Source organism: Pelecanus crispus, chromosome 16, assembly GCF_030463565.1.
Source record: "Pelecanus crispus isolate bPelCri1 chromosome 16, bPelCri1.pri, whole genome shotgun sequence".
NCBI classification, from domain to species: domain Eukaryota; kingdom Metazoa; phylum Chordata; class Aves; order Pelecaniformes; family Pelecanidae; genus Pelecanus; species Pelecanus crispus.
Genome location: NC_134658.1, coordinates 8267662 through 8334739, shown reverse-complemented (window position 1 = coordinate 8334739; position 67078 = coordinate 8267662). Strand labels below are relative to the sequence as shown.

Genomic DNA, 67078 nt, shown 5'->3' with positions numbered 1-67078 from the left:
CTACGAGGTCCCCCGGGGCTGCGAGGACAAAGGGGAGCTGGAGGCTTGGAAACAACAAAGATCAAGGGAAGAGAGAAGCCAAGTTTTAAAAAGCAACGCATTCAGCGTGCTTAGTCATAGATGCACAAATGCAGGAGGGCTGGCAGAGGCCTATTTTCATCCTGAAACTCCCCCTCACGTCCCAGACTTGCTGGATTGTGTTTGCTGTTGAGATAACATCCCCTTCCCCCACCACCCACAGATTACTGAAGGAGCAGCCGTTGCAAAAAGGAAAAAAAAAAAAAAAAAGCAAAAAAAAAAGCAGTTGCCTTGCTCTGCCTGCAGGAGGAATGTCAGGAAGTGTCTGATGGTGGGTGGGATGAAAGGAGGAAGCTGAACTCTAAAGAGAATATTCTAGCTCTGCTCATGCAAACAAATGCCCCTCTGTATTTTGCTTGATAAGAACATCCAGGAGCAGGTCTTTCTGCGTGCGGGCAGGACAAGAGTGGAGTAGTCACTTACACATCTCTGAGGGATTTGATTTGTGCACGCTGCATTATCCAAAGCGCTCCATGAACTGGAGGGTGAAAAGATGTAAACAGCTAGGAAGAAATACAAGCATCGTCCATAATTAATAGTGTCTTTTTGTAATGAGAATGATCCAGTATTAATTATGAAGTTAATTTCTATTTGGATGGATTTGTGGGTGTATATGAAATTTGGACCAGGATTTAAGTTCAGTGCAATCATGCTTTTATTCTAATTACGATAATTAGAAATCTATTCTGCATCTTCTTTTTAAGTCTAAGTAACACAGGCTTTTGTTTCCAAACATGCCAGACATCAGTTTTTGCGCACCAAATATGGCAGTCCTCAGATCCCCAAATGGAATCTGGTTATAAATACAAAGGAAATTGTTTTCATTCATTGTCACTGTGCAACCCTGTGGAAATGCGAAAATAATCCCAGAACATAGATAATGATAAGTACACTGGATTTCTAAAATCACAGAGTCAACAGTGATGAAGGAACTTAATTGCATACATCATGAAATATTTAAATAGATAGTGGCCAACGTGCAAATGTGGTAGCTAGACTTTTACACCTAATTCTGTATTGTAAACAGCTGATGCTACTCTGCATCAGTGACTCTCAATCTTTTTTACGCTGTGGCCTTAAAAATCGTCAGTACGCCATCCACGAGTCACTCTTCCTTGCAGTACTTTTGAAGCTTACTTTTTGTACTGAAGCACAAAACTCAGAGGGAGAAGAGAACTGGGTTTCTTATTTAACTATAGCCCATCAGCTAGATATCTCCTCGAGACACTGATGCCTCTAGTCCATACCAGATTGCGGGTGGAGGTTAGCATAGAGAGCAAGCAGAAGACTCATCTTTGTTGCAGTAGGTATTCTTACATGGTCATAACTATTTTCCAGCTATATTCACGCCTTGCTTGTGCTACCCGTACAGATTTATTGGCAAATTTTTCCAATGGAGATCCAGTTTATAGTAACAGAAGATTTGTACCAGGCTCATAGCAGATTCTCATGTCAAGGCACAAGACAGGAAATACGAATTTTCTCTTTGCTTTTCTGTCTTTGCTTTTGTTTTTTCATCTGCTCTTCTCTCCATGCCGAAAATCTAAACTCCTACCCCATGTAAACTTCCTTCCTGCGGCATAGCCCTGTGCTTTGATCGGCAGTGGAAGAGTTAGTGTTGGCAACGAGCTGTCATCTCCAAGCACCCATTGTAAGATGGTGGTAGATTAGTAAGACCTCAGTGAGGCATTGTTTCAGGCTGATTGCAGGCTCTGCTAGGCATTGTGATACGATGATGTTTAGATAGTATTATTGGCCATTATAAGATGCCAAAGCTAATTAAAAAAAAAAAGTGAACTGCTAAGAGTTTTGCAAGATCTGAGTGTGCTCAAGGTCACAAATTTTGCCTGGGATAGGTGTCAGGTTGTCAGACCTGTAATCCTCTGGGAAGTCTATTGAACTGCCTGATGCTACAGCAGTATTAATTTTATCTTTGTCTTCTGAGAGTTACTGAAAAATTACATGAATAATCTATGGAGTTGTTTGGCCATTCCTGTTGTTTGGAGACCTCCTCTTGATTCTTTACTGTAAGTTACGGAGGAGTGCCCACTTACAAACTCTGGTTGCTGCTTTTTAACATCATCCTGAATTTCGTGCTGTGACTACATCACTTTTTCCAAATGCAGAATAAAACTGTTTATTTGAATACTTCTACCATTTTCATGTTATGAAAAAAAGGTTTTCTAATTTTCTTATGGTTATCTCCTGTATGTTTCCAGTGTTGCCCCTTTTGTGTGAGTTTGTGTTTCGGAAATAACAGTGGATTAAAAAAATACACAGTGAAGACGTTGCCAGTCTTTAAATTTTTAAGAAAGTCATGGCAGTCTGATGAAATACAGCATTGTGAGTCTACTCACTTTTTCTGCCCCACTTACGTTCTTTGCATAGCCAAACATTAACCAGAACTGCAGTTCAGAACTGCTGGTATTTTTGCAGAGCTGTTTTATCTGTTTTCTGTTGAGCACTTGTCTATAAGAATGAAGAACAGGATTCTCTTTAACAGCTACCTCCCATTCTTGTCACATATTCAGTGACAAAATTTAAAATTCTCTTAATAGAAGAAATGGAAGCTGTTAACTGTAGAGCAGCAGGATGAATTTTAGTTATGCGTATCTTGTTTCTCTCCACAGCTCACAGAAATGTATAGGTTGGTGGCTTTGTTGTACAACTGCTGAGTGCTTCTGCAAGCCAGTAAGCATCCTTAACTCCAGTTGACTTCACTGGAAATGGAGGACTCTTGGAGCCTCTTGGAAGGCAGACTTGGCATGCTGAAGTGTGCCTTCAGCAGACATGCACAGTGTGTACAACATAGCTCTACTCACTGGCAGAACACAGCTGCTGCTGAGAGCGGAGAAAACAGGCAGCCAGAGGATGGAAAGACCAGTTGTTCCAGTGCTCAAGACACCAGATTCCTCTTCTCACCTTTCTATGGATTGTGTGATCTTAGACAAGTCACAGGACTTCCCAATCTCGGAGCTCTCTATTTTTAAGCCAGGGTCTGGAGTTAAACATGTTAAAGGTAGTAAGGTGGTCAGATGCAATGGCAGTGGGAACTGCATGAGTATGAATGATAAGTAGTTGCACTTCTCAGGTTATAATAGTGGTGTGTAACACTTCTCAGGTTATAATAGCAGTGTGTAACATTTCCTTCTTGGGTTTGATGGTTCCATCCATTTTTTCAGGCCCAGTGCTTGTCTTGCCCATCCAGTCTCACCAACCAAGCCCTCCCTCATGAAGACTAGACCACCAAGCAGTGTCAGGAAAAACCACTGAGGAGTAAAGCAATGTTCTTGGATCTGCTAAGTAGTGCAAAGTAATCGTAAACAGGCTAGAGATTCCCCCGTGACCTTCCACAGCAGCTGCATTGCACATCATGGGAAGGGTAGGGAGAAGAGGGAAAGGGAAAGGGGAAAGAGGGGACATGACCACGGAAGTTTCCTGTTGCACTTCCTCACTGGTCTGCTGAATATTTCTTTCACAGAAAGAAATCTCTTTTGTGAATTTGATGCTAGTTTGGAGTTTGACAGAAGACTCAAAACTACTGCTACTTAAGACATTTCAGTAACTTAATTTAGTTAAGAGAAATTAAAAATGGAAAATCCTGAACTTTAACCCTTCCAGGTCGAGAGAACACGGTCTCCAGCAGAACTGTGAAATTGTGGTGTTAGTACTGTTCAGATAGCAGACTTCTCTGCAGATCCAATATTACCTTTTTTGTAGACTCTTGAGCTTGATTCTCTTTTGTTCCATTAGGAATCAAGGTTATATCCACTGAAATCAGTGATGTTACTGTGCAAAGACAATCAACCCCTCCTTCCCTTCTTTCAGTCTCTAAATTCGCTTGACTATCACTGTAATCTCTTATCTGGCCCTGCATTACTTTCACTCGTGCGTTAAAAAATGGCCTGCAGGCGTATTTGTCATGGTATACAGGAAAAACCTCTTGGAGAGCAGATCTAATCCGTGCTCAAGGAGGGAGTGAAAACAGTGCAGGAGGGAGAGGAGAACTCTCGTCATCAAGTGCCGCAGGAAAGTTGCTGAGAGCTCTGCTGTGCGGCTGAATAGCCATTACAGCGGCTATTAGCCACTCCTTTCATCCTGCCTCTCGGCTTTATGTACCAGATGTTGCTGTAGGCATTTTACTTCCTCCTTTATTCTGTAAAAGGTGACGCTGTTATTCATGAAACTGTGTGGGGCCCTAGAATAATGAAACCGTTCTGCAGAAATCCCTGTTGTTCCAGACAGGTTTATCTGAGTGCACCACGGGCTTGTCGAGCAGAGCCTGCAGCAGGGTAAGGATGGTAGCCTGCACCTTCTGGGTGCCTCACTGCTCTGATCTCCCTGTCCGCTCCTTCTTTTGCTTCCTGATTTTTAAAATTCCTGAGCATCTCTAGTTCTGTGACATTCTTGAATTTGGGCAAACAGCCATTAAACTGTTTCCTTCTTGGTCAAAAAACGCCCAGAGAATGCCCAGAGAATGCAGACACAGCATCTCCTTGCAGCATTTAATTGCTTCTTTAGCGGTGGTACATGTTACTGTGATTCATGCGATCTTAATGTTTGTACATGGGACGCTTACAGAACCTCATGGGGTAATTATTCTTAATTAGCAGGTTGGAGACATGCTGCTCTCTCCTCCTGCAATCTGCAATTAATAATGTAGAGATAATGCAGATTTCTTCTTGTCAGTTTTTTGTTTATGTTTATAGGAGGAGGAAACAGTTTAGGGAAAAATGATCTAAATCAACCACCTGCTGAGATCCATGCCTTTCTTACCTGAAGATTACCCTGCGCTCGATGGCAGCTGAGACATTCATAATTTCAGACACCTCAGTGTCAGCCTGATTCCCTCTTTCCTATATTCCTCTAAGGCCTGCTGCAGGTCTTTTTCTCTCTTTGCTCATGGACTGCTTCCTACCATGGCTTAATTCGCTTTTGTAGATCAGTTGTACAGTATGAAAGACCTTCAGAAGTTGTAGCACTGGTGTTACCTTTTAAGTAGATACCAATATTTTGGGAGAGGGAAGGGTCTTGAGTTCTCCCTCCTTTTTTGCTTCTCCCAACAGCCCCTATTAAACAAAACTAACGTATGTATGAACTAAATATCCCACTAACGAGAGCAATACGAAGTACGAACAAATTGGGACCGGCCCCCAACATAAGAAGGACATGGACCTGTTGGAGCACGTCCAGATGAGGGCCATGAAGATGATGGGAGCCCCTCTTCTATGAAGACAGGCTGAGAGAGTTGGGGTTGTTCAGCCTGGAGAAGAGAAGGCTGCGGGCAGACCGCACAGCAGCCTTCCAGTACCCAAAGGGGGCCTACAAGAAAGCTGGAGAGGGACTTTTTACAAGGGTGTGTAGTGATAGGATAAGGGGTAACGGCTTTAAACTGGAAGAGGGTAGATTTAGATTAGATATAAGGAAGAAATTCTTCACTATGAGGATGGTGAGGCACTGGAACAGGTTGCCCAGAGAAGTTGTGGATGCCCCCTCCCTGGAAGTGCTCAAGGCCAGGTTGGACGGGGCTTTGAGCAGCCTGGTCTGGTGGAAGGTGTCCTTGTCCATGGCAAGGGGCTGGAACGAGATGATCTTTAAGGTCCCTTCTGACCCAAACCATTCTGTGATTCTGTGAAATACTACAGAGCGGCTTCAAATGTTACTGCAGTTGTCATAAAGAGTCTCCAGTCTCAGATACAATGTTTATTTACAGTGGAACATACTGGGGAGAACATCTCAAGCTTGCTCCCTCAGTGTTTTTGTATGGAACCAGAAAGCTGCCTAATGTAAGTATTTACAAAATAGGTGATTGTTACCAGAGGTCATTTTTATTTCCAGTCCTCACAGCAACACTGATGTTTCTTTGTTTTCAAGCCCAGGTTAAATACTCATATTGCAGGCACAAAACATGTAATCATATCCTGGCCTCTACTAGATAACATGGAAATTCGAAGCTACTTTGTGGACTTCAGATAAGTTGTACAGATTTTTGCAGGACTGGGAGGAAAATTGTACTCTCTATTTCTTTCAAAGGATGGTAAAAATTAATAGCTTCCTAAAATACAGTTCACTTATACTTAGGACACAACAAAGGTGAAAACAACCCTTTTACATTCATTATTTTTTTGTTGTTTCCTGAACAGGCACAACCAGGTGTGTCAGCGAGGCAATGCCAGTGGTTTGTGTGCGGTAAGAGCCAGTCCCAAATTTCTTCTTCCAGCGCTTTAACCTCTGAGACACCTCGTGGTGGAAACATTTACTGCTCGCAGAGGGGCTGACATCTCGGAGAGAATCCATTTTAAATCAACTTGGGGCTTCCATTCTGCTGTGCTTGGAAGTGGTCAAAGTCGTACAGCCAGTGCAATACTGATTTGGGGGAAAGATCGATCTATAGCAGATTTTTATTTAAAAAATGTAAAGCCATAAGGAAATTAATTTCGTTAAGAATGAAGTCAGCCTTTGACTGCCCAGCGTTTCACAAATATTTATGACATTGACTGATAATATTTTATTACAACAATGCAACAGTTACCGTTTCTGTGCAAATAAAGCAAACGTGGCTTTTGTTTGGGTTTCACACAGGGTTTTGTTTTTCAAACTCAAAAGCGAATGCGAAACATCACTGGGAGCTTGGGAACACGACGGGTTGAAACCTGCGTGAAGCAAAGTTGTATAAAAACGTCACGTGGTTCTGCTGTTAGCGCGTTGCCAGTGCAACACCGCTGAAAAGAGTGACATTAAATAGATGGAAAGTACTTTCTGTATTAGAATGTGGAATATAGTGACCATAACCACGATGGATTTTTACAGCTGCTTTATTTTTCTACGGGGAGTATGTTGTTCTAAATTTGAGAGAACTGACATCCACTTTCTTGTCAGCAGCCAGGGTGCAGAGCTGCATCCTGCATTTACAGGGAGTTTGTAAAGCTCTCAGCCGAGAGTTCATTTTTGGTACTTTTCTGTCCAGCTTTTCAAGCAAAATGAAGTGAAAGCGACCTCCTACGTTGGAGCTGAGTTTTCACGACCATCCTTGAATGAATAAATAGGATTTTTTTATATATAAAATTCGCTTCCGAAGTACAAGCAGACCACGTTAAAGCAGCCAAGTGTATTTATGTGAAGTTTTTTCAGCTGAATCGTGTGGCTGCTCAGCCGGGGGTGCCACAAGGCCCCGCGGCTCTGTTCCCTCGGCGGGCGACCGGCCTCCCGAGCTCGGCTGCCCGTCGGAGCCGGCGGCCGGGCCGGGGCCGCGGCCTGCGCACCCCGCGGCTGCCCCGACCCCGCTGCCGGGCCGGCGGGCTGCCGTCCGACTGACAGCCCAGGCAGCCAATCGCAAGCCGGGCTTCGTTCGTCACTTCGCCTCCCGCCGATCAAACTGCCCAATCGGCACGCGGGAGGTTAACGGATCATTCCTGCAAACGTCGGCGGTCAAATGAGCCAATCGACAGAGGGCAGGTTCTTTACCAATGAGATCAAAGAGTGAGCGGAATAGGGACATGCCATTGGTCACTCCACCTATCGGTCATCGATGCCGCGGCCGGTGGTTGGCTAGCGGGGAGGAGGGGGTGGTTTCCGGGGGCGGGGAAACTATATTAGGGGCGGACAAAGGCGGCGGCGAGGCCGTTCAGCTCGCCGCCATTTTGAGCAGCAGCGGGCTCTGAGGAGCAGCAGTCGCGGCCGGAGCACCTCTTCTCTTCCCTCCACCACCATGTCGCGGGATCGGTTCCGTAGCCGTGGCGGCGGCGGAGGCGGCTTCCACCGGCGCGGCGGCGGAGGCGGCCGCGGCGGCCCCAACCACGATTTCCGCTCTCCGCCGCCCGGCATGGGCATGGGCCAGAACCGTGGCCCCATGGGGGGCGGCCCGCAGGGCCCGGGCGGCCCGCCGGGCGGAGGCCCGAAGCCCGAGCCTCCGAAGCCGCCCGCGTCGACCTCTGCTCCGCCTTCTTCGTCCTCCTCGGCCGCCGCCACCACGGCGGGGCCTGCCGGCAGCCAGGCCGGCCCGGGAGCGCCTCCGCCGTCCGCGCTGCCCGCGGGGCAGCCGCCGCAGCAGCAGCAGGCCCCGGTGTCGGCGCCTTCCTCGGCTCCCTCCGGCCCGGGGGGGCAGCCGCAGCCCAAGCCGAGCCCCAGCCCCACCCCAGCCGGCGGCCCTAAGAAAGGACAAGGACAGTCGCCCGGCGGCGGGCCCAAGGGACCGGGCGGCCCTCAGCAGGGGCCCGGCGGGCCGCACAAGGGCGGGCCGGGGCACCGCGGCGGGCCGGGCGGAGAGCCGCGCGGCCGCGGGCAGCAGCACCAGGGACAGCAGAGCCTCTCCTCGCAGCAGGGCTCGGCCGGCGGCGGCGGCGAGAAGCTCTCGGACGAGGTGAGTCATGGCCGCCTCCCCCTCCCCGAGCCACAAGATGGCGGCGGCTGCGGCCGGGCACGGCGGTTCCGCGCGCCCTCGCCGCCATCTTGAGGGGAGGAGCGCGGGGGGCCCGGGGAGGGCGAGCCGAGAGCGGCGCCGACGCGGCCGGTCCGCGGGGACGCCTGAGGATAACGTGCGTGTTCCCTAGGTGCCGAGGCAGCTCCCGACGGCAGGCTGAGGGCTCTGTGGCAGCGTGGGTTTGTGTTCGCTTGCGGTGCCCTGGAGGTGCTCTGGGCTTGCTGGCGGGAGAAGGCCGCAGCTTGGCGTGCAGGCGGCGGGACTGCAGGCGGTGAGGGCACCAACTGGTCTGCTTCTTTGTAGGGATTTAAGGCAAACCTCTCTCTTCTGAGGCGACCCGGGGAGAAGACCTATACTCAGCGTTGCCGCTTGTTTGTTGGGAACTTGCCTGCTGATATAACAGACGAAGACTTTAAAAGACTGTTCGCCAAATATGGGGAGCCAGGAGAGGTTTTTATCAACAAGGGGAAAGGCTTTGGATTCATTAAATTGGTAGGCTTTTGTACTGTACATCCATCTATTTAATTCTCACGAAATAGTAATTTGCGACTTGGTTTTCTAAAACTGGATCTTAAACTTTCCTCAGGAATCTAGAGCTCTTGCAGAAATTGCGAAGGCAGAACTGGATGATACCCCCATGAGGGGTCGACAGCTTCGTGTTCGGTTTGCCACACATGCTGCTGCTCTTTCAGTGCGTAATCTTTCACCTTATGTGTCCAACGAGTTGCTGGAGGAAGCTTTTTCCCAGTTTGGTCCAGTGGAAAGAGCTGTTGTGATTGTAGATGATCGAGGTAGATCAACAGGGAAAGGCATTGTTGAATTTGCATCAAAGCCAGCTGCAAGAAAAGCGTTTGAACGGTGTACTGAAGGAGTGTTTTTGTTGACAACGTAAGTATTTTGCTGCTTAGGATTTTTAGTTTTAAGCTGACTAAAATTGATGGCTTCTAGTTGTTATAAATGGAGATTCTTATGGAAAAGTGAGTGGTTTTTTTTGTTCAGCACTCCTAGGCCAGTTATTGTGGAACCATTGGAACAACTGGATGATGAAGATGGTCTTCCAGAAAAGCTTGCTCAGAAGAATCCGATGTATCAAAAGTAGGCACTATCTTTTGGTATAAAGGGTATATAGATGATGTATGTAGTATTGTCCCAGAGCCTGAGGCAGATGGAGCAGTTTTTCAGAAACAGGCTTTGAATTTTGAGTAGTACTTTCAGTTCTTGTTTTTTTGGTAGTAGCTAGTTTTTAGGTAATGTAATATACTGGTTTGTTTAGTACATTCACTACGTGTTACACAAGCAATTTTCTACACTGTATTACAAAGAAACAGTAAAGCCAAAATAGCAGCCCAATAACAGATGTTTTTTGGTGTATGTAGAAATTCTTGAAAATCAGACGTACAACAGTTGGCTCCTACTGTTGAGAACTGTCACCTCACTTAAGGGATATCTCATGCCGATGATCCCGTAGGGAATTTACAAACTGATGTTTATGGTATGCAATGAGAAATTATGTAAAATTTTAACTCATTCCATGATTAATAAAAACTAGTTGCCTATGGATTTGCCTTATGAAGCTGCCCAGTGGGCATATAAAAGTAGATAAGAGTCTACAGGAGTCTTTCCTAAGTAGTAGCTTTAGGTTAGGATCTGTATGTTAAACCTGTTTGTAGAAATGTTGTATTTTCCTGCATCACAAAAGGAGGGGGGGAATCCAGTCAGTCTTGTTTGTATGAGAAAGTGTTCAAAATTACTTGCTTTGGTCAAAAACTGTAAACAGTTTAGAGGCATTGTCTTTTTAAAACAGTCTAGTGTAGTGTTCCTAAAATGTTGAAATATTTTACACTGTTAATGTGTGGAAAGCTTTTGAACTTTCCTAGTTTCATTCCATTAATTACTGAATCTTAGACTCCAGTTTCTTTATATGACAAACTGTTGGCCCTCAGGCATTTTGAAAACTATTTAAGTTAAAGTGAAGGTTATTACTTGCCTTTGACACATAGTGCTTTGGGTGGTAAGTCGGCACTGAAAAAATCCATCTCTCCATATACTGTTGTTTTGAGCAGCTGTATCTACTCAGGCAAAGGCTTGTCTTGTTTGAGGATTTTGCACCTGGCAGTTGCCAGCAGTGGAGTGTCTAAGGAAGAAGTTAAGAGCAAGATAAACATGCAGTAGATCTGTAGGTGGGAAGATTTGCTTGGATGTGATAGTGCAGGAGTCTCCATAGTCGCTACGGTAGTCGTAGAATTTTATATTAAATGCTGCTGTTTAAGTGCGTAAAACTGTTACCAGCATTCTGTCACAGCAAGTTTTCTATCACATTGTTGTGAGGTAGTATTTTCAGGGCTCCTTTGATGTTCCCTGATAATTGTGCTGTTCTGCTTGTGATCTTTTACTGACCTTCAGTTTCCAGGCTTACCCAGTCTGAATGAGCATCTTCCTTTCTGCAGGGAACGAGAGACTCCTCCCCGTTTTGCTCAGCCTGGCAGTTTTGAATTTGAATATTCCCAGAGGTGGAAATCTTTAGATGAAATGGAAAAACAGCAGAGAGAGCAAGTGGCAAAAAACATGAAAGATGCCAAGGACAAACTTGAAAGTGAGATGGAAGATGCTTATCATGAGCATCAGGCAAACCTCTTGCGTCAAGGTAATTGGCTCTGAATTCTGTATGACCATTTTGTTTTAAATGGTAGCTTAAATGTATGGTTGTTTAATGGTTTAATGAATAAGTTCATGCTTCCTACTGCTAATGTGAGAATTTCAGGCTTAAAAAAGAGCAACTGGTAGGTTTTTAATTTTTATTTAAATGAAGTCTTGTTAAGAATACTGATGCTCAGAAAGTAGCTGTCTGCCATAGTGCAGAAGAGGGTGATCTAAATCAAATCTGAGTTTAGCTCTGACATAAGTTTGTGAAATAGCTGCTGACAAGCTTTGTTTCTGCAGACCTTATGAGGCGTCAGGAAGAACTGAGACGTATGGAAGAACTCCATAATCAAGAAATGCAGAAACGCAAGGAAATTCAACTGAGGTTGGTTTGGCTTTCATGGGATTTTTTTCAATGTTACATTCTTTTGTTAAAAAATAACTTACATATGAAAGTTTTTATTTTTCAAGAAACACCATTGCTGCTTCAGTTTGTGTATGAGAAATTGAACTGCAGTGTAAGTTTTCCCTCAAGTATTTGGGCATCATAGAGTATCTTTTTATGCTTAAGTGTAATCATTCAGTGCCTTTTAAATTGGTCATGCAAGTAAGTGATGTTGATGAGAAGCATTGAACATGTTACACTCCTGGGGTTTAACAGTCTGCTTTGGGGTGATCAGGCAGGAGGAGGAGCGTCGCAGGCGGGAAGAGGAAATGATGATACGTCAGCGGGAGATGGAAGAACAAATGAGAAGACAGAGGGAAGAGAATTATAGTAGAATGGGTTACATGGATCCAGTAAGTGAAATCATGATTATTTTTTTGGATATGATACCATATTCAGGAGTTTTTTTGATGTATTTTTAAGATTGTTACATTTTTGCTTCCTTTAGGTTAGATAATGTGATGTCTTTGTGTAGGTGAAATGGTAGTTGGCTGTATGTGTACTTTGTCTCCTGAAAGGTATGGATTTCAGTAGGTGATTATCTGTGCTAAAAGTTGTTTCTTCTATGCAGAGGGAGAGAGACATGAGAATGGGTGGTGCCACCACAATGAACATGGGAGGTAAAGACTTTTTGAATAATTACTTTATGTGGTTAACTGAGAAATGGTCAGAATATGATTATATATTTCTCTTTCTTAGATCCTTATGCTTCTGCAGCCCAGAAATTTCCACCTCTCGGAGGTGGTGGCGGCATAGGTTATGAAGCTAATCCAGGAGTTGGCCAAGCAGCCATGAGTGGTTCTATGATGGGAAGTGACATGGTAATGTATCCTGTGGTGGCTTTAGTTTAGCACAAGGGAAATGTTGTGGTTGGGAATTGAGTTCTCTACCAGTGTTCGGATGGCTGTGTAAATGTCACTGTTAACTGCTGACTTTCTTGTCAGGTATTTAATAAGAAGACTGGTGTGGCAGTATGTAGTACTAGATTAGTTCTTAACCGTTATGGTAGCTTACACAGTTGGAAGTTGGGTTTGTAAGTAAATTCAAATGTGCTGTTAAGCATATTTGCAATTAACTCTGACTTTATTGGACTTTGGAAATTCTGCGTCACTGTTAGGCTTGGAAGGATTTTTTTTATAAATTCTAGAGAATCTGAAAAATTTCATAATTAAAATACATATGTAGTTGCTTTTCAGTAATTTGATGTTCTGTATAGACGAGAGATTTTTATTCTCGTTTCCAATGTATAACATTGTTTGTTTTGGCCCTTCCAAGCCTAGTTAGGATTGATGCATGTTGGTATGGGTATGCTGTTAATTCAAAAATCTGCGCTCATGTCTAGTTAAGCAGCAGATTAACTTAAGTAACTGATGGTAAACAGCATATCACTTATTCTGTATGCTGATGTTTGCCATAGGAGAGCAGAAATGCTGTTTTTTAGCTTTAGGTACATTCCAGTGATCTTTGACTGTAGCCATTTTGTGGTTCCTATCTCACAGAGGAATGATAGCCCGTTCTTGTTTTCCCGTGGTGGGCATGACTGTATAGGTAGAGTTTGTTAAAGCTATGGCGTATCTCATGTTCTGAGGTATGTTTCCAAACCGTACTATTTTTGGCACACCATATGTGTGAATGGGCTTTGAGCCTGCTTGGTGTTAGCGCACTGAAGCAATACAGATGTAGATTAAAGAAATGCTTAATGGGTAGGATGGAAATCTATGTTGGTTTAGGTGGCGATAATAGCGTGCTTTCACCCTCCTCAAAGGGTGTACGCTCTGTAGCACAAGTTGAAGTAAATGATTTTTGGGTGGGTTTAGGCCTCTGGCTGAACATGGTGAGCTACCATAGTAGCTTGTCAGGTATCTTCCATTTTTTTGGGGGAACCATATCTTTGGAATGGTAACTTTGCAGAGCATCATTGATTCAGTAGACAGTGCCGGTGGCCTTAATGTATCTATATAATCTACTGATATTTAAGCAGTTCCTAAGTTTCCCATGAACAGTTAGGCAGTCCGCGGTGAATGCTGTGTACATTTTTCTCCTGAAAATCATGGTAAAGGTGCATGCTGAACTTGTGTAATACTTGAAAACGTGATATGGTCAAAAGGTGTGACAGTAAGATGGTTTAACTGCCTTGAGTTTCTTAGGATGGGGATCTCTGCCACACAGTGCTGTCACAGTTACGGGGCTGATATCTCCAATTCTGTTTAAAAGATAAGCTTAAGCTGCCATGAGTTAGGCAGAAAGAACCTAGATAATCTTTCTGAAATTCCTTTCTTGGAAGGATTGAAACTAACTTTCAGAAGTCAAGAACTCGAAGTGTGAATTTTCAGTTGCAGATACCTTTTGTAACAAACAACCTACCATTGTTCTGTTACTCGGTAGTGGAAAACGTGCTTGAAATGAAAGTTTAAAGCTGTCTCTGACTTTATAATTTGACAGTTCTGTAGATTGAATGCTGATCACACCTACTGATACAGTAACTGAATGAAGTACATGCAACTAGAGGTACTAGTAAAAATGCCTGAAGTCTCTGCTTTATTGCAGGGCAATTTAGCTTTTACATCTTGGTGTGAAACCTTTCAACGCTGTGAAGTTGTGAATTTTCCAAGAGCTTGTGGTGAAGGTGGGGTGGGAAGGGAGATACTGACTGGATGCACACAACCCTTTGTGCATAGTTCTAACTGGAAACACTGAATAAATTGTAGTTCTTTGAACACGTTTTGCATATTATACAGCAGCAGTTCCGGAGTACGTGGGATTTAACAAATGCAAGTCTTTTGATCGAGCAATTGCGTTGGTTAGGTAAATCACTGGTCATTAGCTTTTTTCACATTTTTTTTCTTCTTGCAATCCAGTAGTGCTCACAATCAGTTTTGGTTACTGCCTAAGGCCTCTGCAGTTTAGTCAGCAGACCGTAGTCTTAACCCCATCTTGAAAAGCACATGGTCTCTATTGCAGCACATGCCATTAACTGGTGAGTAGGCATTCTGTTTACAATGACATTTTATGAATGTCAGCTCATACTTCAGTGAACTGAAGATTCGTTCTCTGGCTAGGCTTATTTGGAAACGACAGTGATGTGATCTAAGCTTTTACTGCACTAAAGGTGAGAAGTTTGCAAGCTATTTGCATTAACTTGGTTGAAAATTGCTAGAGCTCATTTGGAAAAGTTGTTAATTCACATCTGCACTAATGCTTACATTTCTAGCACTGCAGGGAGGATCTGTTCTTTGTAACAGATGTATGAGAATGCATCAAGTGGGAACATACCTCAAGGCATGTATTACAATAAACTAATTTTTAAATTACCCTTTTTTCCTTTCTATGTTCCCGGTACCTGTGGATCGGCTCAATGGTGATTGTATCGACGAACCTTGACTGCGGAACCTTCTAAAAATATATACTTAACACACATGGACATCAACTACATATAATGAACTGTTAATTCTGTTCCAATAGCGTCCTGAACGCTTTGGGCAGGGAGGTGCGGGGCCTGTGGGTGGCCAGGGTCCTAGAGGAATGGGGCCTGGAACACCAACAGGATATGGTAGAGGGAGAGAAGAATATGAAGGCCCAAACAAAAAGCCCCGATTTTAGATGTGACCTGTAGTTTCATTCCAGTTTGTTTTTGTCTGTCTTGTTTAGACACCAACTTTTTAATTCTTGCATTTTAGTAAGAAAGCTACGTTTTTATGGATGTTAGAAACTTACTGACCTAATATTTGTAAGTGGTCTGTTTGGGCGAGTACAATTTAATTATGTAATGCAGTGTTTCAAAACAAATTTAGCTGTTTTTTTGATGTATAACGTCCCTAACTTGATGGCAGTGTACCTTGTGCCACTGAATTCCCAAAGTGTACCAACTTTTTTTTTACTGTGCTTCAAATAAATAGAAAACTAAATGTAGTAACTCTTCTTGCCATTCGTGGTTAAACATAGGAGGCTAAATACCACACCTTCCGCAGTAAACCAAGAGTCTTGAGTAGAGGTCGAACTAGACCAGGGTGTGGAACTGTAGCGAAGAGTGAGATCTCTTCCCGTAATGCCTCTAGCTTAAGATTGGGTCAAATAGTAGCCTAACTTTCCAGTAGGTGCAGATTTTTTGAGCATTAATTGTGCTGCAATAAGGAAGCGAATGGAAATCTTGCAAGTGCTGTAAGATACAATAATTAAAGCTACACTGCAAGCAGTGCAGTACGTAATGAATTTCATATTTTAGCTACAGATAATGGGTGGTGGGATGGTAGCACTTACCACCTTGGCAGTTACTGCTTGGAATCTTTTAAAGACTTTAAGCAGCAGACTAGCAATGGTTATTTTAAAATAAATTCATAGAATGACTTGTATTTGCTGACTTCCTAACTAAAGGATTGTTAATGTGATATTTATATGCTCTTAAGGTGTCTGAGATTACAGGATCTGGCCTTGCTCCGTATTGTATACTTAACCTGAAATTGCTTGGCAAAAAGACCAGAAGTGTTAACTTGAGTGATTAAGGTTAACTTGCTTAAGTCCTCATGCTAATTGAGTGGACTAATTTGCATAGTTCAGAATACAATTATTTGTGTTATGGGGACTGCAGGAACTATTCTTAAATCATGTAGCTGGTGGGCAAATCCTAAAAACCTGTATGTAAAATACAGACATTAGCTTGCTTGCATGATGGTTATCGCTCTTTTGTTATTGATGTTTGGAGATAATGCATCAAAAGTAGTATCTGAATCTGGAGCTTAATAGTTAATACTACACAGTACAAATAAACTCCCTTTAAGGATCTTTTGTAGAAGATTTGATGAATTCGTTAGCTTGCTGTTCATTTTATTAAGCCCCAGAAGAATTTCAAAGCATTCTGGACTCATTGATAAGGTAGCTGCTTTGCTTATTATTACATTGTACCAGATAAGCTGGGAACGTGACTTCCCAGTGTAAAATACCTTGGTGTTAATGCAGGATACATCAACCTGCTTGGCACAAAGTAGGTAAACTTAGTTTGGCTGTACCTTCACACGATTCCCCAACTACCGAGCATTCTGTGAGTAGCTTTAATCTTCCAAAGATCTTTCCATTCCTTGTGCTAAGCATTGGCTAATTCTAAATTCTATGCTAAATTTTCTCTGCGGTCAAAACCTTAGTGTCAGATTGCAGTATTTTAGAGTGCAGATGATCCCTCTTGAAGTACTCGCTGTAAGTGCTGTTACTCCTTAAACGAAAAAATAGCATGTTGTGAAATGCTGATACCAGGTAACACTGACTTGGAATATTAAGCACACTAAATAGTGACTCAGCTTGTTTGGTGAACGCTTCTTATTTTCCCAGAAAAGTTTGGGGGTTGCTAACATGCTACAACAATGAATTGCTATTCAGGAAATTCTGAATTGGCAGTTCCTAAACTGCGGACCAAGTATTTGGGAGTACTTGTATTGGATACTTAGTTTAAAAATCAGCAGTACCGATGCAATTTGCCTTATTGAAGTAGTATTAAATAATGCATATGTTTTCTGGAGGGTGTTCATGGGACACCCGCAAAAGGTGAAGGTGTCTGAGATGGGGAATTCTGAACGTAAACATTAAATTAATTTTTTCAGTTTATTTTTCAGATTACATGTCATTCTTTATTAAAGAGATGCTGGTGCATATCCTAAAGTATGTTCTTTTGTAGTTCTGTAACTTGGAAGAGTGAAGGATGCTGATGTCCTTGTACCTTACAGAGGTTGTCTTTTGGTACCCCTGTTTTGTACGTAAGCTACCGTTGCTAGGTATTAAAAATAGCTGAGTTGCAAAACCATGATGAGTAAATACATTGAAAGATTTGGCAGTTTTCAAAACATCTGAAAGTTTGGTTAAATCTAGCTTTGTTGTAGCTGCATAAGCAGAATTTCTAAAACAAGTTCTGCTTCGAGTTGCATGTATTAAACAGGCATACAATTAACTAGCCAACTTCTTTTCCAGACCTTTTAAAGGTGGTGTCTTAAAAGCTGGCAAACATGTCAACTTCAAAATCTGATAAAAGTTGCTAAATGTGGGAGGCGAGAAAGTTACGTTCTTTTGATCTGTTCCTATGAGGTTTGGGACTTTTTTCATAAAATCAGATTTATATAATTGAATCTTTAAAAACATTTAGAAAAGTGCTTCGTTGGTCAGACCTGTTTTTGGATGGTCTGGCTCACATAACACATTTTTGTACTGGACTTGGAGGACATTGGCTGTTGCAATTTAGCTTGCTTTATCAAAATTGAGCCCATTTTGACACTTAGATCTCTAAAAACTGCAGCATGTAGAAACTGGTGTCGTTATACATGTATCTTCACGCTTTCTCAGAAATGAATACAGAATAATCTTATCTTCTGGTGTAGACACATCACACTAATCATTTATACAGCTGATGAGAAACTGAAACTGCTTTTGAGATTTTGTGGTATTTTTGTGGTAGAAAAATTCTTGGCTTCTCCTTGGCAACCATTTACTGTGGCAGCAAGTTTTTGCTGGAGTTTTGAGACTGCAATTTACACTTAAAACTAGTGGCCTGCTACATAACTGCACTTAGCCAGCATTTCTGCAGTTCATAACTGTGAGGAACGTAGTACCACAAATGGCAATGGACATTAGGACCCGGATGTAGTATTCCTGCTTGCTCCAAGATTCTCATTGCCGACTGCGTACAGGTAGGTAACAAGCAATATAATATAACTTGGTGACTTTCTATGTAATCTTATACTGTGGGTATTCTGACATCACACTTCTGACTGTGGAATTACAGTGCAGCACTCTTCATACCTGTATGCTAAGCTTGCATCAAAGCTGCGTGGTTTTCGGTTTTAAGCTTTGTCTTGTTCAGAGTCAATAAGCAACTTGCTGTGATTCTTAGATAAGTATTTTCAGACCCGATTCCTTTGTACATATGACTCGGCTTGTGTGGATTTTTCTTAGTTCCGATGTAACGAAGATATTCTTAGAATGAGCTCTGTGGGGAAGAGGGAATGTGATCTTACACTCACTTAACCTAGTCAACTAGGTGCGATCAGTGCCTAGAAAAGGACTGTTTAAAGTTTCTGTAGTGACAAAATGGCCAATCTGCAGCGCATCCCTTTGTAGAGTCTTGGCTCAGTAGGAAATGCGTTAGTAATCACTGCTCTAGCCTTGTGTGCGCTACGTGATAGTCACTTAAAGCTTGCTAATACAGTCAGCTTTGAGACTGATGTGGAATATTTTTGAGGATGTACAAATGAGTACTTGAATGAATGTCCCCGTGAGTAGTTTCATAGAGCTTATTGGGCATTTCAGTTGTCTTTAATCTTTGATTGACAAGCATAATACATTCCTCTGCCTTTAATTGACAGTGATGAGATTCTGTATTTCTGCCTCGTAGAGTCATCTTGGTAGTGTAATGCTCAATTTCATTTTTCATCAGTCTTGGGGATGTAATTCTAAACGCTTCATTACTAGAAATACTGAATGTAGTGTTTCAGGATTAACATGCTGACATTTCCAGACATCCAGACATGTTGATCTCCAGCTCTTTTGCATTAGCTCTTGAACCTGAATTTCAAGGTCCCTTGTTTTCAGCACATGATCTAGCTCTTGTCTGATGTTCAGTTTATTTCAGAGGTGTTGTAACGTGTTTTCCTGCTTGTTCTGCAAAGTTCTGCTTTGCATACTTGTTTCTGGTATTATTGTCACATTTGGACCCTTCTGTGTTATCTTCCAGGTAAGACTCTTGCTGGTGAACAGGGGATCTGCTGGAGAGCCTTGCCCTCTGCTGTAGCGATCTTTCCATGTTCCATTGAAAGCTTTTGAAGTAGCAGCTGCACCTTAAGATCATAATAACAGGTCTTTGGTTACACCACAGTGAGTGTAGCCGAACTCTAGCTAGTCGAGCAGTGACACCACTTGTCACAAAGTCAGTCTGGCTTTTCGTGATGGCTTACTCTTACCTGTGACTTAGATTTCAGTAGCAAAACTGATGGCAGTATGCATACTGTCATGTAGCAAAACTGAATTATTAATCTTCAAACCAGTGCTCAGATCTGACTAGTTTTTTCCAGTGTGTTCTGGATACTTGACTTGACCTGCAGGAATGTTGTGGAGGGGTTATTGGCACATCTGCCTCGTTCTCCGTACTTGAACTAGCAGGTTTTTGACATTCTTGGAGCAAGCAATTTGTGACTGAACCATGGGTCTCATACCAGCTCTGACTGTCTGCAGTAATGAAACTTGGTGTGGTAGCTAACTTAAAAGCAAATAGTCATGTCTGCTCTAAGTCAGTCTGTAACAAGTGGGTACAAGAAATGACATTGAAGTGCTTGCATTGTGTTTCATCTTGGTTTTATCTGTGTGTGAAATACACTTTTTCTCAAAAGCTTATCAGATGCTCAGAAGTGTGGTGTCAGAATACATATGCGTACCTGCTAGGCTCTCAGATCCAGATACTGGTGCTGTCAGGAGAGAGCACAGCATAGCGTGTATGGGGGCTTTACTGTAACCTTAAGCATACAAAGTGTTGATTTGCTTGCAGTTTTCCCCATAGCTAAACACTGAGGCCTGTGAGTAGTTCTAGGACTTGAGCAGTAATGGGGTTGCATGTCTCTGTTAATCATTGCCAGCTGCAGTGACATGATCAGGAAGGCCAGTGTTTTGTTCCATTATGTTAAATGAGGCTAAGCATGTTGGAAAGGATGCATTAAAAGTATGCTGTTCTGGGTAATTACTTGGCTTCTTCCACTACTAGCAAGTTTGGAATCAGCTAATTAGCTTCAGATTTTTTTTTTCTCTCCATACCAGCTAGTGGGGCTCTTAAATAGCTGCTGACTGGAAAAGGAAAAAAAGGGAGGATTGGCCTTCTCCCACCTCTGTCATTGCTGCTAGATAATGATTGACACGTTAGGACTTGGCTGTGCAATCCCGCAGTGGTCTGTGAATACCCCATCTCTATAAATGTTGCTTCTGAACACCAGTACTGAAGAGCTAACTGGGGAGGGTCGGGAGGAGTGTGGCTATAAGTGAATCTGGAGTATTAAAAGGATGCACAAAGATATAGTATCCCTTATGCATGGTGTTTGTTGCTATGGCATAGAAAACAAAACGTGCATACTATACTTCTGCTCCTGAGGGCCATGATAAAAGCCAGGTGGTGGGTTTGAGACTAAACTTGAACTTTGCCCTGCCTGGTCAGATCACATTGTGACCATGGTGTGATTTGCCTCCCAACCAGAGGTGTGCACAGAACCTTGTACCTCTGCGTCCCCAGCTGCTGACCATTGCAGTGTGCCCTCAGCTTAGCTAAATAGCAGAAGGGTGGGTCTTCAGAGGGGAAGAATCTGTTGCTGAGAGCAAAAGCAGATGACTGACAGTGCTTAACCTCTAGTGTCTTCCTTTGGCTTTTGAAGCACTTCTAGGACTATCGAACCCGAGGGCTGCTAGGAGTCAGGGACATTGCACTCCTTCATGAAGGGGAAGAGAGGGCGTTACTACAGGAGACAAACTAGGGTAAAATAGTTGAAGTAGCTTGACAAAATTGTTAATACCTTCACATAAGGGATAGTATACCTCTGGCTGCAATCAAACTTCATTGTACTCAGACTGGTGGTTTACGGTTTGTGCTCAGACGAGGTGCAGTTCTTCAGTCAACTACCTGCATATTCCTTCATCTCTTTACAAGTGTTTAGGCTAGCCTATTTCTGCCCCTTATTCTTCCACTTAATATTTTGGAATAATTTGTAAATTCCCCCTTCATAACTAATCAGTCCATGTATCTTAAAACCTTATTTTTAAGTTAGTTTTGAAATGGTCAGAATTTTCTGTGTATTAGTATAATAACTTCAATTGTTATCCTTTAGGTGAAGATGAAAGCTGAGTGAAACTGGAGTGCTCATCCATGGGAAGTAAGCATAACTTCTAGTCTTGTTCTGAATGGGTGAAACAAAGGCTCCTGGACACTTGATGTTCAGTTGCCGAGTAACTTGGAATTGGTGAATATTGAGGAATGGGTACGAGTGAATATGTGAAATGTGTGGGGTAGAACTTAGTACCTGCTGTCAAGCCGAGGGGTTGAGCACCCAGACTCCATCTGGACTTGATGTCTTGACAGCAGTGGTTAAAAATACCTTTCTAGACGTGGGCTTGTACAAAAGATTTCAAAATTGCTGTGAGTGTAACTTCTGAATATTTTTCCAGTTCAGGAGCCGAGCATGAGCACATCCTGCACGATGCCCCGTGATATGTGGAGGGAGCAAGATAACAAGTGAACAAGTAAGTCCTTGATGTCCTTGATGATGCTGTAAGAGCTCAGTAGCCTATCACCCTGTCATGTATTATGTAGTTCCTGCCTGAAATTTGCCCTTGATTAATCTCGATTTTATACAAAATTTCTGAATCTTTCTTTTATAGAGCCAAGGTATAACCATTGTTTGAGGCTTTTCAGCCCTGCAGCATCAAATAAACTCTGTCCTCTGAACGCTGTAGGTGGTCAAACAAGAAATAACCATTTCTACCTTCAGGTTCCAGAGAAGGGGGTGTAAATGGGGTGGGCATTTGTCAGGAAAAAGGGGAACAGTAGAGCAGCTGCTTCTCAAATGTTAATCTAACTAAAAGTTGTTTAAAAAGCTACTTTTCTGAAATATGTTAACAAACATTAAACTTTGAAAATAACCTGGAAGATGAATTAGCACATAAAACAGCACAAGCAGATAGTGATTTAGGGAAATAAACTAACTCGCAAAGCTGGAATTAATGACACTTTCCCTCTAATTAAACTACAAGGGGGAACTTCAGATATTTAAACTGTTGTGTGAGGAGCAACATGCAAAGTACCTTAACTCAGGAGTGAGGGGTAAGTACCAGCTTAGATACGCCACAACTGAACCTGTAAGGCGTGAAGCCACTGAGATTCAGTTGGTGAACTGCTGAATCGTGTGTGATTTGTCACTCCTGCTCCTGTTTTTCTGGGTAGTAAAACACAAAGCCGTTTCAGATCTTTGAGACTTACAGAATAGATGGAAAGTGTGAATGCTGTTCATTTAATATCAAGTCTGGCATGAGAACTTTATGATCCCAGAGAACATCTGACGGGTGCGTGGCCTGTCGTGATGCACTGGTTCCCTTTCTGTGTCATTACCGGTGGTTTCTGCTGGTGTTTTTACTGTTCTTGCTAACTGTGTGCTTTGCACTTGCAGAAGAAGAAGTCCGAATGCAGTGAAGAGGAGCCAGGAGCATACCATTTTTAAAAATAAAGTATTTTTTTTATAAATTACTTCTGTTTTATTCCAGAGTGTATTCAATGAGTAAGCAATCTGTTCAGCTTAACATGGTATGAATGAGTTTGAGAAACACTCCACAGATGGGGCTGTAGAAGGGGACACCAAAGGTGTTTGGAGCGCTTGTGTGAGAAGGGCTTGGGTTGTTGGACCTTGCTCTGTTGTGTGACAAGCATGTGGAAGATAACCACTCATAACTAATAAAACCCTGGCAAATACATAATACACTGTTTTTTCCTGCTGGGATTGTGCCATGGGCATACTCTGGTAGTTAAAATACTGCAGTGTTAGGCTAGCTGTGTTCCTGACTGCGTGCAGCCATGGGTGCTTTTGTTAAATGACTGGCTTTTTTTTTTTTTTTTAAATAAATTACACTTGCACCTAAGGCACTTCATTTCTGGAAGTTTTCACCCATTCCTTCCCCCATCGTGAGTCCTGTATGCTGCTGTATTTCTAGATCATAGAATTCAAAATGTTCACATGTGCCTGGTTGGTTTTTAATAGTTTCCTTGGTGATGACTGTGGTAATTAAGCCTGAAATACCAAAGTTAAGAGTTTTTGCAAGCCAGAAAGGTGCTGGTTTTAGCTCTTGCAGCACAAATTTACTTTAGTTCATATTGCTTCATTTGATTCTTTGGACAGCTGTGCTGTGTACATACATAGTTCATGCTGTCATTTATTAAATATAAGCTTTTGTTTAAATATCATGTAGTTTAATGTGCTTAAATATGCCAGTGGTAGACTGTTCATATGGGTGCATTGTAACGAAGTTTTTGCATGAAGAGTCATGAACTTTCAGCTGGGAACTGCCTTACCAGACTATAAAGATCAAACCAAATTGGATTTAACGTAGCAAAGTGATAGGAAATGCTTGAGACGTGTCTGGGTGTCCAGTGGTGCAGGATTAGTGCCTGGCTGGAACATGACTCACCTGCGCTTTCAGCCCCAGCCAGGAATGTGTTTTGCTTTGGCTGGAGTGCTGGGTGTTTACTTCCCTCTAGGAAAAGTTTCGTAACACAAGGGTTGGTCAGAACTGCTGTAGGTCCATTTCTCATGTTGACTCTCGTTATTTTACAGCAGTAAGCATAAGATGCGCAGCCTTGGGGGCTTGGGTAGAGGAAGGGACCCTGGCAGCCAGCAGTGGCGGTGAGAAGGTTGCTGCTGCATCGAAAGCTTCCGACTGCCGCTTTTCGCTTGCTTGCGCAATCAAGCGATGGGGTACGGGATGATCCGAGGTGTTTCACTCTGACTTCGTGTTACTATCCGGACGCTGAAAAGGCTTCAGCGAGAAGTGGTTCTGTGGTTCTTCAGTAGCTGCACTGCAAGGGGCTGGGTTTTAGCATCTTTGTCTCCACAGCTACTGCAGGTTTATGCAGCCTTTTTATCCTCAAATTCTGTTACTTTCCAGTAACTTGTCCTAATTTTTTTTCCCTGCTGTTGCAGCATCGGCTGCTTATGTGAAACTGTTCCAGCCTGAATGCGATTCCAGCATTCAATATGCTGAACTTCACCTCCTACAACTCCCTTTATAAGCAAACCATACTTTGGTTTCCGTATTGAAGAGGGATGTGTTCTGGAAAATGGCAAAAAGTGCTGATTTCTGTGTCTGTTGGCCATTCTCATCACCTCATAGGTGACGAGCATTCTCTAATGGCTGGGTGCCACGCCAGCGGGGGGTTGTCCTCTGGCTGGTAAAGCTGATCAGTTGGTTCCACCAAATGTTTCATTAAATAGCTCCTGTAACTAAAAAAAATAAACGAGGCTGAGAGCGGGTACAAGGTACCACGTGGATGGTGGTGAGTCCCGTCCCAGCCAGGCAGCAGCGTTTTTCTGCCATCGTGTCCTGCTGTGAGGGGCTTCTCCGAGCCCGCGGTGCTGTGCCGGGGCTCGGGAATGGCGTGGGCCGAGTGGCCCCTGGGCAGGACGGTGACTGCTGGGTCAGCCCTGGGCTCGGCCCCGGGGGGAAAGGCAAACACGCGGTGAAAGGGTTTTGCAATGTTTGCACAAAAAAACTGACCTCTGTCCTGGCTGGGAGCGGGCTCGGCTGTGCAGCAGGGGTGAAACCCCGCTGTCGGAGAAAGGAGATGGTTCTTTTTAGCTGGAGGAAGATGATTTCTGTGCTTGAACAACAACCCGGGGAGCAGTGGCAGATGCCTCCTGCAGCGCACTGAAGCCGTGACCCCATGCTGCAGGCATGAGGGCTCTGCACTGCAGCAGCCCATTGTTCGGGAGGGGTTTGGTGGAGTGTTTTTTATCCTTTTTTTCCCCCCAAAGGGGCTTTCTGAGGCGAGAAGGGCTGGAGCCTGCCCTGGCCTGTTGCTGTTTATCATCCCTCAGCTTGCCAGCCAGAGCAGGAAGAAGCTCCAAATTATTGCGTGCAGCTCCTCGGCTGCGCTCGCTGCGGCTCTTCCAGCAGCAGCATGCGCTGCCAGGAGCAAAAATTGCACTGCCAGGAGCAAAAATCACGCTGCCGTGTAAAGCTGGGCGGCCACGGCTGTGCCGGGGTGGCTGCTGGTCCAGGCCGGCGGTGCCCGCTGGGCCGCACGGTGCTTCCTGGTGCCTCGGAAACGGTCCCTGCTCTTCTGTGATTTATTGGTGTTAAAAAAAAATGTTTCCACCTGGAATTATGATAAGGTCAGCGGTCCCCTGGGCCTTGGCTCTCGCCAATCCAGGGCTGCCGTGCCGTGAGCGGCGGCTGGTGCAGGCCCTGCTGCAGGCCTGGGGAGTGCGGCAGCCGCCTCCTTCACCCCGACCGAGCCTCGCATGGTGCCGGCAGAAAATCCTGGCTGCGGCTGCCTCCTTACCCGGCTCGCTGCCTGACCCTGCAGGCCTGCAGGCAGGGCTGCCTGTGCCCCTGCCTGTGCCGCTTCCTCTGCAGCTGCTGCCTGCAGCCGTTGCCTGCACCCTGCCTGCGCCCCTGCCCCTGCAGCCCCTGCTTGTGCCCCTGCCTGTGCCCCTGCCTGCACCCCTGCCCCTTGCAGCCCCTGCCTGCACCCCTGCCCCTTGCAGCCCCTGCCTGCACCCCTGCCTCTGCAGCCCCTGCCTGCGCCCCTGCCTGCACACCTGCCTGTGCTGCTGCCTCTGCGGCCCCTGCAGCCCCTGCCTGCACCCCTGCCTCTGCAGCCCCTGCCTGCACCCCTGCCTGCGCCCCTGCCTCTGCAGCCCCTGCCTGCACCCCTGCCTGCGCCCCTGCCTCACCCCTGCCTGCACTCCTGCCTGCACCCCTGCCTCTGCAGCCCCTCGCACCGCGGCCCCCCGCAGCCGCCGGCCCTCGGAGGGTGCTGGCGTGGAGCTCAGCCCGCTCAGGGCGCCCACAAAGCCCCAGCTGTGGGTTGGGGGGGGGGGGTGTCCCACTTTTCCACAGTGTTTTCACCCAGCTCTGGTGTGGTGGGAGGGTGGTGCTGGGTGGGGGGGGACCCCAGGCTGAGCACCCCACGCCTGGGGGGGTCCCTGTCCCCCTGTCCCTGCAGGACGGGGCTGCGGGGGCCGGGCCCGGTGCAGGGGCCGGGGCGGACCCGAGCTGGGCTGGGCTGGGCCGATCCGCTCCGCTCCGCTCCGCCGCGGGCCCCGCCCGCCCCGCTCCCCGCCATGGCGGCGGCGTTCACCGCCCTCCGCGGCCTGCTCGGGCTCTTCTTCCTCGCGGCCGGCGCCGCCAAGCTCTCGGAGCTGCTCTCGGCCGACCTGCACCGGCACATGGTGAGCGGGGGCGGCTGGGGCTGCTTCGGGGGGCGCAGGACCGAGCCACGGGGGTGCGGGGCTGAGCCCGTGCGGGGCCTGAGCCCCTTGGGGTGCGGGGCTGAGCCCCGGGGGGGCAAGGTTGAGCCCTTGGGGGGGCTGAGCAAGTTGGGGTGCTGGGCTGAGCCCTGGGGGGACAAGGTTGAGCCCCTGGGGGGGCTGAGCCCCTTGGGGTGCTGGGCTGAGCCCCGGGGGGGCAAGGTTGAGCCCTTGGGGGGGCTGAGCAAGTTGGGGTGCTGGGCTGAGCCCCTTGGGGTGCTGGGCTGAGCCCCGGGGGGGCAAGGTTGAGCCCTTGGGGGGGCTGAGCAAGTTGGGGTGCTGGGCTGAGCCCCTTGGGGTGCTGGGCTGAGCCCCGGGGGGGCAAGGTTGAGCCCTTGGGGGGGCTGAGCAAGTTGGGGTACTGGGCTGAGCACTTTGGGGTGCAGGGCTGAGCCCTTGGGTGGGGAGGGCAAGCAGGTTGGGGTGGAGGGGTGCTGGGCTGAGCCCCGGGGGGGGCAAGGTTGAGCCCTTGGGGGGGCTGAGCACCTTGGGGTGCTGGGCTGAGCCCCGGGGGGGGCAAGGTTGAGCCCTTGGGGGGGCTGAGCAGGTTGGGGTGCTGGGCTGAGCACTTTGGGGTGCAGGGCTGAGCCCTTGGGGGGGGGGCAAGCAGGTTGGGGTGCAGGGGTGCTGGGCTGAGCCCCGGGGGTGCAGGGTTGAGACCTTGGGGGGCTGAGCAGGTTGGGGTGCAGGACTGAGCCCCTTGGGATGCAGGGGTGAGCCCTGGGGGTGCAGGGTTGAGCCCTTGGGGGGGCTGAGCAGGTTGGGGTGCTGGGCTGAGCACTTTGGGGTGCAGGACTGAGCCCCTGGGTGGGGGGGCGAGCGGGTTGGGGTGGAGGGGTGCAGGGCTGAGCCCCTTGGGGTGCAGGGCTGAGCCCCGGGGGTGCAGGGTTGAGACCTTGGGGGGGCTGAGCAGGTTGGGGTGCTGGGCTGAGCCCCGGGGGGGCAAGGTTGAGCCCTTGGGGGGGCTGAGCCCCTTGGGGTGCAGGCCAGAGCAGAGCAGGCCCCGCCAGAGGGGCTGTGCCCCCCCAGCCCCGGGCTCAGGGCTGCTCCACTCCCCTCCCACCCCCCAGAAGTCGCAGTTCGTGCGGTTCGCCGAGGTCTTTCCCCTGAAGGAGTTCGGGTTCGCGCCGGAGCCGGGCCAGTACCTGGAGGTGGTGGGCTGGGTGGAGGTGGTGGCCGGGCTGCTGCTGGCGTTCGGGCCCCAGCTCCTGCAGGAGATCAGCAACTTCGTCCTCAGCGTCGTCATGATCGGTGAGAGCGAGCGGGCGCCCGCCGCCCTGCGTGGGGTCCGGGGGGACACTCGGGGAGGGACCTCGGCTCCCACGCTCTGCTCCTCGCCCAGGTGCCATCTACACGCTGCTGGTGCTGCAGGAGCCCCTGGCCATGTGCGCCCCGGCCACCGTTTGCCTTGGCCTCCTCCTGCTGCTCAACATCCGCGGCCACGGGGCCCCCACCAAGCCCAAGTTCGAGTGACCGGCGGCGGGAAGGACGGACGGCTCGGCCAGCGGGAAGCGATGCCCTCATGGGTATTTTCGGGGATGGCATCGCGTGCTACGGGGTAACTCGCCACTGAGGCGCGGCGCATCCTCTCCTGCCGCTGCCAGGGACCCTGGTGCCAGTTGTCCCCACGCTGCGGGCCCCAGACTGGTGCTTTGGGACGGTGGCTGTGGCACCGCCACCGCTCCGGCAGCTCCGTTGCTAAACTCGCACAAGGGGTCCAGCTCTTCCCAGCGTTCGGCCACACCGGGCTGGGGCTGGCTCTGCTCTCCTGGGGGCTTTTGTATTTTGGAATAAAGCCTCTTGTTTTTCACATTTTGCCTCCCCTGTTTATTTCTGCCTCTCCCCACGCTGAGCTGCGGGGGCTGAGGGGATGTTCTGGGGCTGGAGGCCCTGGTCTCCCGGAGCAGCGCCTGGGGACAAGGACTGGGGACAGGCAGGAGCCGGCAGCAGCTGGCACGGAGGCAGACAGCCGGTGGGGAGAGCCCGGCATGGGGGCGGGAGCCCCCCGGCCGCCCGGAGCCTCCCAGCAATGAGCCAGGCCACTTGCAGCACATCCCGGGGGGGCGAGAGCAGCAACGTGGCCCTCTGAACCCTGAGCCTGGGCCCACACATGCTTTTGGGGGGTCTTGCTCCAGAGGGACCCCTCTGCCACCCTGGATGGGCACGGCCAATGCGATGCACTCAGGATGACCCCTGAGGGGTCACCCCTGACCAAGGTCACGTTTGAACCCGGAGCATCTCCCAGCAAGGCAGCTGGGATGGCTGTGTGGGCAGAGTGGCCGTCTTGGGATGAGCAGAGGGGGTACAACACCCCCGTACTCCCAGCGGGACCGGAACCACCTTGGGGTGGCACCTTCAGTGTCCCAAAGTAGCATCCACAAATCGCAGGACCATGCAAAGCAGCAAGCTGAGTGCTCACAGGTCCTGGGGGGGCCCCACGGTGCTGCTCCCCCTAAATCCAGCTTTGAAGCGAGCAAAAGCACTAAGAGCCAGGAGGAAGCAGATCCCAGCTTTGATCCCTTTCGGGGCATCCCCCTTTTTCCCCAGCTGCTGGGTGCGGAAACTTGACCCCCTGCCACTTTCATCCCAGCGTGGGTGGGAAAAGGGCCCTGGGAAATGGTCCTAGACCGGGCGGGGGGCCTGCGTACCCCCAGTCCCGTCAGCTGGCGCAGGGGGTCTTAGCATGGCTCCAGCAGGGAATCCCCCATTACATACACACACAGGTGCTTTCCCCGTTCCAGCTGCCCTCCCACAGGCACTAACCCCCACAGGGGCTCAGGATGGGGAGCGGGGGGATCAGGCAGCCCCTGCCTCCCCCCAGCACTTAAAGCCTCTCCCAGCCTGGCTGGACCAGACAGCCAGGAGCAGCGGGAGGGGACGCAGCCGGTGCAGCCCGAGCCGCTGGGGTAAGTAACCGGCTCGGGTGGGCGAGACGGAGCATCCCCCGTGCACACAGGGCCGGGGGAAGGACAGGGGGACTGTCAGAGGAGTGGGGGGCTCCTCGGGGGTCTGCACTGCTCCGCAGAACAACTGAAGTCCACTGGGATAAGCCCTCAATCCGTCCCTGGGCTCAGCAGCTCGTGTCCTCCATGCCTCGGCCCGGTGCTGGGTGCTGCGTGTGCCGAATCCGGCCCTGCCGTGCTGGAAAACACCCGCTGGGTGACTCAGTGCCGTCGGCGAGGTGTGGGCAGGTGGTGATGGGAGGTGAAATAGCTGCAGCCCTGGGATACAGCCATTGCGGCACAACGTGGTTTTCCACGGCCAGCACCGGCAAACAGCGGGGTGGCAAAGCTGCGTCACGCAGGGCTGGGGGGCACGGGGGGCTGCCGGCCCCGTGCTCGTACCCTCTCCCCACGCCGGGGTCTCCACTCCGGTGCACGCTGAGCCGGCGGGTGACTTCCCCATGGGTGGGCTGCACTGGGGAGATTTGGGGTGCTGGGAGCGGGCCGGGGCCGGGTAGCCCCAGCAAGCAGGCGGCTGCGTGGGAGGTGTTAAGCCCCGCAGCTGCCCGCTGGAGCCGACGCAGCACCTCCGGGTGCTGCCGGCCGCGGCTCGGCCCCTCGGCCGCGGTGCAGCTGTGCCTGCCGCTCCCCGGGGAGCCCTGGCCCGGCGGCCGCCGGCGGCCCCTGGGCTCCCTCAGGGTGTGGGGGGACGCGGCTGGGGTTGGGCCGGGAGGGGATCCCGCAGCCCCTCACCTGCGAGGAGCTGTTGGAGGCTGAGCCCCTCCGGCAGACGACGGCGTCCCCGCGGGGCGGCTCTGCCTCCGGTGCCCAGCAGCTACTGCAGGCGCCAGCCAGAGAGGTTGTCCCGTCCGGGTCAGAGTCCCCTCCCTGTCCCCCGAGGGCCATGTTCAGGGCCGTGCCACTGACTGTCCCCCCACCTTTGCAGGAGCCTGGGATGAACGGCTCGGCGCCAGGGCCGCTGCCAGCGGGGCACCCCAGCGAGTGCGTGCCCAGTGACCCCGTGCAGTTCGTGCTGGTGCCCGCTGTCTACTGCCTGGTGCTGTGCGTGGGGCTGCCGGGCAACCTGGTGGCCTTGCTGGTCTTCCTGCAGAGTGGCAAGGTGAGGAAGGCCGTCCGCATCTACCTCATCAACCTCACGCTGGCCGACATCCTCTTCAACCTCACCCTGCCCCTCTGGATCCCCTACTACCTGGCCGGGGGGGACTGGCTGCTCTCGGAGGCCGCCTGCCGCCTGGCCGGGGCCACCTACTACCTGGCTACCTACAGCGCCGTCACCTTCATGGCGCTCATCAGCTTCAACCGGTACTGCGCGGTGCGGGCGGCGCGGCGGGAGCTGCCGCTGACGGGGTGCCGGGGGGCCGCGCTGGCCTGTGCCCTGGCCTGGCTGCTGGGGCTGGGCTGCGCCGTGCCCACCTTGGCCACCCCGCAGACCTTCCCCGCCCGCGCCGGGGCCACCGCCTGCTTCGAGCAGCACGGCCGGCAGCGGGTCTACGCCTACGCCATGGTGGGCTTCTTCTTCGCCGCCTTCCTGGTGGTGCTGGGCACCTACGCCTCCATCGCCCGGGCGCTCTCGGTGCCCGCCGCCACCTCGCCAGGCTCCCACCGGCAGCAGGCGCGCGCCATGGTGCTGGGGATGCTGCTGGTCTTCGTGGTCTGCATGGCCCCCTACCACCTCACGCTGGCCCCCTGGGTGGGCAGCCAGCCCCCCGCGCCGCTCTGCAGGCCCCCCGCCACTCTGGACGTGCTGCACGCGCTGAGCGTGGCCCTGCTCAGCCTCAACAGCTGCCTCGATCCCCTCGTCTACTGCTTCTGCATCCGGCGCTTCCGCGCCGACCTGGGTCGGACCCTGCGCAAGATTAGCCGGTGCCTCCCGCTCTCCCCACCGGTCCCCGCCAGGCCCGTGCCCAGCGCCTGTGCGTCCTCCTTCGCCTCCTCGTAGCAGGGTGGGCTCTGGGGTCCTGCCCCCGGTTGCCCCGGTGCCACAGTCCCGGTGGGATGGTGACCCTGGCGCCCGGCTGGGGATGGGGAGCGGCATGGGGGGAGCTCTGGCTTCGTGCACCCCCCCTCCTCTTCCCACCCCTGCTCCGCTCATCCCCACATGCTCACGGGCCCACGGTTGCCGTTCACGCACGGATCCTGCCCTCCGCATTCGCAGGCGCTGGAGGGGCGGCTCGCCCGGCGAGGTGGGACTGAGCTGCTGCGGGGGGAGGCTGAGCCATGGTGGGACGTGGTGAGACAGGATGGGGAGGGATGCCCAGGGGTTGCTGTCCCCTCCCGGGGGTCTCCATCCCCTGGGGACATGCATGATCAAAGACACCTGTGGCATGAGCTGGGCTGCTCCAGAGGGAGCTGTTTGGGGGCCCACGGATGGTCCTATCCTGCAGCGAGCCCGAGCCTTGCACCCGCATCCCTCCTGCTCTTGGCCAAAATTAAAAATGAACGAGCCAAAGGCCTCCCCAGTCTCTTTGCCGGCGGGCACCTGTGCCACACACTGTGCAGCGCCTGCGCCCCGGGGCAGGGCCGGGCGTGGGGCAGCCCCCGGCCCCCATCCCCGGCCCCTCGCCCCCAGCCACGGCTCAGCCCTGCTCCTGCTGCAGGAGCTTGAGCCGGGGTGGCTTCTGCACCCAGGGCTGCCGAGCCCTGCTCCCCCCTGCCCCATCCCCTGCCCTGCCCACGGGTGGGTGGCCATGGTGGGCGCAGCGCAGCCCCCAGCCCCACGCCTGCCACCCACCTTCCCGGCGAGCCCTGGCGCGCGGCGGGGGCGGCAGAGCCGGCGCAGGGCCGTGGGCGGCTGCGTGGGCGGAAGATGGTGTTTTCCCAGCCCTGGCTCGTTCCTGCCGCCACCGCAGCCATGCTCCCCGGCGCTGCACGGACAGGAGCGGCGGGTGCTGCGCGGCCACGCGGGCCCTGGGGCGCGCAGGAGCAGGGGGATGGTGACGGGGGTGCATCAGCTGCCCCCCAACCGGGGGTCTCGCCCCCCAGCACAGGGCTGCTCTCCAGCATGTTCCAACCCACCGGTGCCCGGGAAGGAAGCGTGAGGCATCGGGCAGGAGGAGACGGGCTGCCCGGGGGACCACCGGCACAGCACGGGCAGGGCAGCAGCCGGGCACCGGGACGGCCGGGTGCCTGTGCCTGTCAGCAGTGGGTTATTAAAGGCTGCTCGGCTGCCAACGGGGAGGCAAAGCTGTGGGGCAAGGCCAGACCCTGGGGGGACAAGGTCTCCATGTGCCATGGGAATCATGAACCGTCGTGACTCAGGGAGACCATGGCACAGCTAACCCGGCGTGGGCTCGCAGCACGCCAGGGTGCCCGTGGTCCCCGGGGAGCTTTGCTCCGGCTCCGTGCAGCGTGCCCATGGGCCGGGCTGGACACGGCTGGTCTCCGTGTGCCGCGGTGCCGCGTCTCGGCGGAGCCAGGACACGGCCAAGGGTGCCTCTGCTCCGCACCCAGTCCTGGCCCAGTTGTCCTCGACCACCCAGTTGTTCCCCTTTTGAAATTCATATTAAATTTTAATCCTTTTATATAACCGCTCGGGGAGGTGGGCAGAGCTCCGCTCCCCGCATGCACAGGAGCAGCCGTGCTGGTGGCAATGCAGGGTGCCGCTGGGCCTGCTGAGGGCTGGGGCTGGGGCTCCTCTCCCCGGGGGGCGGCAGGACTTTTGGGGGGCTCTGCACGCTGGGGGTGGGGGCAGCCCCAGCTCCGGCTCTGGCAGGGTGTCCCAGGGAAGGGACCGTTCAGCCGTGGGGGGACGGCGATGGGGGCCACGGGGCTGCTCAGCAGGGTGCCCTGCCATGGGGATGGCTCTGCAGAGCCGTGGCGCTGGGAGCAGGGCCTGGATCTGGCTGTGCTCTCCCCACGGCGTGCTGCCCTCCTGCTGCCCCGTGCATCCCCCGTCCCTGGCCGTCCTGCTGGGTGGCCGATGGCGTGACTGCTGGGAACAGCCCTGCCTGGTGACACAGCCAGCCTGGCTGGGACACGGACACCAAACACCAGGTCGTGGCTGCTTAAAAACCCGCTCCAGGCGCTTGCCTGGGCCGCGTCGCCCCACGCTACGGGCAGGGACTCCCACGCGGCGCGGTGGGCGGCTTCGGGGCCGGCATGGCGCCAGGGCCGGGCACGTGCCGCAGCGTGACTCCCGCCACCGCACGCAGCGAGATGCTAACCAGGTTATCGTTCCGCTGCGCTTCTAACCCGCGTGTGCCGTAATTATTATTATTATTATTATTATTATTAGGAAATGACATGGCGCGGTGCGAGGGCCCGGGCGGGTGGCTGGCGGCCCCTGGTCTGCTGGGGGGAGGCTGGGCCCCTGGGGGCTGCACCCTGCGCCGGGCTGTCCTGGGACCCCTGGGCTGTCCTGGGACCCCGGGAGTGGGGTCCACGTGGCAGCGTGGCCACGGGCAGGGGTGGGTGACAGGTGACAGGGTGCCCCCGGGGTGCCCCGGGGGATGCCCACGGGTGGGTACCACCTCTCCCGGTGCCCGCCCAGCACCGGGGGCTGAGCCCACGCTGCGCCCCCCGCCGCCGGCGGCAGCTCCCCGGCCCCACGCGTGGGTCCCGCGGCTCCCCCCGCTGCGGCCGGGGGTCCCGGGGCGCCGGGAGGCGGCGGCAGAGCCGCACCGGAGCCATTTTGCGGCGCCGCCGCCCGCTCTGACTCCCGGGGAAAATCCACCGCCGTGTCTTGGCTGCGCCGCGGCGGCCCCGCTCCTCCATCCGCGCCGCTCCGCGCCCACCCGCGCTGCACTGCGGGGCCGCCGCCACTCGCATGCCGCGCCGGGGCCAAGCGAGCCGGGAGCAGCCGAGCCCAACCGAGCCGCTCCGGTACCAGCCGGGCCGGGAGCAGCCGGGCCGGGCCGTCGGGGAGCCGCCCGGCAGCGGCCGGAGGATGTAGGCGGCGGGAGCCGGGTAAGCGCGGGGGGCGGCGGGGCCGTGGGCGCGGGGGGCCGGTGCCCGGTGCTGCCGGTGCCCGGTGCTGCCGGTGCCCGGTGCTGCCGCGGGGCGGGCGGGGGCCCCGGGGGATGCGCGGTGCCCTGCGGGGGGGGAGGGGGGGGGGCTCTGCCCGACGGGGCGGCGGGGCCGCGCGGGACAGACCCCACGGACACGGGAGGTGTCGCCCGGGGACCCGTCCATCGCCGCCGAGCGGGTGCTGGGGGGGAGCGGGGGGGGGGGGGGGCGGCAAGATGGCTGGGGGAGCCCCCCGGCACCGCGGCGCTCGGCTCCGCGCCTGGCCGGGATCCCCCGGCGGGTGCGGGAGAAGGGGTGCGGGCATCCCCCCCCCCCCCCAGGTGCGTGAGGCGCTGGGGAGGGGGCCCTCAGCCCCCCCAGCCTCCCCCCGGACGGCGACAGCAGCCATCCCGGTGCTCTCCCGCTGCGGAGGGCTCAGGCCGGGGCTGGGCAGGCCCGGGACCCCTCCCCAGCCCGGGGGTCTCCCCTCTCGCCAGCCTGCGAGGCAGGGAGGGTGGGCGCTGGGTGCGGGAGCCATGTCCCGGCCGCACCGGTGCGGGTCTGGGGCTGCCGGTGGGTGCTGGGCGCTGGCACAGAGCACACGTCGAGCCGCGACCCTCACCGCGACCCTCACCGCGACCCTCACCGCAACCGTCACCGCAACCGTCACCGCGACTGTCACCGCAACCGTCACCGCGACCGTCACCGCGCATCCGGGCTCCCTGGTGTGACCCAGCCGGGCAGGCAAGGAGAGCTTTTGGGGGGCCTGGGTCTGGGTGTCTCTGCCCTCTCATCGCCTCCCTTCTCCCGGGCGGTTGGGTTTTGGTGGAGGAGCCAGTCTGGTGCCTCCAGCCCGTGCCAAACCTGCAGAGCAAGTTGGTGCTGGGACCGCTCATCTCTCTCCATCCCGTGACATCCAGCCCGGCACGGTGCCTCCCTCGCGGGGCGCAGGGCTGCGCTGCCCGCAGCTGTCTCTGCCTGCTCCCCGTGCTGGGCACGAAGCCCCGAGCGGGCAGGAGGGGACAGAGCCGGGCTCTTGGGTGCCAGCTGCCCCCATGGGAGTCCAGGCCAGGAGCAGGTGGCCTCCCTTGGTGTAAATCGGGGCAGGATTCGGCCAGCAGTGCAGAGTCTCCTTTAGGAAATGGATGTCATTTCCCGTCTATCTCAGTTCCTCGCCTCCGTGCTCCCGCTGTCCTCCTGCACACGGCCACAGCTCCCAGCCCTCGAGGACCCCGTCTGCTTGGGGGATGGAGCAGGGGGACGGCCGCCCGGAGACGGGCACGGCCGCGCTCGGGAAGCTGGAAGGAGGCACGTCAGCCCTTTCAAAGCGTTTATTCAAGCGCCGGCAGGGCCGAGAGGGAAAAATCAGCCATCAAAGTGCGCATGGAGCATCTGAGCTGGAGGGGCCCCTCCTGGCTGCGGGGGCGGCGAGAGCATCGGTGCGGGGCGGCGCAGGCGTGAGCCCTGTTTGGGGCTGCCTTGGGTATTTTTACCCCACTGAGCCTGGGCACCAGGACCGGCTCCGGGCATTCCCACTGCAGGGAGCAGGGTGACATAATTGTGGTGTCCCCATCCAGCCTGGGTGAGTTGGTGCCCAGCCCTCGGTGCCCAAATCTCCCTCCTGAGTGCCAGGGCTTGTGCCGCGTGGGCTGGAGGAGCAGCACCCAGCCCTCCTGCCGGGCCTGGCCCCCAGCAGCCTGGGCAGGGTGCGGGGAGGGAGCGGAGGGTGGTGGGGACCCCAGGGTGGGCGTCCCTGGGGGGCCCTTCCTTCAGCCTCCCCATCGTGAGCTCAGGGCAGGGCCATGCCAGGAGCTGCAGGGCACGGTGCCAGCGCAGGAGGCACGAGGCCGGTGGCTGCACCGGTGCGGAGGGCTCTGCGGGTCTGCCCACCCGCGAGGGCAGGATCTGGCCCCGTGCTGGGGTCTCGTGCCCAGGTGGTGCTGCTGCAGCTGGGGCTGGGGCTCCAGATCCAGGTTTTGCAGACGCTTGTGTCTCTTCGACGAGCTGATCCGAAACCCTGGATCCCACCCAGCCAGAAATTTGGATCTGGAGCCAAAGGTGACTCTTGGCCCTTACTGCCATCATGGGAGAAGCTAAAATCTGGATCTGAGTGGTGACATGAGGAGCCTGGATCTGGCTCAGGAGCTGAACGTGTGGCTTGTGCTCCTTCTGCCCATCAAATTGGATTTCCCGAAATAGCCTGTTGAAGACCAGCGCCCGGCAGAGACCGAATGACAGGTCACCAGGGGTGTGGAAGCACCACCACGATCCTGGCTGCCTGCTTCAAGACGTTGGCAGCCAGCAATAATAGTAATATACAGTGCCATTGCTGGGAGAGCGCAGCGCCGGAGAGCTAAGAATAGCAGGCGAGACGTGCCGGCAGCCGGGGGACTCGCGGGGAGGGCCAGGGGCCAGGGGCGCGCGGTTGGATGTGTCCGGGGGGACATGCCGGTGGTGGGGTGGACGGGGGTGGCTGCCTGCCTTCCTCACGGTGGGGAGGACGTCCCCGCGGTGCAGGTGGCATGGGGCATGGTGGGTGCCGGCGGAAGGCAAGGGGATGGGGATGTGCAGAGCAGTGCCCGGTGCCGCCGATCCTGCGTCGTGCCCTTCAACGTGGCCTCGGGGCTCCACCATCCCAGGGGTGAAGCCTGTGCTGCCAAAGTGCTCCGTGGCCTCCGGATCACGGCCATCATGATGGCCTTGTGACGCCCGGTCCCCTGCAAGCGGCAGCACGGGGGGAGCCACCCCGGGATGAAGGAGGGGGCCGGAGTCCGAGCGCAGCAGCCCAGGCTCGCCTCCCCCCTGCCCGGGAGGATCGAGCCCCTTCTGCTCCCCCTGCCCTGCCCAGTGCCCTGGGGCCGTACGGCGTCGGCCCCGGGGGGACAGCGGGGACACGGCTGCCACGGGCACAGGAGCCGAGCCGCGGGCAGGCTGGGCTGCTCTCTGCCAGCCGCGGCGGCGGCACGTGGCAGCAGAGCAAGTGCCCATCAGATTAAGGAGAATTAATTTGTACTTTCCCTGTTTCTGTGGTGCCGGGGGTGCTGCGGGCACCCAGTGTCCCCCTCCCACGAGCAGCTGTGCTCCCGCAGCTCCCGTGTCAGCCCCTCTACAACCTGCCCTCAATCCTAATTAGATTTTCCATGTCCCCCCCCCGGCTCACTCCTCCCCAAATGCTGGAGCGGGAAGGCGCCATGACATGGTTTCTAATCAGCTTCTGAATTCAGATTTCTCTTGGCTGTCGTTGGAGGAGGCTTCACACAGCCTTTGTCTGGTGCTGCCCAAGCAGGGTGCTGCTCTGCGGTTCCCCTCGAATCCGTAGCGGCAGGTGATGCCGGCGCCCCGAGGAGCGAGCGGCTCAGCACCACGCGCGGAGGCAGCCGGGAGACCCTACAGAAACCCAGCTCTGTTCGGAGCCCGGCGCGCGGCCAGAGCATCGCCAGCACCCACAGACCCTGCCACGCGCGGCTGGGTGGGAGCCAAAGCGGGCAGCCTCCCTGCCGCGACCCGGGGCCGGCAGGTGCTGGGGCTGCTGCGCGGTGCGGCGGTGCTGTGCCGGTGGTGCCAGCTGCTCCCGGCAAGCACCGAGCGCCGCCGCCGCTGCGTTCCTGGGGCTCATCCTGCGTTGCTCCCAAGGGACTGGGCGGCTGGTGCGGGAGCTGGGCACCGTGCCCCGCGTGCCTGTCCTGGCACGGCTCCGCTGCGGCCGGTGCATTGCTGGGTTTGGCTCCTTCCCCGGCACCCGGACCTCGTCGGCAGCTAGTTGTGGCTCTGAGCGAAGCCAGGGGATGCAAACACTTCCCAGCACTGCCAAGCCCCAATTAATAGCCTGTGAATCATGATGCCATTGGAAGAGCAGATGTTAGCGGCGTGGTTGCCAGCGCTCGGCGTTTCACTGAGGGTCTGTTTGGCCTTAAACCAGCACCTTCGGGCGGCAGGCGGTGGTAGGAACCTCGCTGCCGGCCTGGCCCTCTCCCCCGGCAGGGCCGGGAGCCGTTTGGGCTGGTAATTAGCTGAAGTTTTTGGTGGGCAGAGCGGAGCGGCAGAACAGCCTGGCCGTGGGCGTGTGGGGGTGCCGCTTCAGAGCGAGAGGACTGCGAAGGCTGAAGGTACCGAATCCCAGCGTGACGCCCGGTGGGGCACCTGCCGGTGTCCCATCCCTGGCACTGCGGCCTCAGCCCGGGGCATCCCCGTCTCCCCAAGGGGCTGGAGGGGCTGTGGCGGGACTGGGGACCCCGGCCCCCTTGGTTTGGGGATGGTGAACTGGTTGTTACTGGGGGAACGCTGCATGTCTGGGATGTGGCTGTCCCTGCCGTGGTGGTGCAGCTCGGCTGGGTCGGTGTCCCCAGCCGGTGGGTTGGGGCGAGACCCCGTGGCGGTTGATGCACCCCGGGTCGGTGCCATCGGTGCAGCCGAGCTGAGGGACGGTCTTGGTGTTTCATGTCATGACATGCTCTGGGCTCCCCCGGGCCCTCTCTGGGTGGGGGGGAGCTGGGGACGGCCCCGTGCCGGGGGAGCTGCGGCGGGCGCAGCGGTGTCAGGGCTGCGGGCGTGCGGGGGGCTGGCGGGGGCGAGGGCTGCGCGCAGGTGCCTGCGGGGTGCGGAGGAGCGCGTGGGCGGGGGGGCGTGGGGACGCGGCGGGGTGGGAGCAGCGGGGGCGCGGGGTGCACAGCGCTGCAGCGGCGCGGGAGCGGCGGGGGGGTGCGTGGCTGCGTGGCCGTCCAGGCGCACAGGGATGCAGCGGTGCGAAGCGGCCGTGTGTCCGTCCGGGCGTAGCGGGGCTGCGTGTCCGTCCGTCCGCGCGCGCGCGTGGCGATGCAGCGGGGCGGTGCGTGGGCGCGCGGGTGCCGCCGGCGTGGGCAGCCCCTTGCCGGGGGTGCGTGGCTGTGCACGGGTGTGGCCGGAGCGCGCCGGGGAGCGCGTGGGTGTGTCCCGAGCGTGCGGGGGCGCCGGCTCCGCCACCGCCTCTCGCTGCTGGCGTCGGCCTGGGCCCTGGGAGCGTGGCCACCGCTGTGCTGCCGCGGGTGGCCGTGACCCCGGGGACGCCCCCGGCCGGGCCGGTGGCCGCTCGCTTCGTGGCCTGGCCACGGCATGGGCATCCCGCAGGGATTTTGCAGGAAGAGAGCGAACCCAGCCGCCGTGCCGCTTTGGTCGTCCGGCTCCTGCCGAGCCCAGATGGGCAACTTCATGGCTTAGCGGCAGCGGCAGGGTGAGTGGGGCGGCGGGCGCCGGGGAAGGGGCTGCTGGGCGGGAGGGGAGCGGGCCTGGCTCCGTGCAGGGGGGTCCATGCCTCGCAGAGCCCCTCTCCCAGGAGAGCCCCGCTTTGTGCCCAGCGGTGCCGGTGCAGCGGATGCCTTGGGCAGGGGGGACGGGGGGGACAGGATGATGGCGAGTTCCCGGGCAGAGCGGGAGCCCCCCAGGCAGCCTGCGCCCCGCAGAGCCGCTCCTAACCCTTTCCTGGCCGAGTCCTTTTCCCTGGCAGCCACCTCCTCGTCGCGGTGTGCAGCGTATGGCTCCCGGCCAGCCCTCGCCCAGACAAGCCTCGGCACAGCCTTGAAGCTCGCCCGGCCAGGATGGGGAGCTCCCAGCCCGGAGGTCTCCCCTCCCTTTCCCTGCAGCCCTGCGCCGGGCTGGGGGCTGCATCTGCTGGGGCCGGGGGCTGTGCATGTTGCGGGGTGCGCGCTGGGGCTGGGGGCTGTGCATGCTGGGGCCGGGGGCTGCGCCTGAGCTGAGCTCACCCTTGGGGCCATGGTGCGCTCAGCCCTGGGGACGTGGTGGTCTCAGCGCGGGCGTTTGCTCAGGATGAGGGAGCTGAGACCCCGTCGCTCCGGGCCCGGCTCTGCACGGGACTGCGCTGGCTGTCCCCGAGCCGTGCAGCGCTGGGGTCCATGCCCGGCTGCGGGGGTGAGGAGGGAGCGGGCTGCGTGCGGGGGAGGCTTTGCTGCGTGCTCAGAGCTGGGGGGACGTGCTGGCCTTGCCCGAGCCCCCCGTGGGGTGGGTGTTCATTCGCCTGCCCCTTGCACTCCAGAGAGCAGAGCAGGGAGCGGAGTCCCAGGGCGGCCGGGCCGAGCGTGTCCTGGCAGCGTGGGGAGCGGGGCAGGGCTGCACCTCTGTGTGTGCGAGGGACGGGGTCCCCTCTGCGGTGTCCGCGTGGTGGCCCATGGATGGAGCTGGGGAGCCCCGGGTCTGCCTGCCTGCCAGACAGCCCCGCTGCTGGGGAGCAGCACAGCTGGTGCCGACATCTGTGCTTCGAGCCCTGCCTGTCTTCGGTTCGCCCCTTGGTGCAGTCACGGTGGCTCCTGGGTCTCTCTCTACCCCTCCATGGTTTTCCCCCACCACCTTGCCTCTCCATGAGATGACCCTGTATCCTCCGGTGTGTTTTCTTGGAGGGGAAACTGAGGCAGGAGGGAGGGAAGCAGCAGAGCCCTCTCCTGATCCCACGCCTCACCCTGCGTTGTTTTTTCCTGCCAAGTGATGCCAAGAGCCAGGGGGAAGCAAGGGCATCCTGGGACACAGCTCCCCGCCGTGTCTGCCCGGGGCCCTGGAGCCGCCCGGCTCCTGCTGCCGCCGCCCGGCGCGTCCCTGGCCCGGGGCCGCGAGAGGGGCTGGTGGCGGGGCCGCGGGGCGGCTGTCTGCGGCGTGTGCTGCCGGGTGGGGTGCTGGCAGTGGTGGCCGTGGTGGCTGTGGTAGTGGTAGCCATAGTGGCCATGGCAGTGGCAGTGGAGGCTGTGGCAATGGTGGCCATAGTGGCCATGCCAGTGGCGGTGGTGGCAGTGGTGGCTGTGGTGGCTGTGGCAGTGGTGGTCATAGTGGCCATGGCGGTGGTGGTGGTGGCTGTGGTGGCCATAGTGGCCGTGGTGGTGGCAGTGGTGGCCATAGTGGCCATGGTGGTGGTGGTAGTGGCAGTGGTGGCCATAATGGCTGTGGCAGTGGTGGCCATAGTGGCTGTGGCAGTGATGGCCATGGTGGCTGTGGCAGTGGTGGCCATGGGGCCTGTGGTGGTGGCGGTGGTGGTAGCGGTGGCCATGGCAGTGGCCATGGGCATGGCGGTGGTGGCAGTGGTGGCCATGGGGGCTGTGGTGGCCATGGTGGCCGCAGTGGTGGCTGTGGAGGCCATGGTGGCCATGGTGGCCACGGTGGTGGCCATGGGGGCTGCGACGGTGGCAGTGGTGGCCATGGCGGTGGCCATGGTGGCCATGGTGGCCGTGGAGGCCATGGTGGCCATGGTGGCCATAGTGGCCATGGTGATGGCGGTGGTGGCCATGGTGGCCATGGCGGTGGTGGTGGTGGCCATGGTGGCCACGGTGGCCATGGTGGCGGTGGTGGCCATGGTGGCCACGGCGGTGGCGGGCAGGCGGGCGCTGTCCGCGGTGCTGACCGCCCCGGCGCTGCCCCCGGCCCCACGCTGCGTGGCCGAATGGGGGAACCGGCAGCGTGCCCCGACCCCTGGGTCCCCCACACCCCTGGGGATGCCCCGGCCTGCCCCGGCCTTTGATCCGTGGCAGCTCCAGACAGGGTTGGCCACCCCACGCCGGGCCTGCCCGCCACCAGGCGCTGCCACCGGCCCCGCCACGCAGGTCGGATGGGGACCGGGCGCCGCGAGTCGGGCTGGAGAGCGGGGCAGGGCCGAGCGTGGCACCTGGGGACACGGGCCACCAAGGCTCCGTCACGCCCTGCCCGGTTTGGGGCACGCCGGGGAGGTGCTGCCGGCTCCGCTCGGTGCACGCGAGTGGGCGCAGGGCGGCCGACGCGGCGTGCCCGGGGTGGCACCGCTGGCTGGGGTCACCGCGCCCACCTCTGCCCGTGTTCCCCGCCTCGGCGCCGGTGTCAGCGCTCCCAGAACAAAATGTCAAACCATGCAAATGAGGCTGCGGGAGCGGCTGATTGAAGGGCCCTGCCCCGCCTCGGAGTTGCAATCAAATATGCAAATGGCTCCCGGGGAGGCTAGCGAAGGCTATTAATAGCGGGGGATGAGGCTGTGAGAAAGCACGGCATGAGGTGGGGGGCTGAGCTGGCTCTGCGTGTCCCTCTGCCCTGCACGTGCCACCGGGCAGGCACCCTCCCCTCTGCCCGTGGCCCGCGCGGGGTGGCAGGTGGTCCCCGCGGGGAGCCCGTGGACACCGGCTATCGCTTTGGCTGCCGTGGCCCTTTGCAGGGCGGGTGCTGCCCACGTGCCCGCGCTCCTGCCCGGCGTCCTGCGTGAACGGTGCGTGTCTCCGTGCCGGACGGCTGGGAAACCCCGCAGGGAAATCACATTCCTTGGAAACGCCGGGCTGAGATTTTCCCCTTGGGGAGTCTAACCTCGAACAAGGAGGAATTGGGTACCTGGGGGGACCGGGCGCTGCTGGAGGGGTCTACTGTGGCTCGGTCTGGCAGGAGGAGCTCAGCCTGAAGCAGGCGTCACCGTTTCGGTGTACGGAGGGAGGAGGGGGCTAGGGAGGGCTCCTCCCGGCCCCCCATCCTTCACCCTCCGCTTTCATCTCCCCGTCTCCCTCCTGCTTTCCTTCCACCGCCGTCGAGGCAGAGCACGTCCCTCTCCCGCCAGCTCAGTGCGAGCACGCGTGGGTCCCCACCATGGCGCTGGCGGGCACCGCGCTGTTCCCAGTGCCCCAGCCGCCGCGGGGGGCTCGGGGGGCCTGGGCCTCTGCCGCAGCCCCTCTGCTCCATCTCGTGGGTTTTGGGAGCTGGGAGCCACCTGACCTTTTTAGAAAATTGTGCAAGTAAGGCTGGAGACAACAGTAACTAATTATTTAAAATCTGAAACTGGAATAATTAGCCCAATTAACAGTCTCAGGTGACATCTTATTCCATCTGATAACGGCCTGCGGAAGAGGGAAATTAATTAACCCATCAGCCTGACGTTTGTAGGTCACTGCTGGCTCCTCAAGCCCGTCTGGGTGGGAGCAGGGGTGGGTCGGGGGTGCCTGTCCCCCTTGGTGCAAGGGGTCTGCATCTTTTGGGGGTCTCAGCGCAGGGAGGGGGGCTGCGGTGACCCCAGGCGCCAGCTGGGGGAAATGGGTTGGGGGCTGGCGGTGGGGGGAGAGGGTGCTGTGGTCCGAGGCCGGGGTGATGGGCAGGGGGACGGGCCTTGGCGTCCCCCGGGAGTGCTACCAGCGCAGGTTCGTTAGTGAGGCGGCAGCTGTAGGCCTTTAAGGTTGCTGTGGAAACGGTGGTGCTCGTTACCGGGAGGAGCCTCACGCGTTCCAGGCAGGGCCCCCCCATCACTGCGGAAGGGGGACCCCCGCCCCGGACACCTGGGAGTGCACAGACCCCTGTGTCTGGAGAGGGACGTGGCGAGGGCACGGCCACGCACACGCGGGCGGCTGGCGTTGGGAGCGCAGCTCCCCGCGGGCCAGACCCCCTCCGTGCCCGCTCTGGCACTGCCCCACCAGCCCCAGCTGGCCCTTGGCATGGCCGGCAGTGCCAGGCAGGGCTGCAGATGCACACGCACGCGTGGACACGCACGCACACGCATGCATCCCGGCACAGCGCGGGCTGCCAGCGTGCACGCCTCCCCGGGCAGCGCAGCTGTGCCCCCGCACCCTCTTGGGACCCTGTCCTCGCACCTCCGCCGGCACACGGCCGTGCATGCTGCCGGCGCGTGCACGTGTGCCTGCCTGCAGCCCGGCCTGCCAGCTCTGCCCTGCTGGCACCGGGGCCGCGGTGCCATGCTGCCTGCCCTCCCCGGCGCGGCGCGGCACCCACGGGGTGCAGAGCGTGCCGAGGCAGAGCCCCCAACCGCAGCCCCATGGGCAGCGCGGTGAGGCCTCAGTGCTGCTCTCGGCTCTTGGAGTTTTAATGAGGTAAGTGGTATAAAAAGCTCCGTTTGCCCTAAATGCCCATCCCTGCGTGAAGCCACTGCAGCGCAGCCCGGGCCCACCCCGGGAACTGGGCAGGGGGCTGCGGGGCTGGGCACACGCTCCCGGGCTGGGCACGTGGCAGCGGCAGGAGGAGGAGGAGGACGAAGGCGTTTTAGCACATTTGCAATCATTTCCCTCCTCCCCCCCCAAGTTTACAGCTTACCTCAGCGGCTTATCAGCCTCCAATCTCATTAAATCAGGCAAATTGTAGCATCTGATATTTTATGGAGATTAAGGTGTGCGCCCAGACTCTATAATTATCGGCAAAGATGTATTTACAATACCTTGTTGCTAGTAAACAAAAAATAACTTCAGATCAAAGCGCTTTTACAGGCAAATAAATCTGCCGATAGAGCCCCGCTGCGGCGCGCGGCGGGGAGACGGTGGTGCTGCCCGGGGCGGGTGGGCATGGCGGGGGGACGCGCGGGGGGCGGTTCGGGGATGTCCCTGGTCCCACGTGGCCGCTGCAGCTCCCATGTGCCAGGGCCATCCCCGGGCCGGTGCCCTGTGCCCGGGTCTCCCTTGCCGGCATCTCCCGTGGGTGCCCGGTGGCACCCACCCCCTCCAGCTGCGGCTCTGCCAGGGATTTCCACCCTGGAGACCTCCCCGCGTCCCTGCTGACGCAGGACCGGGATTTATTGGCACAAGCGTGTGAGCGGCAGTGGTAGCGACCTTGCCCCTCGATTTGTCACCGCGGTGGGAGCGCTGCGGATTACCGATGCGGTGACACTGGTTTATGGCTGCCTGAAGTGGATTTATCCGTGCGGTGGGGCCCGGGCTCGTCACCGGTGTAAATCACCGCAGCGCAGCTGGCACGAGCCCGAGCACGGCGGCTGCCGCCCACCAGGCCAGGGCCTTCCAGCCTCCCCGGGGGGTTTCGGGGCCAGGCTCCCCGCGGGGCCGTGCACTGCACGCCCCGGCTCGGCTGCCCGGCAGCAGGCACGGCCATCCCTGCTCCGTCTCACTCTCCTGCCCACTGAAACAAGAATAAAATGGTGATAATGCTGCAGACGTCCTCTGGAAAGGGCTCTGAGGCAGATGAAAAGCCCTACTTAAGAGTGAGGCCATTATTATTAATAACTCAGAGCAAGGCTGTAAATTCAGCCGACACAGCTATTATGGGAAATGAACCTGCTCCCGTGCTGGATCCAAGGCTGCCCGGGCATGGGACGGGGATGGGGACAGGAGCGGGGCTGTGCGGCTGCTGGCTGGGTCGTGTCCGCAGCCATTGGGGCAGCGTGGCCGGCGGGGGCAAAACCTCTTGGCAGACACCAGCTCCGTCTGGGCTCGCTGGGGTTATTTCTCCGCTTTTCTGGGAAGGTCGGAGGTGTGAGGGAGGGCTCCTGGAGCAAGGTTCTCCCCCCCCACCAGCAGGAAAGGAGGTGGCTGAGGCTTGCAACAAGGCTGAGGCCTGGCTGAAGCTCAGGACAGGGGTGCTGCCGGCTGCGGGGAGCGTGGCAGGGGCTGGCGCCAGGGCTGGGCACGGGGAGAGGGGCCGCGGTGCCGCAGCCGGCACGGGGCTGGGCTGAGCAGGACCTGCCGTGACCGTCCTGGCGCAGGCTGACTGTGCCCGTCTGGGGAGCGTCCACGGGGATGTTACACCTTGGCAAAGGTTACGTTAAAATAAAAATAACCCGGTGCCGTTTGTCACCCGGCGCCTGCAGCCAGGTCAGCAAAAGGCAAAGAGCTGCCGCAGCTCCCGCTCCGTCGGCATTGCTGCCCCACAAGCGGGGCAGCCCCAGGGCCGGCGGGGTGCGGGGACCCAGGATGGCAGAGCTGGTTGTGGGGCCGGGCAGGGGGTCCTATGGGGTGCCGCGGGGTGCCGCGGCCACGGGCTCGTGGTGCTGCCTGCGCCCGGCTCGGGAGCTTCTGCGGGGGAACAAGCTTTTGATATAAATACCTTTTTGCTCAGCACACGACCTACTTTCCAGACAATGCCATTAGCCTCCCGACTCCCTCGTTCATCTTTTGCCGTCCTCCCCCAGCCCGCCCCGTGGCGGCACCCGCGCCGGCGCTGCGTGCCCGGCCATGGCGTGGCGAGGCAGGATGGGCGCCCGGCTCGGTGGGACCATGGGGACCCCCGTGCTGGGGCTCAGGGCCAGCCGGCAGCCCCGTCCCCTTGGCTGGCAGGGGGTTCTTGCTGCCTGGCCCCTGCCCCTGCTCTGGCTTTGCAGGGGGTAGCTGGGTACCCTTGGGGGGTCTCTCCACCCCGTCCCGGAGGGTGCTGAGCTCCGTCATCCCTTCCTGCTGCTCCTAGCCCTGTTCTCTAGCCCAGTCTGTGCCCTGGCTGGCAAACAGACTCGGCCAGGGACCACCTTGTTGGGGACATCCTTGTCGGGGCGGGGGGAGCACGGTGAAGCAGGCAGCAGCCAAGCGCTGGCTCTGGGCTGGCCCACGGGCAGCCTGCGGGGGCCAGGGCCCCTCCTGAGCCCACCCGGAGCATCCCTGGCACTGGGGCCACGCACGTGGTTCATCCGGGGACGATCCCGTGGGAGCTTCCGCGTGGCAGCAGAGGCTGTGCTGCACAGTTGGCAGCTGGCGAGCGGCTGGTGGGATTAGGGGCAGGTTGGGCAGAAGGTGCCCGGTCCCACCAGTGTGGGGCTGCCTGGTCCCACTGGCCCCCAGTTTTCCCCTGGCATCGGTTTTCCCCTGAAAGCTGGAAATGCCTCCCCGGTTGGCAGGGCAGCCCCTGGGCCCACCACTTGCACACCTCCACGCGCCCCCGGGGCTGAGCCTCCCCTCCTCCCCTGCAGCTAAAATTAAATATTCAATTTGTATTGCTGGTAAATCCTGTAAATCTCTTTTATCTCTAAGCTCTTGTAGCAGGAATATCGGTGGTGTAATCTCTGCAGGGGCCCATCCCGCCGCCCTTCGCAGCTCCCCGGCTTGGAGCACGCTCCCTTTTCCCCACGTCTCCCCGTGGGACGCTTCGGAGGCTGACGGCAGAGCGGGACCGTGGTGCTCACAGCAGAGCTCCCCGTGGCACCCGTGCTGCCCGCTGCGGGCCGAGGGCGTGCGCCATCCCCACGCTGCCTGTGACGGGGATGCCAGTGCCCGGTGACCGATGTCCTGCCGGAGTGCTCCCCGTGCCCGCAGCTCGGCAGCCGCGTACCCCCCTTGCTCTGCCCCCGCGCTGGGCCTGCGCTAAGAGCATTGTGCAGAAGTACGTATTTAAATATTTAGGTTCTCATCAGCTTTGCAAATTAAGCCCATCCATTAAGCGGCAGTTTGGGTCCTCCACTGGTGCGCTGGGCTGTGCCCTGCCCCGGGCTCGCTGTGCCCATCCCAGCCCTGGCCGCAAGGGACCCCGGGGGCGGGATGCAGCCTGGGAATGGGGCATGGCCCGGAGCATCCCTGCCAGCGCAGGCACCAAGGGCTCTGCTTCCTTGCCATTCCCAGGCCCTGCTTGCTGGAAACCCTGGCCCCTGTGGCCCCGCTGCGGGAGGAGCTGTGGGACAGGGCGGCGTTGCAAAGGGAACTGGTTGGGATGGGTGCTATTTGAGGCCGGAGCGGAGGGTGCCGCATGCCGGGGAAAGCAGGGCGTGGAGAAACGCCGGTGGCAGGCGGGAGCCCTGGCATGGCTGAGTGCCTGGCGGGAGCGCAGCCGGGGATGGAAGGGCCAAGCCCGCCCAGGGGCTCGGCGGGGACAGGCAGGGGCCGGCCAGAGATCATTGCTGCTGCCATGCTCGGCGCTAACGCCGTGCCGCCCTGAGCTCACCAAAGCAGCTTTGGAGCGATCGCCGGCTTAAGTCATTACACCGCGTGGCCGGGAGATAAGTGCCTTTCTAAGCCCAGGCAGCATGGCCCGTCTTGCCAATGGGGTGGGCTGCGTGTGGGTGCGGAGGGCGAAATGGCACGGCCCAGGGGGTTCATCCGGCTCCTCTGCCAGCCGGGGGCCCTGGCACAGCCGCCAGCACTGGGGGGGCTGCCATGGCCCCCAGATGCCTGCAAAGGGTCCTAGGGTGGGGGCAGGTCCAACTCCTGGGGGATGCCCAGAGCCCACCGCCCGCCTGGGGCTCCACTGGGCACTGGAGCCAGGTGGGGACGTGGGCAGAGCCCCCAGGGCGAGTGCGGCGCGGGGGGACGCCCCTGCTCGTCCCTTCCCTTTGCTGCGGGTGAACAGTGGGCGCGTTGGTCTCACATCGGCTCTCCGTCCCGCCAGGCTCCGCGGGGTCACCTGCGTGTCCCCCCTTTCCACCAAGCACTGAGGGGCACCGGGGGAGCGTGCTGGCTGCTGCCAGCCCCAGGCAGCGCGGGCAGATGTTGAGCGTGTCCGTGGAAGGGAAGCTGTCCGTGGGCATAACCGGTGATGGGTGCTCATCCGTGCGGCGCAGCGCCCATGAACCCTGCGCCAGCTGGCTTGGGGTGGGGTCCCCAGGGCCCTGTGTGGCCTGGGGGTCTCCCCCGGATGGTGTCCCGGCTCAGTCGGCTGCACTCCTGCTGCTCTGGCCGTGGGGTCCCACCTCCGGCAGTCGGCTCCCCGGGTGCTGTGTCCCGGCTCCCGTGGGCAGGATGAGCAGCGCTGCGGGGCCGAGGGGGCCGGAGGTGCCTGTGCCTTGGGGTAGCTCACCCCTGCCCACCCTGCCTCTGCCCATGCCCGCCTGGGAATGCTGGCACAGCCCCTTCCCTATGCTGCCTCTTTCCTTCTCCGCCAACTTGTTTGCAGGCTCTGGGCGCTGGCCCCAGACGCTCCCCCCTGGTACAGGGCTTTTGAAGAAGTGGCTCTTCCGCCAAGATCCAGGTTTGGGCTTTGCAGGGATGGAGCGCCAGCCTCCCTTCTCTGCTGGCTTTGCCCCGGCAACCCCGGGATGCTCCGGCTCCCCCGCACGCCCCGGCACAGGAGCAGCGTGGCTCTTGCCCCAGGGTAACCGGCTCCAGGGAGCAGGGTGTCCGGGCGGGCGGTGCTGGGCTGCGTGTGCTGTGCGGGGCGGGGGGTCCCGCCTCCCCCGCGGCGGTGGCAGCCGGAGGCCCCTGCGTTGCGGCGGGGAGTCCCGGTGCTGGCGGCCATGCCGGGATCCCTGGCAGCTGGGGCGTGTCGTGGCTGTATTTCCTCGCTCTGCTCCAAGAGTAATTGCTCAGATGGGGACTTGGGGCAACTCCCATCCCTCTCCCGGCATGGTAATGAGTCAAGAAGACTCAAAGACAAATGGCTCATTAAGAAGCAGTGCTGCATTGCAGGATTTTTCATCCCACCAACCGCTGCATCAGCAGAGGCAGCACCTCTCGCACTCGCTCTCTCCTGGAGAAGGAGCTGTCAGGCAGCCGGGGCTGGTGCCAAAATTAATCATGTGCTTAATAACCTGCCCCTCCTGTCGAACGGCCTGTCCTCAGCCTCCCCGCGCGCGGAGTGGGGCGGCAGCGCTGGGCTTGCGCCCTGGGGCACGAGAAGTTTGGTGCCCGGGAGGTGCCGGGGACGTGCCAGGGCAGGGCTGAGCCAGGGGAGATGCCCCCGGCATCGGGGTGCCAGGGCCCCCCAGCCCAGCTCCATCAGGGTGCTGGCCGTGCCCCAGCGCGATGCTGCCGGCCCCTCTCGGCGGCCTCGGTAAACATTTCTCGCTCTGCTCACATTTGCAATTCTTCCGCTGGTGTTTGTTCTTCATGACTTCTTAAAAACCTCGCCTCACCCCTTATTTACAGCGATGGCCGGTTGGCTCCTGCCCCTCACAACCCTCTCCGGGCAGCGCTCGCCCGCTGCCTGCTCGGTTTTCTTTCATTAACAGATTTGATTTCCTGATTGCGTTGAGCACGTTTGCTGCGATCTTTGCATCCTGCTCCTTCCCCGTTCCCTGGCCAGCCCGTACCTACCGGGGTGAGGAACCTCTCCCTAAGACACTCTCTTCCCTGCCTGACACAACTAATGAACCATCAGTGAGCTGCTTTCAGCTAATCAACTTTTAAGAAAATAATGACTCGGTGCAGAATTATGTACTAAATTAGGCGATCTCTTACTAAGCCCCCTTTTTTTTTTCCAGGCTGAGTAAATTTTACTAATACAGCCTAATAAAATAACAGAGCAATTAGTAATAAAATAAAATGTTTGCTTTCTACAATCCTTCTCGCTTACAATGAGTTGGGAAAAAGTAAATAGATTAAAAGCATGGTGGAAACGACCTGGCGGTATTCCATATTTATTTTCTTCCAACGACCGTAGATCAAATTTGCTCAGCTCCTAAGTGGGAAGACCACTTTATTTATTTTTTTTTTTCCAGGCTCCAGCTTGCGCGTGGTGCCGGGCGCTCACGCTGCGTGTTTGTTCTCTCCTGCTTTCATCCCCAGCCATAAAGATCCCCAGCAGGACCTGCGCTGGCAAAACCTCGTGCTAATTTGCAAAGCAGAACGGGCCGAGCTCGCGCCTCTGCCGGGCCGGCAGCTGGAAAAAAATCCCTTTGCTCGCACCGGAAAGCCGGGGTGGCGGGAGGAGGCTTTGTGGAGCATATGGCCGGATCCGGAGCAAATCAAAGTCGATGGCGAGGCGGCCGCTGGGCTGGCTCTGGCGCCTGCTGGCAGGGAATTGCATAAGAAGATGGGGCTGGGGATGGTTTTGGGGCTAAGCTGGGCGAAACACGTGTCCGTGGCCGCGCGGAGCCGTCCCCGTCGCTGCCGGTGCAGGCAGCGCTGCCTACGGGGCAGCCTCGGGGGAGGAGGGAAGGCTGAGCCGCTAAAAAAATACACGGGGAGCGGGGTCAGGCTGCTTTTGGGGAGGAACACCCTTGCTCTTCCTGGGCTTCATCCTCCTCGTGTCGCTCCCCCAGAGCCTGCTTCTCCCCGGGAGACCCAGCGTGGAGGAGCCGCCGCCGGCCGGGGCCATGAGGACAGCATCCCCCTGAGCGCCAGGCGGTAAGTGCTGCCGAGGGGCTTCGCTGGCACCCCGGTGGGGGCCGCTTGGGAAGGGTGGGGGGCCGGGACCCCCTGCGCGCGCAGCCATCGACCCCCAGCACTCGGGGTTTGACCTGGAAATCTTGGAAAGCCCCAGCTTTGCCCTGCGCCGGGGCGGTTTGCCGGGGAGCGGAACTGCCTCTGCCAAGTGCCCCTATGGGTAATTAAGTGGAGGAGGGGGCTGAATTTCGGCGTGGCCCGCAGTGCCAGGGGCTACGGGCCCCTCTCCTCGCTGCAGTGACCCTTGCAGCGGGGAGGGACGTGGTGGGAGCAGGCGTCAGAGCGAAGGTGGCGGTGGGGGAATTGCCGGTGGGAGTTTCTCCAGGCTTTGGATGCAATAAAGGCAAGAAGTGAGTTATTTGTAATGGTAATTATGCTCTTCCAGTTTATCCTAGCACATAATTGTGTGGGCGGTAGGTTCCACTGGTGGTAATTACCCTGGTGTTAAATGGCACAAAATTCAGCCGGGCTGGGTTTTTTCCCCCCCTTTTCGAGTCTGCGGTTCGGTGGCGCAAATCCCCTCCTTCCCGAGGGCTGCGTAGCGCCAGCGGCCTTCGGCGGGACGCAGCTCCGGCTCTCGGCCGCCGCCGTCTGCCCACGAGCAGTGCTCCGGCCGGCTCCCCTGACCCATGGGGCAGCCTCCTGCCTGCGCTGCCCACCCTGGCCGGGGGAGAGGAGTGGGCTCGGGGGCTTCTCCTGCCCTCTGCACGTGGCCATCGCCGCCGGGACATGGGGATGGGGACCCCAGGATGCGCTGCCTGTGCTGAGACCTGCAGGATTGCTCCCGACCCCTTCCCCATCCCCAGGGTGCCCATGGGGGGACCGGCCGGTCCCTGGCTAGGGCACCGGTGCCTGGGTGGCTTTGGTGAGCTGGTACTGGCTGGGCCCTGGCATCCTTCACCGTGGCACGTCCCCATCCTCTGCCCCAGCCCGCTGCTCTGCCACTGCCAGCGGCTGCGGGAGAGCTGCGGCGCTGCCTTGCCGGCGCGGCGGCGGGGCCCAGCTTTGTTTAATTCCTGCGCCTGCCGAGCACAAAAGCCCACCGGGCTCGTGGTGACGGGCTGCTCAGCTATTTTGACTCCTTCTTCCCGCTGCAGCAGCAATATTTGGATCAGCTGAGAGCTTCCCTCCCCAAGCGGGAGATGATAGCTCAGCCCGCGGAGGCAGAGCCTGGGCTGGGAGCCCGTCTGTCCGTCCATCCTGCTGCCGATTGCCAGCTCCATCCCGGGGCTGGGGAGGCAGCCCCCTCCCACGCTGCTGTGCCCGCTCCTCGTAGCAGCTCTCCCAGGAGGGGAGAGGCATTTCTTTTTGTAACGGGCCGCAGCATCCTTCGGTTGAGATGCAGCAATTAGGCAGCCTCGTTAGAGCAGGAGCGAGATTGTGAGGGCGGGGGGGAGAGGCGCAGGACCCAGCCTTGAAGCCGGGAAGGAAGGCAGCAGCGGCGGCTTATTAGGGCAGACGCGTTCCCCGGGCGCTGCCGCGGCCCCGTCTGCTGCTCCCCGCCAACGTGCACATCGCCGCCCGCCCCCGCGCCCCTCGGGCCCTCCAGCCCCTCTGCCCCCCGGGGCTCCTCGGGGCGCACGGCCCCCTCCCTCCCCACGTGTCCCCAGCCCTCCCGGTGTTCCTGGTTTCCAATCCCCATGTGTCTGACAGACCCCACGTGCCACGGGGACATCCCACGGTCACCTTTCCCTGCAGCCGGCCTCGGAGACGGGCTGCCCACAGCACCCTGCCCAAATATGATAACAAGAGCATTAACGATGCCTGTTAATTAGCCAAGCTGCACAGGAGAATAAGTAATTTCCTCATGTACAGTCATACCAAAGTCAGAGCCTTTGAGGGACCGTAAGGAAGACAAACCTCCACGGATGCGCGCAGCTCCGGCGGCCGGCACGGGGCTCAGCCTGGCTCGCCGCCGTCCGTCCGTCCTGCGTCTGTGTGGGGATGCCCCACACGCAGCGGAGCCGTCTCCGCTCCCTGGCTCTCCATCCACGGGGGCCGGCGGGGCGGCCGGTCGTGGGTCTCCATCCGCAGTCGGGCACCACGGCCGGGGCTGTGCGGGGAGGACGGGCTGGATGGAGACATCAGAGCGCGGCCCCTGCCGTGCCCTGCAGCAGCTCATTAACGGCTCTGTGAATCGCAACGGCTGAAAATCTCAGCCAGAACCGTTTTCCTAATGGAGAAACACTTCATAATATTTGGTTTCGGAGAAGAAAACAAGTTTCTGATGATGGCAGCATGTCCTCCCTCGCCGTCTGCAGGCCCCGCGCTGCCTGCATCGCTGCTGGCGGCACCCTCCCCTTCCTGCTCCCCCCTTGGCGCTGCCCCCTCCAAGCAGCCGAGCCAGGGGTGACCCCGGGTGCCCGGCCCTGGCACCGTGCCCCCATCGCCCTGTGGACAGCCAGGTTTCTGGCACTCCAGCCTGGCTTCATGTGGGCTCAGCCAGGGCCAGATCCTGCCCTGGGAGCTTCCCAGCCCCCTCGGTCGGGTCCTGCGGGACAGCCCCAATGTTTCAGCAGCAGTGGGATGCAGAGGGGAGCGTGACGCTGTGCCTGTCCCTGTCCCCACAGATGAGCCCGCAGGGACAACCCTGCAGGATGCCGAGGCTACGGGGTGGGTGCTGACACCATGAAGGGCTACCATGGGGAGCGTAGCCAGGTACAGCCCTCCTCCGGCCACCGCTGCCGCTGCATCCCAGAGGACTGCGAGCATCCCGCCGACTACGTCCAGCACTGCCCCGAGAGCCGGCTGCCGTACCTCCTCAGCCCCAGCGAGCCGTGTTCCCTGGAGCATCCCTACTGCCCGGTGCGGAGCCCCGGCGTGGCCAGCGAGTGCCTGGGCGAGCCCCTGAGCGAGCCGCCCTCCGCCAGCGCCAGCAGCACCTTCCCAAGGATGCACCACGCGCAGCAGCCCTACGACTCCTGCGACGAATGCATGGCGACCGCCCACCCCGCCAGCAAGATCAACCGCCTGCCCCCCACGCTGCTGGACCAGTTCGAGAAGCAGCTGCCGCTGCACCACGACGGCTTCCACACGCTGCAGTACCCGCGGGCCGGCGGCGCCGAGCCCCGCAGCGAGAGCCCCAGCCGCATCCGCCACCTCGTCCACTCCGTCCAGAAGCTCTTCGCCAAGTCCCACTCCCTGGAGGCGCCGGCCAAGCGGGACTACAACGGCACCAAGATGGACGGCCGCGGGGACAGCTACCACCACCACCACCACCACCACCATCACCACCACCAGTCCCGCCACGGCAAGCGCAGCAAGAGCAAAGACCGCAAGGTGGACTCCCGGCACCGGTCCAAGATGATGGGCTGGTGGAGCTCCGACGACAACCTGGACAGCGACAGCAGCTACATGGTGTCCGGCCGGCACGCCGCCGACCAGGGCACCCAGTACTGTGTGGACGCTCCCGAAAGTGCCTTCAGAGACTTGACCTTGAAGAGTCTAAAGGGCGGCAGCGAAGGAAAATGCCTGGCTTGTGCCGGCATGTCCATGTCTCTGGACGGCCAGACGCTCAAGAGGAGTGCCTGGCACACCATGACCGTCAGCCAGGCCCGCGAAGCCTACCCCAGCGCCGGCAGCACCGAGAAGACCTTGATGCTTCAGGAAGCAAAGGCCAAAGACCGAGGGTACCAGTACCTGCAGGTGAGGGGCCAGGCAGGGTGGGGGGCTGCGGCCAGCGATGCCATGGGGCGAGACGGGGCTGGGACCCTCCATCCCAGCAGCCCGGCACGCTGTGGGGATGCTCCAGCTCCACTCCATGTCTCCGGCACCTACGCCCCGTCCCCGGGGGTCCCGCGCCGGTCCCCACTGTCCCCTTGCTGGTAGTGTGAAGCCCCATCTGCCGCCTCCTGCCCCGTGCCCGCTGGATTTGGGGTCAGACCGGCTTTGTCAGCTTGGAGCTGCCGGTGGCTCCGCACCCGCTCCCTCCTCACGGCTTTTATCCCGCTTGTGCCTGGCCGGTTGCCACCGCCTGCCTCTTCACCAGGCTCCCTTCTAGGTCATCCCCCCTTCCAATTAAAAACTAATTAACTCTTCTCTCCCTTTCCCGGGGGAAGGAGACAGGGAACGGGAATGCCGTGCTGGCCAGGGGCGGGGGGCAGCCGGGGCCCCTCTCTGCCAGCAGCGGGGGCATCGGGGCAGGGTGCTGGCCCCACTGCCCTCCCTGCGGGGCCTGGGGGACACCGTCCCCCTGCCACAGCGCGGTGAGGACCCCGTGGTGCTGGCGTCAGCGGTGCGTGGCGGGACTGGCAGCCACTACATCAGCTGGGCGGCTGCACTGGCATGGGTGGGATTTGGCCCAGCCGTGCCTGCTGGGGGGGCTGCGAGGTGGGAGCGGCTGCGCTGCCCCGCGTTTTGGGAACGGCTCCGCACGGGGCACGGGGAGCTGTGGCTGTTAGGAGGGATCAGCTCTCCTGGATTTAGGGGCTTTTGCAGGGGGTCAGAGCCCCCAGGGCCTGTCCCTGCAGCTCCGGGGTGCCATGGGGAGGGCAGGGGAGCCATGCCAGCACGTGCGCCAGCCTTGGGCCATGCACATGTGCTGGGTTTGGGCCATGCATTCACGCCAGGCTTGGGCTGGCACGTGCCATGTGGCAGGCGCAGGTCTCGGGTCTGTGTCCCGGCCACGGAAGCCCGGCCACCGCGTCCTCCCACGCTTGCCTCCTGCCCCAGGTGCCGCAGGATGAGTGGAGAGGGTACCCAGCGGTAGGCAAGGACGGGGAGATTCCCTGCCGGCGGATGCGCAGCGGCAGCTACATCAAGGCCATGGGCGATGAGGACAGCGCCGACTCAGACGCCAGCGCCAAAGTATCGCCCAGGGCGGCCACGCGGCGAGACAGCTACCGCCGCTCCTCCAGCGCCGACCAGGCCAGGACCAAGTAAGGGCTGTCGCCTCCCAGCCCCGTCTCAGCACCGTGGGCGGCAGCGGGGCCGTGGGCTGGGGCTCCCCGGGGGCTGTAGCTGCCCTTGGTGGGCACCGGTGGGGCTGCGCTGGGCTTCGGGGTGGGACCCGCTGCTGCAGCCACGAGCGAAGCTTGGGGAGGAGAGGCACGTTCAAAAGGAGACGACTGGGACGTGAACCCGTCCTGGCAGGTGACAGGCTGGCTCTTCATCCCCGGCTCCGCTGTGTACCCCTCTGGCTGCCCGTGCTGCTGGGGGACAGGTCTGTACCCCCAGGACAGTGTTTTGGGGCAGTTAGGAGAGGGGACAGCGGCGGCGGCCGGCAGGAGCATCGCTGTGGCTGCATTTCCGAATGCTCTGCTTGAATGTGTTGCTTTTGGTGCGATCCCTTCTATTCCCACTGTCTCTCATTAGGTTTGCAAGTAGGCACTATTCTGATTCATATATCTGTAACTGTCCCAGCTGCTGCACGCCACCGCGAATGCTCCCGCGGGGACAGGGCTACGGGCGTTCCTTCACCACCGGCCAGGTAGGGTGCCGTGTCACGGGTGCCATGGGGCGGGTTGGGGCAGGGGGGGTGGCGGATGCTCCTCCGAGCATCTCCTGCCCCGCTCGACTCCGGCCCCGGCCTCACCCGCTGCTCTCCTCAGATCAACGACGAGCTCAACCACCAGTTTGAGGCCGTCTGCGAGTCGGTTTTTGGCGAGGTGGAGTCGCAGGCTGTGGAGGCGCTGGACCTGCCCGGCTGCTTCCGCATGCGGAGCCACAGCTACCTGCGGGCCATCCAGGCGGGCTGCTCCCAGGACGACGACTGCCTCTCGCTCTTCTCCATGTCGGCCCCCGCCGGGCCGCCCATCACCAGCAGCATCCTGAAGCCCAGCACCTGTGAGTCCCCGGGGGTGGTGGGGGCTCGGCTGCGCGAGGGACCCCCGCGTCTCCCCACCTGCTTGCCTGGGGACCTGCTGCCCCCCGCTCCTGCCCCCGGCCCCGTGCCGCTCCGGCACAGGGCGTCAGCATCCTGCTCAGGGCACGAGCATCCCGCTCATGGCTCAGTCACGGTCGGGGGGCTGCTCTGTGCCCCCAGCACCCGTCTGCCATTCCCTCCTTCCCTCCGCTTCTTTCCCTATCTCTGTCCCTTGCTGGGTGCTGCAGCAACTGGGCCATTGTGGGTCTGGGGGTGGTTTCTGATCCTTTTCTGGGGATAAACCGGCCAAACGATCCCTCTGAGCTCCAGCCCGGACCTCAGCTGGCTGAGGTGCAAACCCTGGGGGGCGGCGAGCCCCGCGCTGTGGGAGGAGGTGGGCACCATTCCCCCAGGGCCCCCATTCGCGGTGGGAAATGAGCAAGTGTCTGTGTTTTCACGTGCCTTTTCATCCTGCGCCTCTCCCACAACAGCCTTCAGTTACAGAAAAGCTCCACCTCCCATCCCTCCAGGAACCAAAGCCAAACCCCTCATCTCCGTCACGGCGCAGAGCAGCACCGAGTCCACCCATGAGAGCTACTTGCCCGGCGAGGTCTCCCGCAGCCCCGCCTGGTCCAAAGATGCCGCGGCCCGTTGCAACTCGGCCGAGAGCCTGGAGAGCTCCAAGGTGACGGCCGTGGCCCTCAACCTGCCGCCGGTCCAGCCCCGCGCCGCTCCCAAGCCCTCCACGCTCATCATCAAGGCCATCCCCGGCCGGGAGGAGCTGAGGAGCTTGGCTCGGCAGCGGAAGTGGCGTCCCTCCATCGGCGTCCAGGTGGGCTTTGCTCCTCCCCGCGGGCTGGGAGCCAGCTCCGAGCCTGCCCGAGTGGCGTGGGCGACGCTGAGCCCCCACGCCGCATCTCGGGGCTGCCCTCCAGCGCTGTCCCTCTGCCCCTCGGCAGGTCGAGGCCATCTCCGACTCGGACACGGAGACCCGGAGCCAGAGGGAATTCCACTCCATTGGAGTGCAGGTGGAGGAGGACAAAAGGTACCGCGTGGCCGGGCTGGGCTGAGACCTGCCGCGCTCGCTGCACCTGGGGATTGGGTGCCCCTGGGGCTCCCTGAGCTGCCCCGCAGCATCTTTTCCCTCTCTCCTCCAGCTGAGCCCCCCAGAGCTCAGCACCCGGGCCGGCTGCCCACACCTGGGGCAGGATCTGGCCCACCCATTGCCCTCGCACCTTGCATACTGCCCGGGGAAGGGGCTCCCCTGCTCCCGCCCGGCGCTCGGGTCTCCTTCGCTGAGGCTCAGCCCTGGGGTTTGAACCCGGCCCAGGTGCAGATGAAACCTCTGGGCTTTTCTGCAACAGCACATGACATTTTGGCCGGGGCGGGAGCGCCATGTGCCGGGACCTGCACGGCCCGTGGGAGGGGAGCTCCGGCAACGTGCCCATGCAGCCCCGGTGCACACTCCTCTCCATCCTCGGTCCAGCGCCGGTAGCCATGGAAACGGGCTAAGAGCAGAGGAGATGAGGCACCCGTGGGCTGCAGCTGCTCGGGGTTGTCCCCGTGGCCCCAAATGCTCAGGGGTCCAGACCAGCGTCCTCAGCCCCATCCTGCCGGCGGGCACCCCTTACCCTGCCCGTGCCTGTGCCCGGCGAGGGGACGAGGCAGCCGGGCTGTCCTCGCTGGCCCTGAGGGTCCCCACGCGCTCTCGCTCTCCCCAGGCGAGCGCGTTTCAAGCGCTCCAACAGCGTGACAGCGGGCGTGCAGGCGGACCTGGAGCTGGAGGGCTTCGCTGGCCTGGCTGTGGCCACCGAGGACAAAGCCCTGCAGTTCGGGCGCCCCTTCCAGCGGCACTCCTCGGAGCCCGAGTCCGGCCGGCAGTACGCGGTGTACAAGACGGTGCACACGCAGGGGCAGTGGGCGTACCGGGAGGACTACCAGCTGCAGTACGACACGGTGGAGGTGCCCCGGCGGGATGCCTGGATGGAGCGGGGCTCCCGCAGCCTCCCCGACTCCGGCCGCGCCTCCCCCTGCCACCGCGATGGGGAATGGTTCATCAAACTGCTGCAGGCGGAGGTGGAGAAGATGGAGGGCTGGTGCCAGCAGATGGAGAGGGAGGCCGAGGACTACGACCTGCCGGAGGAGAGTGAGTCGGGGGGATTTGCGGGGTTGGGAGGGGCTGGGGCTCCCACGGGGCTGGGGGGGCACAGCCACGGTCCTGCAGTGCTCCCACCTTGGGACCACCTTGGAGCATCTCCCCTGCCAAGGCTAAAGAGGTTGGGTGGGGGCAGGAAACACTGGGAAACCCTCGGGGATTAGCGGGGTCCAGGGGAGTGAGGAGACCCCGTGCAGGTTGGGGGGATCCGAGCTGTCCCACTGCCCTGAGGGGGTGCAGGTCCCCGCTGCGCAGGGGAGAGGCTCCGTGCCCCGTGGGAGCGCTGACCGTCCGCTCTCCCCCCGCCAGTCCTGGAGAAGATCCGGAGTGCCGTGGGCAGCGCCCAGCTCCTCATGTCCCAGAAGGTGCAGCAGTTTTACCGCCTCTGCCAGCAGAACATGGTGAGTGCAGCGGTGCCATGGGGTCAGCCATGGCGGGCGGGGAGTCTCGTACCCTTAGCCGGTGGAAAAGGGACTTTGTAACGCGCTGGGGGGGAGCCAGCGAGCCCCCCGGCAGCGTGGGGTGGGATGGCCTTGTGGCCAGCAGGGCTGATGGCCTGCGGGCGGCCGTGGGTGACGCGCTGTCCCTCTGTCCCTGCAGGACCCCAACGCGTTCCCTGTGCCCACCTTCCAAGACCTGGCCGGCTTCTGGGACCTCCTGCAGCTCTCCATCGAGGATGTCAGCATGAAGTTCGCGGAGCTCCAGCAGCTCAAGGCCAATGGGTGGAAGATTGTGGAGCCCAAGGTAAGGGCAGGGCTCTGCCGCTGGCACTTGTCCCCTGTCACCTCTCCCTCCCTTCTCCCTGAGCACATCTGTGCCCAAACCGCTGCTGCCGGGCTGTTGCTGGCGACTGCTTTGAGCAAACACTTGAAAAACAAAGATCCGGGAAAAATGAGGCTAAAGAAGGGGCTGCTCCCCCGCCGCAGTCTCGCAGCCGGCTCACTGGGCGTTTCTGGGCAGTGCTGCCTGCAAAGGGCCAGGCAGGGTCTCGGCGCAGGCAGGGACAGGGCACCGCGGGCGCCTGCATGCCCGTGCAGACGGACAAAGGGACACTCAGCCCTGCCTCGTGACTCGCTGCGGTGCAGGAGGGGCACGGGGCCATCTCGCCGTGGTTTTGGCTTTGCCACCCACGGCAGCGCTGTGCACGAAGGTGCACGTGTCCCGCACGCCCGCTGGCTGTGCCAAGCCTGCCGGGACACCCGTTCCCTGGAGGTCCCGGCCTTGCGCCCATCCTGAAGCCCCCGTTGTCTGTGCAGGAGGAGAAGAAGGTGCCTCCCCCGATACCAAAGAAGCCGCCGCGCTCCAAGGTGCATCCGGTGAAGGAGCGTTCCCTGGACTCGGTGGACCGGCAGCGGCAGGAGGCCCGCAAGCGGCTCCTGGCAGCCAAGCGAGCTGCCTCCTTCCGCCAGAGCTCAGCCACCGAGAGCGCGGACAGCATCGAGATCTACATCCCCGAGGCGCAGACCCGGCTGTGACCGCAGCCTCCGCTTTTCTATCCGGACTGGACGGCGCGGCCGTAGCTCACTGTGATGGGGGGCCGCGGGGGACACCCTGGGGCAGCTCTTGGCCCCACTCACAGCTTCTCTCTTTTCTATCTTAGACCTTTCGTGGATCCGACGGCGGGTGAACGCAAGCCCGGTTCTGCCCCCTCCCATTGCCCCTGCCCGCATGCCCCTGCCAGCCTCTCCCGGGGTCCGGGGCTCTCCCTCCCTCTGCCCTCCCTGGGACCGCGTCCCAGCTCTCTGTCCCCTTCCCACCCCCCCAGCCCTTCTGCACCCCCCCCAGCCTGCGTCCCAACCAAAAGAGAGGTGACCCTCGGCCCCCGGCCCCGCCAGGCTGGAGGGGAGGGGGCTGCAGGCAGGCCCCCCCGCCTCTCTGTACTCAGTGCAATCCCCCCACGCGCAGCGGGGACGGGCCCCCCAGCCCCGACCCGGCCGGAGCCCCCCCAGCCCCGCTCCCCAGCCCTGCCGGCACAAGGCTTTGGGACACGGCGGGGAGAAGGGGCTCCCCCGCGCTGCCCTGCCTGCCTCTGGCTCGGGTGCTGCGGGGGACCCAGGGCTCCCCCCCCCATACATATATAAATATAACCTGAGGAATAAACCAGAAACTACACGTGACCAGCGCTGTGTTCTGGCTGGTGGGACGGACCAGAGCAGCAGAACCCCCCCGGTCACGGCAAGCTGCCCCGCTTCCCTCGCACGGAGCATCGCGACGCGCTTCTCCCCATCCCGCTCAGCCCTCCTTCCCCGTCAGTCTGTCCCTCCATCCGTCCGTCCTTCCTTCCCTCCTGCCAGCCTGGAGTCTGGGAGCACCTCTGCAGCGTGGCACTGCCCGGGGACAGGGGACACGGTCCCCCCGTGCCTCGCCGCCGGTGGGAGCCGCTTCCCTGGTGTGCGAGCAAGGCGGTAGCGGTGGGGAGACCCACCCACAGCCCGTTTGCGCCCACGGTGCCAGGGACCGCGGTGGCTCTGCCCCGGGCCGGGCTCGGTGCCGGCGAGTGGGACGGGAGCGTGGACATGGCCGGCAGCTGCCCCTTGAGTGCTGGGCTGCTGGCGATCACCCCGGGGGTCGCCCCTTCTCCCGGTGCCCCGCGGGGATGGGGGACCCCAGGATGGGGCTGTCGTGCGCCCGGTGCCCTGCGGGGCCAGGGGACGCCCCGGGGTGCTGCTGCTCCCAGCTCTCCCATCGCTGCGCACGGACCTGGGAGCAGGGTGGGGGGTCCCCAAAGGTCCCCTCCAGGGCGGAGCAGCGTGGCAGGGCAGGAGGCCGCATCTGCCCTGTCCCTGCCCCTGTCCCCATCCCCAGTCCCTCTCCAAGCATCCCGTCCCCCCCAGTGTCCTTTTTGGTGGCAGGAGGGGGTTGGACGCCATCCCTGTCCCCCACGCCAGCAGTCCCACGCAGCATCACCAGCCACCCCCCAGGCAGGGCCGGTGGGTGCCGGGTAGCTCCCGAAATCCGGGGCCAAACCTTGCCCAGGGCCCTCAGGCAGGGCGGCAGGATCAGAGGCAGCGGGGGGGGACCCAGCTCGTGCCCCCCAAGTAGCAGGGGGGCCCGGGGCCGAGCGGGGGGACGCCTCGCCGGGGGTCCCTCGCCCCGGGGGTCTGTTGGTGCTAAACCCCTCCGGGATGGCAGCACCTGCTCAGCCACCCAACGCCCTTTCCTACCCCGCTCCCCCCCCGCACCCCAGATTTAGGGACGTGCCTGGGAAGGGTCCCCTGGCCCCTGCCCTGGCCAGCGCCGTGCAGTGACCGTGACACGTGGCTCCCTTTTTATTGTAACGAACCGCCGCAATTAATAAAGACGACTTTGGTTACTCCAGGCTAGCGGCCACCTCTCCGTGGGGACACGGCCGGCATCGGGCTCGCCTTTCCCTGTCTGCTGTCCCTTCGTGTCCGTGGGGCGGGAGAGGGGTGTCCGTGGGGTGAGAGAGGGGTGTCTGTGGGGCGGGAGAGGGGTGTCCGTGGGGCGGGAGAGGGGTGTCCGTGGGGTGAGCGAGGGGTGTCCGTGGGGCGGGAGAGGGGTGTCCGGGGGCGGGAGAGGGGTGTCCGTGGGGTGAGAGAGGGGTGTCCAGGGGCGGGAGAGGGGTGTCCGTGGGGTGGGAGAGGGGTGTCCGTGGGGCGGGAGAGGGGCTCTCGCTGGGGCAGGAGCAGATCTCCCTGGGGGGGTAGCTGGGGCTGTCTTCGGGTCTCCCCGTGGATCTATCCCCATGGATCTCCCCATGGATCTCTACCCGTGGGTCTCCCCGTGGCTCTCCCTGTGGATCTCCCCGTGGGTGTCCCCATGGGTCTCCCTGTGGGTGCCTGCATGGCTCCCCCATGGCTCTCTCCCTGCGGGTCTCTGTCCCTACGAGTCTCTCCCCGTGGGTGTCCCCGTGGGTGTCTCCAGGTGGCCCTGTCCCCCCGCTCTCCCCGGGGGTATCTCCCCGTGACTCTCCCCCGGGGGTCTCGCCCTGTGGGTCCCCCCGTGGGCGTCTCCCTGTGGCCCTCTCCCCCCCTTGGTCCCCCCCTTGGTCTCCCCCTTGGTCCCCCCCGTAGGTCTCCCCACCGTGGGTTCCCCCCGTGGGTCCCCCCTCCCGTGGGTCCCCCGCCGTGGGTCCCCCCCCCCCCGTGGGTCCCCCCCGTGGGTCTCCCCGCGGGGCCGCCTCAGCCGGGGCCGCTCCTCCAGAGCCGCCGATCCCGCGCTGTCCGCCAGGGGGCAGCAGCGCGCCGCCGGGCCGCCCGGGCGCCGCTCTGGGCCGCGCCCCCGCCCGCCGCCGCTGACCGGAAGGGGCGGGGCTACGGCGGCGGCGGCCGGGCCCAGGTGAGCGGGGCCGCCCGGGGCTCGCTCCGGCTGCGGCTGCGGGGGAGCCCCGCGGGGGCCGGGCGGGGGTCCCGGCGCCTCCCAGGCGGGTCCCGATTCCCTGTGGGTCAGTGCTGAGGCCCCGGTGCGGCCTTGCCCGCTGGATCCTCTCCCGGGCGCTGCCAGCCCGCAGGCCCCGGGCGCCGCGGAGGGCCGGGCCCGGCCGGTGACCGCCGCGTTTGGGCCCCTGCCAGGCGCAGCCCCCGGCGCCATGTGGTCCGTGCTCTGGGCGGCCGTGCGCTCCAAGGCCCCGTACGTCACCTTCCCGGTGGCCTTCGTGGTGGGGCTGGTGGGCTACCACCTGGAGTGGTTCCTCCGCGGCCCCCCGCCGCCCGCGGCCGAGGAGGAGAAGAGCATCTCGGAGCAGCGGGAGGACCGCAAGCTGCAGGAGATCGCGGGCAAAGACCTGACCAAGGTGGTGAGCCTGAAGGAGAAGCTGGAGTTCGCCCCGCGGGCCGTGCTGAACAGGAACCGCCCGGAAAAGAGTTAATAAAGTTGGTTGGGCAACCGCGGTGCCCTGGAGCGACTGTGCCCGGGGCTGGGGCCGGCTGCTGGGGGGCTGTGTCCCACAGCACCGTGCTGGGGACTCCCTGGTCACCTGCACGTCTGGCACCAGCCCCCCCCCCCCCCGCTGCGGCGGCCCATTCCTGGGCAATGTGCGGTGCCTGCGGCTGCTCTTCGCTCTCCCGGGGCTCTCCGGAGGGTCAGGGTTTGCCCACCCCACGGATGCGCTCTAGACTCAGCACCCAGACCTCCTCTGTGGCAGAGTGGGCAGGGAGCTGCACTTCAGAGGCGGAGTGTGTCTGAAACTCATCGGCTCTCGGCCTGTCCCAGCCCCTGCACCACGAAAACCTCTCGGCCTGGTTCCACCCACATCTGCTTAGGTTTGGTTTCTTCCATGGCGTGAAGATAGAAGAAACTTGGACCTGAGGGACGTGGCGTGGGGGTCAGGCTAACCGCCTGCGGCAGGAGGGCCTGCCGTCCTGCTTACAGCTCTCCATGGCTCTTTGCGAACCCCGACCACAGCACCACGCTACGCGTTACGCCCACGGGAGCCTAAGCAGCGGTGGAGATCTCTGGGGAGCCCCTCTGCGTCATCCCCAGGCTTTGCAGCCACGAAGGGGGTCGGGGGGAGGTGGAAGTCCTGGCCCTGCTTCTGTCATGGAGTTCCAAGCGTGGTGGTGACTTTGGGCTGGTGTGTAGAGAGAGGGGAGATCTCTGCCCTGTATGGGAACAGCCAGAATAAACTTCTGTCAGTCCTTGGGCCTCTGTGTCTTCTGCATCGGCACCTGGCCCTAACCCTGGCTCAGAGCGTGTCTCTGCTCCCCGTGTTTTCAAGCAGCAACCCCTTCTACCACGGGAGACACGCCATCGTTGTCCCTGGCCGGGCGCTGACCTCGGGGCCTGGCAACAGGGTGGCGGGCAGGAAGGAGGGGGAGGCACCGAAATCCCAGCCCGTGCTGTGGTTGTGCCTCCCTCCCGGCTCCCTGAGCCACGTCATCTGCTTCCCTTGGAGCTCCTTATCTAGACAAGAAGGGCTGTGGCAGCGCTGGGTGGGGTCCCAGGGGATGGGGGGTCCCGCTGGGCTGCTGAGCAGGGCAGCGCGTGGCGGGAGAGGCTGGCAGCGGGCGCTGGAGACCAGTGGCCCGTGTCTCCTCCGGCCTCGGGCAGCACCAGCACCAGCAGGACCAAACCCCATGATTGCTGCCCAAGCAGGGCCAGCTGGTAACCCTGCCGCTGCTCTCTGCCGGCAGTGTGCCGGGGCCGTAGCTGGGGTTATCGCTGCCTCCTGGCTTGTTTTTTCCCTTGTGCCTTGAGCGAGGCCTCGTGCTGCCCCGGCCCAGCCTTCCCCTCCTCGGGACGATAAATCTGTCGTGTCTGGTGCAAAGCCCTGAGGTCAGCAGCCAGTTCAGCATTTCGCATCGCTCTGTCCTGCTTCCTCGGGGCCAGCTCCTGCCCCGCTGACAGCTTTACTGCCGGTGCTGCCCAGCTGTGTTTGCCTCCCGACCTGCTGTCCTTGGGCTGGATCGCTACCCTCCGGCCCGGCTCAGAGCCCGGCACTGCCGGGAACTCGCAGGCCTTTGCTGTCGCGGTGTGCGAGGGCAGCTGAGGCTGGGTTAGAAGGCGCAGGAGGAGTCTAGGGGCGATGCAAAGGCTGTCCCAGACCTGCCCCACTGCCGCATCTTGCACTCGCGGCTCGCAGCACCTCAGGTGCCACCATCCCCGTGCCCCTGGCAGGCTGGCACTGTCCCCTGAGCTCGCCCCTGCCCTTGGCCTCTTGCTTTCCCGGCCTGGCTGTGGGGTGATGCTGGGCGACGGCTGTTCCCTATTGTGCACCAGGGTGGGAACGGTCCCGTCCCTTCCCCCCAGCCGGGACCAGCGAGACCCAGCTCGGAAACGTCTTCCGAAATGCCTTTGTTCACCCCACGACGGAGCAGCTCCCTTGGCTGTTTATAGCCCATTGATCTGCCTGTTCCCAGGGCCGGCCGGGCACAATTGGGCTTTGTCGGGGCCTCGTTGTCCTGTTTCCTCCCCTGGGCCCATGCCGTGCCGGTCGGGGGGGGCTGCTCCGGCACGGCGCTGGAGCAAGGCCCTCGGGAAGGGCTGAGCCCCGACAGTGGCTGCGCGGGCACCGATGGCACCTGGCTGGGCAGCCCCTGCCCTGCTCCCACCATGGCTGCCTTGCTGGTCCTGCCGCGTTTCCGTGTGTCTGGGGAGTCCCGTCCATCCCTACGGTAGACACCGGCGTTGCTGTGGGGCTGTGGTTCCCCGCAGGCGCTGGGGCAGGGGTGAAGCCACTTCCCAGAGACGGGTTGCCTTTCTCCTAAACCCTTGGTGCCGTAAATCCACCCTTCCTCCCATTGAATCCCAACAATGTGCTGCCTGGGAACCGCCGGCTGGACAAGAATAGGAGCCGGCAAGCACTCAGGGCTGAGGTGAGCAGCCACAGTGGCTCATGAAGAGTGAGAGGAAGCTTTATTGAATAAACCATTATGGCAAAAAACTGGCTTCCCGAGCCTGCACACAACTACTCAAGCACATGTCCTTGTTCTGGTCCAGCACATTTGTAATCCAGCTGTTCCCGTCCCGGCATGGCACAGCCGGGCACTGCAGCAGGAGCGTGGCAAGGAGCCGTGCCAGCGATGCATCCAGGGCCACGCGAGATGGGATCTGTCCCCAGGCAGGGAGTCCCACGCCTGGCCTGGAGGCCGGCGTTTTGCTGGAGAGCATCCTCCCAGGGCTTGTCCAGCTTTGGGGAAGTCCCTGCGGCCAGGGCCGGCTGCAGCTGCAGCCACGGAGCAGGGACCGAATCCGGCAGCTGCAAAAGCGCTGCCTGTCCCTGCCCAGCCCGCGGTGGCCGTGTCCCCGGCTCAGGGGGAGCGAGCCAGCCGGTGTGCTCTTGGCATGGCCCTGCTGCCTTGCTGCTTCCTCCCGCCGGCTCCGAGGGCGGCTGCAGCTCCCGGCCTGACCCGCTGCCCTGCCCAAGGCTGGGTTTGCTCCCGGGGGTGCAGGGTGAACAGCTTGCGAGAGGAG

At 59.1% G+C, this 67078-nt stretch overlaps 5 protein-coding genes across 7 annotated transcripts; all 5 read left to right on the top strand.

Moving 5' to 3' along the window:
- Positions 1-7759: 7759 nt before the first annotated feature.
- On the top strand, positions 7760-21760 carry SFPQ (splicing factor proline and glutamine rich). 3 transcript variants are annotated; one of them, XR_012831681.1, is made up of 11 exons: positions 7760-8437; positions 8801-8989; positions 9084-9385; positions 9497-9592; positions 10945-11141; positions 11438-11522; positions 11818-11935; positions 12154-12202; positions 12282-12403; positions 15045-18247; positions 21419-21456. XR_012831681.1 is itself a non-coding variant. In XM_075722143.1 (10 exons), the coding sequence occupies exons 1-10, from the start codon at positions 7787-7789 to the stop codon at positions 21437-21439; spliced, it is 1830 nt and encodes a 609-aa protein (XP_075578258.1). In that variant the 5' UTR covers positions 7760-7786; the 3' UTR covers positions 21440-21760. The 3 variants fall into 3 exon arrangements, 2 of the variants coding, with proteins under 2 accessions (XP_075578258.1, XP_075578256.1); XM_075722143.1 differs by lacking the exon at positions 15045-18247 and having other exon boundaries at positions 21419-21760; XM_075722141.1 differs by lacking the exon at positions 21419-21456 and having other exon boundaries at positions 15045-19030.
- Positions 21761-26422: 4662 nt separating this feature from the next.
- TMEM35B (transmembrane protein 35B) lies at positions 26423-28081 on the top strand. Its single transcript, XM_075722168.1, has 3 exons — positions 26423-26530; positions 27679-27859; positions 27951-28081. Exons 1-3 carry the CDS (start codon positions 26423-26425, stop codon positions 28079-28081), a joined length of 420 nt encoding a protein of 139 aa, XP_075578283.1.
- A 2424-nt stretch (positions 28082-30505) lies between these two features.
- On the top strand, positions 30506-31510 carry LOC142595046 (platelet-activating factor receptor-like). Its single transcript, XM_075722161.1, has one exon. The coding sequence runs from the start codon at positions 30506-30508 to the stop codon at positions 31508-31510; it is 1005 nt and encodes a 334-aa protein (XP_075578276.1).
- A 22366-nt stretch (positions 31511-53876) lies between these two features.
- DLGAP3 (DLG associated protein 3) lies at positions 53877-60681 on the top strand. Its single transcript, XM_075722131.1, has 10 exons — positions 53877-54893; positions 55920-56125; positions 56562-56676; positions 56798-57032; positions 57543-57883; positions 58011-58096; positions 58773-59197; positions 59516-59607; positions 59807-59950; positions 60463-60681. Exons 1-10 carry the CDS (start codon positions 53877-53879, stop codon positions 60679-60681), a joined length of 2880 nt encoding a protein of 959 aa, XP_075578246.1.
- A 3074-nt stretch (positions 60682-63755) lies between these two features.
- SMIM12 (small integral membrane protein 12) lies at positions 63756-64155 on the top strand. The gene has a single exon (XM_075722170.1). The coding sequence runs from the start codon at positions 63756-63758 to the stop codon at positions 64032-64034; it is 279 nt and encodes a 92-aa protein (XP_075578285.1). The 3' UTR covers positions 64035-64155.
- The last annotated feature ends 2923 nt before the right edge of the window (positions 64156-67078 follow it).

What these genes read in the sequence shown, in the direction of transcription:
- SFPQ (XM_075722141.1), top strand. Translation starts at nt 7,787, where the DNA reads ATGTCGCGGGATCGGTTCCGTAGCCGTGGCGGCGGCGGAGGCGGCTTC. An exon ending in GGAGTGTTTTTGTTGACAAC is followed by an intron (nt 9,386 to 9,496) that starts GTAAGTATTTTG and finishes TTTTTTGTTCAG; the next exon opens with CACTCCTAGGCCAGTTATTG. An exon ending in GGCAAACCTCTTGCGTCAAG is followed by an intron (nt 11,142 to 11,437) that starts GTAATTGGCTCT and finishes TTGTTTCTGCAG; the next exon opens with ACCTTATGAGGCGTCAGGAA.
- TMEM35B (XM_075722168.1), top strand. Translation starts at nt 26,423, where the DNA reads ATGGCGGCGGCGTTCACCGCCCTCCGCGGCCTGCTCGGGCTCTTCTTC. An exon ending in CCGACCTGCACCGGCACATG is followed by an intron (nt 26,531 to 27,678) that starts GTGAGCGGGGGC and finishes CCCACCCCCCAG; the next exon opens with AAGTCGCAGTTCGTGCGGTT. An exon ending in CCTCAGCGTCGTCATGATCG is followed by an intron (nt 27,860 to 27,950) that starts GTGAGAGCGAGC and finishes CTCCTCGCCCAG; the next exon opens with GTGCCATCTACACGCTGCTG.
- LOC142595046 (XM_075722161.1), top strand. Translation starts at nt 30,506, where the DNA reads ATGAACGGCTCGGCGCCAGGGCCGCTGCCAGCGGGGCACCCCAGCGAG.
- DLGAP3 (XM_075722131.1), top strand. Translation starts at nt 53,877, where the DNA reads ATGAAGGGCTACCATGGGGAGCGTAGCCAGGTACAGCCCTCCTCCGGC. An exon ending in CATCCTGAAGCCCAGCACCT is followed by an intron (nt 57,033 to 57,542) that starts GTGAGTCCCCGG and finishes CTCCCACAACAG; the next exon opens with CCTTCAGTTACAGAAAAGCT. An exon ending in GTCCCTCCATCGGCGTCCAG is followed by an intron (nt 57,884 to 58,010) that starts GTGGGCTTTGCT and finishes GCCCCTCGGCAG; the next exon opens with GTCGAGGCCATCTCCGACTC.
- SMIM12 (XM_075722170.1), top strand. Translation starts at nt 63,756, where the DNA reads ATGTGGTCCGTGCTCTGGGCGGCCGTGCGCTCCAAGGCCCCGTACGTC.